The following is a 72,089-nucleotide window of genomic DNA, read 5'->3' as shown; positions in this document are numbered from 1 at the left end:
GAGGGGCTGCGCAAGGGACTACAAGATTAAATGGTCATTTTCTTGATTTGGTGATCCACCTGTTACTGCAGCCCTTTAACTGTTTTCTGGAGCTTTTAGAAAGACGTTTCTGGCAGCGGTTGCTGGTTGTTCAAACCTTCATGGGAAATGGAGCCCTGAAGCATCTCACTCTGTGGGGGGTTGGGTGTTTTATAATTCTTGCTGTTATTACTTGCTATTATCATTCATTCCAACATCTGGTCAGCTGTCTTGACCTTTATTTTTAATTTTTTAAAAATTTGTAGTTATTTATTTCATTATTTTACAAGTTTTATTGTGGTAACAGATACACAACATAAAATTTCCCATTCTCACCAATTTCAAGTGTATAGTTCAGTGGTATTAATTACATTCACGGTGTTGCACCACCATCTCCACCATCCATTACCAAAACTTTTCCATTGCCCCAAATAGAAACTCTGTACCCATTAAGCTTTAACTCCCCATTCCCCCACCCTGCTGCTGCTGGTAACTCGTATTCTGCTTTCTGTCTCTATGAATTTGCACAATCTAGTTATTTCATATAAGTAAAATCATACAGTATTTGTTCTTTGGTGTCTGGCTTATTCCACTCAATGTGATATCTTCAAGCTTCATCCATGTTGTAGCAAATATTAGAACTTAAATCCTTTTTGCAGCTGAATAATATTCCATTGTGTGTACATACCACATTTGTTTATCGATTCATTGATCAGTAGATGACACTTGGGTTGCTTCTACCTTTGGCTACTGTGAATAATGTTGTATGAATACTGGTGTACAAAAATCTGTCTGAAACCCTGGTTTCAGTTATTTTTGTATATACCTTGAAGTGGAATTGTTGCATCATATGGTAGTTCTATGTTTAACTTTTTGAGGAACCACTGAACTGTTTTCCACAGTGGCTGCAACATTTTACATTCCCACCAGCAATGTAAGAGGGTTCCCATTTTTCTGCATTCTCACCCCAATTGTTGTTTCCCATTTTTTAAATAGCAGCCATCTTATTGTGGATAAAGTGGTATTTTGTTGTGGTTTTGATTTGCATTTTCCTAATGGCTAATAATGTGTCCTTTCTTTTAGTTCAGTGCTCTTTCTTTTATACTACTGCTAACCAAGAAAGAAAGAAAGGAGCCTAATCCTTAGTTCCAAATGTGCTACATTATGCTGGCAAATTCAGAGACTGAAAGTGTTTGTGTGTTTGTGTCCTATCTATCTATCTATCTATCTATCATTCTATCATTCTATCTGTCTGGCAGTCTATACTCCAAAGAATGGTACAGCAAGGTACTTTGAAGAAATGTCTCCCTCCATTGAGGAAGGGCCATCTAGAAACCGCCTAAGTAACCTCTCTTTAGTCATCACTCTTACTACCCTGCTCTGAGTGAACTTTCATACAGATACTGGAGTCTCTTCTACTAGAGGAAGTTTAAAAATCACCAGCAATACTAGTTAGCAGTTGAAAACCCTCTCAAGGAAACATCTTGAAAGGACAGCTTGTTTTATGCTCTATTTGGACAATTCACAAATACCTGAGGCCCAAGAACACTTTTAGGGAGCTATATTGTAAGTGGTACTAGGTTTTCATCACTGACCACAATCAGTATTGGATTTATTGTTTTAGTTTTCAAGGATCTGGCTCTGTTCTGAAAACAAAAAAAAGTGCTTTAACCCTAAGGCCAAAAATGTAAATGCGTGACACGTACTTTCCCCCAGGCAAGTGACTCACTGCAGATGCAATGACAAGCTAACCTTCAGTTTGATAGTTGATCAGTGAACTGAATGTGGAACGGCAGAAAATTTGCAATGTTAGGAAATTAGATAAGCAAGAATCTCTAAAATAAATAAATAAAAAAATTATCTATTATTCCAGCCAGAGTTAATGGCTATCAGAAGTTGGAAACAGTGTATTTATAGATTCAATTCATTCACTCAACATTAGTTTAATGAGCACCTATTAACCGGCAGCCACAGTGCAAGGCATGAGGGTCCAAAGACAAGGAGATACTTTCCTTGCTTTTAAGGCATTCTCAATCTTTGGGGGAGATTGACCCTAAATAAATGTTTGCTAAAATAGAGCTAAAAGTAGAGTCTTACGGGAGAAATTTGGAGAAAAGCTTTTTAGAAGATTAGACTCTTAAAATGGGTCTTAAAAGATAAAAAGGAATTTCTGGAGAGAGAAGGTGGCAGGGCTTTCCAGAAACAGCATAGAGGAAGTAAAGAGGCAGAGAGGGAGGTCTTTATAGGATGAATTCTGGGGAACTGGAGACCGTCCTGAAGGCTGGAAAGAACAGTTCATAGAAAAGTGTGCTGATAGGTAAGAAAAGTAAATCTGGGTTGTGCCTGATGGTACAGACCCTTGAATACCTTCCTAAAGGGGCAAGACCCTACTCTCAGGAAACAAAAAGTCATCTCATGTTTTAAAGTAGGGGTATAACAGGGACACATCTGGTTTTAAAAGTGTACTTGATAGACAGGCCTGGAGTATGAATCAGTGAGGCAAGACCCTGGTCACAGGGAGAGGAAGTGGGAAGCTCCTGGAGTAGCCGAGGCATTAAATGGCAGGGTTTGAATTAATGTTGGGGTAGTTCGTCATAGGGGCAGAGATAGGTCCCATGGATGCTGTAAGGTCAATGTTAATAGATCTTAAACGACTGATTAAATGTGAAGAGAAATAGAAATAAGAACTAGAATTAAGGATTAGAACTGGCAGTGTACTAGAATTAAGCATTAGACAAGGCACAAGTGTTAAACTGCTTAGATTCACCTCTCTTACTGTGTGATGTTAAATTCTATGCACTTTGTATTTCTCATCTGTAGGAGGATAAGTGTACCTACCTCATAGAGAAATTGTGGGAAAATTACATATAATAATGCAAAAGTAGCCCTGAGAACATTTGCCCTTATACAATCCAAATGCTGATAGTATTTTATTACCTACAATAACCACTATTATTCCCTAAATTTTAGAATTATTTCTTTCCAATTGTGAACATTTGAAACTCTAATGATGTGTTGAGAGCCATATAGTTTTTTCTTAGGAAAAAACCTGTATTTTTTTTTCAAGCACTGTGTTGTCACTGAATATTCTTAATTGATAATTTTTATTGGTTGTTTGCTAGCTTTCAGTGAATAAGACCTAAGAATAACATAAAAGAATGTTTAACTTTTTAAAATTTAATTGTAAAAATCAAAGTTACACATGCATATCATTAAAAAGAAAAGTCAAATTCTATTTTCTTATGGAAAATTATAGTCCCATGTCTGTTCCCATCTCATCTTCATCCTCATCCTCACTCCCCACCAACAACTTGGATAAACTCAGGTTAAGGTGGGGTCTACCAGGCTTCTCTACCATAGTTATTCTTTTCCCCATTGCAATGAATAATTATTTTGGCAGAGCTATTTTGATATTTTGTAAATATGCCATGTCTCAAGACAAACTCTCAGTTTGTTCACTTACTTATTTTTATTAGTATGGACCCATAGTTTCCTATTTTATTCAACTGATTCCCTATTTATTTTGATGTTTAAATTGTGTGATGGTTTGGCTCATATGTGTTCCTGTTTGCTAATGTTGCTGGGATGCAAAACACCAGAAATGAATCAGCTTCTATAAAGGGGGTTTATTTGGTTACAAAGTTAGAGTCCTAAGGCCATAAGTGTCCAAGGTAACACATCAACAATTGGGTACCTTCACTGGAGGATGGCCAATGGTGTCCAGAAAACCTCTGTTAGCTGGGAAGGCACATGGCTGGCATCTGCTCCAAGTTCTGGTTTCAAAATGGCTTTCTCCCAAGATGTTCCTCTCTAGGCTACAGCTCCTCAAAAATGTCACTCTTAGTTGCTCTTGGGGCATTTGTCCTCTCTTAGCTTCTCTAGAGCAAGAGTCTGCTTTCAACAGCCATCTTCAAACTGTCTTTCATCTGCAGCTCCTCTCTCAGCTCCTATGCATTCTTCAAAGTGTCCCTCTTGGCTGTAGCAAGCTCGCTCCTTCTTTCTGAGTTTCTATAGTGCTCTGGTAAACTAATCAAGGCCATGATGAATGGGTGGGGCCACTCCTTCAAGGAAATTATCCAATCAGAGTTACCACCTACAGTTGGGTGGGTCGCATCTCCATGGAAACACTCAATCAAAGAATTACAATCTAATCAACACTAATACATCTGCCCACATAAGATTGCATCAAAGATAATGGTGTTTTGGGGGACATAATACATTCAAACTGGAACAATATGTCAACCTGGCCAGGTGATGGTGCCCAGGTGTCTGGTCAAGCAACACTGGCCTAACCCTTACTGCAAGGACATTTGTGACTGGTTAATAAACCAGAAGGCTAGTTTATTAAATCATCAGTCAATTTATTGCATCTGTGGCTGATTACATCAGTGAAGGGAGTGACTTCCTCAATGAGAGAATTCAATCAGCTGGATTTAACCCAATCTGTTGAAGAGTTAAGAGAGAAAAGAAAGCACTTTCCCTTCTTCTTCAGCCAGCCAGCCTCTCCTGGGGAATTCATTGAAGACCCTCATTGGAGTTGCCAGTTCACAGCCTACCCTATGGAATTTATCTTCTTCAGCCAGCCAGCCCCTCCTGGGGAGTTCATTGAAGATCTCACTGGAGTTGCCAGCTTGCTGCCTATGGCATTTGGACCCATGCATCCCCACAGTTGTGTAGACAACTTTTATAAAATCTCATATTTTCAGATACCTCCTGCTGATTCTGTCTCCCTAGAGAACACTGACTAATACAAATTGTCTCTGATTTGGCCAAAGGGAGCCCCTTCAATATGGCTTATGTGTCCTTTTGACATGTTCCCATCATCTTTTGAGCTCTTCTATACTTTACTGGATCAAAAAGATATTGCAGGCTCATCTTGTACTTTCTCTGCCCCAGTGCTGGAGTTAGTCATTTCTCCAAGTGGCTCTGATTTATTTTAGTGGAGAACAGTTTTTAGAAGCTGAGATCTAGATTCTAGGTGGTACTCATTGATTGGGGTGGGGGTGAGGGTGAGGGGTAATTGATCCCAGACCTTTCTCTGTCATACACATCTGTGTTCATCTATATTCATTTTTCTGTCTGTGATGGTTAATTTCATGTGACAACTTGGCTAGGTTATGGTGTCCAGTTGTCTGGTCAAGCAAGCACTGGCCTGATTGTTATTGTGAAGGTATTTAGTGGCTTTAAATTATTAGTCAGTTGAATGCATCTATAGCTAATTACATCTACAATTAACAAAGGAAATTGCCTTCAGCTGTTGAAAGCAGACACAGACATTTAGAAGGATCCCATTTTGAAATGCAACCTGGGAGCAAGCAGATGCCAGCCACGTGCCTTGCCAGCAAACAGAGGTTTTCCAGATGCCATTGGCCATCCTTCAGTGAAGGTACTCTATAGTTGATGCCTTACCTTGGACACTTTATGGCCTTAAACATTGTAACCAAATAAACTCCCCATATAAAAGCCAATCCATTTCTGGTGTTTTGCAAAATGGCAGCATTAGCAAACCAGAACAATGCCCTCCTTGGCTTCCCCAGCCTTACACCACTCAGCCAATAGCCCCATTTTCCAGTAGGGGCATCTACCTTGCTTATCACACTAATAGCATTTAGACTGAATTGTTCTAGAAAGAAAAAGGAAGGGACAGTACAAATTTGGGGAGTTTTTCTTAGGACATTTTCCTTGTGCTATTTCTGCCGTCTCCAGTAATGGGAATCTACCTGTGTTGACTGATCAGAATAAGTCAGCACACCCAGACACATGGCTAAGCTGCAGGCTGCCTTCAGACGTGGATTCTTGCCCAGCAGCCGTCTTGATTTCTCTTCCTGTCCATTAATGCAACAGGAAACCAAGCAGTGAGTAATTGGATAGGTCTTCCTTTTACTTCTAATGAGCATTAAGTTAGTGGTAATGACAATGAAGAGGGTTACTTAACTGTTTCAGGTCTTGTTCTAAAGTTCTCTATATCTACCTAGGTTTCCATTTCAAATTTATTTAGTTATGAGATTTGCATTTGGCTTCTTAAGAAGATTCTTTGCTGCTCCAGCTACCCTAGACTTCTCCCTTATCTAGGGTTTGATACAAAATATGTTACTGTACAAGAAATTTTAATATAATAGGAACACTTGGGATTTCTCACACCTTGCTGTGATTTATTTTTGTTGATGCAGGAAATCCCAGTGGTAGCATCCACAGTCCCTCAGAAACACAATTGGAATAATATATGACTTTAGCTCGTCTACTTTGAAGAACCAATCAGGAGCAGCAAGGGATGTGTTTTCCTTTATTTTCTAGGTAATGGCAATGAGCGTTTATAATGCTGAAATTTCCTAGAAATGAATTTCTGTGGGAAACTGGATTTTTTTTTTTTTTTTAAATACTCACAGTTACGTTTATTACAGCGAAGGGATACAGATTAAAATCAGCCAAGGGAAGAAGCCCATGGGGCAGAGTCTAGGAGTGTTCCAAGAATGAAGCTTCCAGTTGTCGTCTCCCAGTGGAGTTTTGACAGTACTAACTTCTCCCAGTAACTATGTGTGACAATACGCATGGAATATTGCCAACAAGAAAAGCTCACCAGAGTTTTTATTGGGACTCAGTCACATATGAGACTGGCTTTTGGTGTAAAGAAGCCTCTTCATTCAGGTTCTGTGATAGGAATGGTTCTTGTAGCCTATCCTGTTGCCTTCTAGAATGAATACATCAAAGATACCCTCTGGATTCTCTAGCAATTGTCTTGGTTCCAACAAAACCCTGCTTTATTCCATAGGGAAAACTAACCTTGTCTTTTCTCTTCCCTACATTGTCCTCTCCTGTTCATTTCTGTGGCCCATCAGAGTGTGGAGAAATAGCCTTGTTTGGGTTTGCTAAAGCTGATGAAATGCAAGATACCAGCAATGGGTTGGATTTTACAACTGGATTTATTAATATATGAGTTTACAGCCCCGAGGCCATGAAAATGTCCAAATCAAGGCATCAACAGGCAATGCTTTCTCCGTGAAGACCAGCTACTGGTCAGTGATCCTCAGCTCCTCTGTCACATGCCCAGGCACATGGCGATGCCTGCTGGTCTCCCTTTCTCTCTCTTTCCAGCTTCTGCCTTCAGTGGCTTCCTCTCTGTTTCTGTGGTTTCTCTGTTTTCTGTCTGTCCTCTCAGCTTCCTGAGCTTTCTTCTCTGAGCTTCTGTGTCTTTTCTCTCTCAGCTTCTCTCGGACTTTTTTCTGTGTTTCTTCTCTGTCTTTTATCTTCTCATAAAAGACTCCAGTGAGTTGGGTCACATCTCAGCTTAAGATCCTACTCACCAAAAGATCCTACTTACAATGAGTCCACACCCACAGGAATGGATTAACTTTAAGAACATGATCTTTTCTGGGGTATATACAGCTTCAAACCATCACAGCCTAGAATTCCGTTAGACAGAAAACCTTGTGATAAAAATAAAAGCTAACAGCTCATTTAGAGGTGGTTTCGTATCACAGAAACAATGGACATGGAATCAGGAAATTTGGGGATGATTGATCCTTTGCTATGTGGCTACTTAAGTTTCTTAAGTGATTTAATTTCTTAAGTTTCTGGAAGTTTCTTAAGTGATTCAGGCCATCTTATAGGGTGAGACTAGATCAGCAGTTACTAAACTACTTTGTATGTCCCTAGAGTGTTACAGGTTCTCAGTGCTGCTTCAGGGGCCAAGAGTGAGATTCTGGAAACCTGGGGGTTTGGGGGGTAGGGGTGGGGGATGGTGGTAGTCACTGAGCAGGACATGAAGGGGACTTTTGTTCTAATCGCCATTGTCCTTCTGTCCTTCTGTAAGGCAGCAGATCTGCTTTTATGTTTTACATATTAGGATTTCTCGCAGGATTTCTTTTGAAGAAAGGGCTTAGCTAAAAAAAGCAAAAAAAAGCTCTGAAACTCTCTAAGGTCCCTCAAGCTCTACATATTTGGTGGTTTACTATGAATACTCACATGCTAGTTCACTTTGTTCTCTGAGATGAGAACAATCTGTGTCAAATTCAGTCCATACTTTGGTGAAAAGCGCTGCAGAAATATGGAATTTGATTGTAAACTTTATTTACACAGGTATGGAGATGAGAAGAGATGGAGGATGCAAACAAACTATGGTTTTGCATGTCACTAGCTCTTCAACATCCCTTGCATTTTCTTTTCTGTTGAGGACAGCCTCCTCACCTCTCTAAGGTCAGCATCAGTGCACAGGGCCTCCCCATTTTTTTTAGTGTTTTTGTGAGAATTAGTAAGATGGCAACAGCAGTGAGAAACATAGCAGGGGGCCAAGATGCTGCATTTTCTAGCTCTAGATCTATCTTAATCAGTATAAAAAGGAAACAACCCTATCCACAGTGAAATAGCCAAAAAGTCAGTTGTTTATCCAGTTACTCTTGGGGAGCTCCAGAGCTCTTTGAACACCCAGGCTGTGTAAATTTGTTTCAAGACCCTGTGCTTTGGGCTGGGATACTGCTGGGATTGAGCAGTATCATACTATGATACAATGTAACTCTCTGTATAGTTGTTGGTGGGGTGGAGGTAGGAGAGAGCAAAGAGATAAGAGAATAAATCAAATATTCAATATCCTAACAGTCTCTGAAATTTAAAATTATTAGATGTTGAATCTACTAGGGGTCATATATCCTTTACTTTTTTTTGTATATATCTCAATTTTCACCAAGTAATTTAAGACTGAACACTAGATTAAAATAAACAAAGGATAATTTGATAATTGTTTTTCTTATACAAAACTGATAATAATAACCATCATCTGTTCCTCTCACCCTTCTTAGAACACATGGAAAAATTCAGAATAATAATAGTGGCCTCTAGAGTCCATTTCTTTCTCTGGAAATTGTGGAGACCTGAACTGAAGGGTTGGGGGAAGTGCTACTTCGAGGCAGCTGTCTGGATGAAGGTAATGACGGATCCAAGACTTACTATGGAATGCAAGTAGTCGTAAAAGAAAATTGAAAACTGAGACCAACATAGGATTGTGCTTTTACTTTTGTCAAGTAAGGTCTTAAAACTAAACAAAAACACCAACAAATATGAATACCTACCATCTATTGTCACCATCACTTCCTTAAGGAAAGAACAATTTGCTATCCTCATAATAGAAAAGTTGTGATCTCAGAATAAAGAGCTAGTCTCTTGATGGAATCAATTTTGTCCCACTAAACAGCTCATCATAGTGTTTTTACAAGTCCCACTTGCCATGTACATGTGAAAGTGTCCTCTGAGTCAAACTTAAAGGGACTGTGCTGTAGGTGACCAAACTTCTGATTGTGTGAGAGGATCATCCCACTCTTCCTCCTCTCCCCAAATATTTGCTCCTGATATCAGAATAGGGGAGAGTAAAAAGGGATTAATGCTTATAGACTTTTTTTCTTTCTGCAATCCAGATGGTCTTAAACAGTATGTAGGGAATTGCAGCTGTTTATAATATGAACTACCTTGATTCTGTCATCTTTTTCTTTTTTGTCATAGGTGATCTTATAGCTTGCAGTAAAAGCCCCTCACAGTGTCTTCTTAAATGTAACCACACTTCCATTGTGCCTTTTCAGCTCAGTTCTGCTGTTCATGCAGGGGCTGGGGAGTTTCTCCATTGCAGGTTTCTTAAAATTCACTACACTGTCAGGGCTGGAAAGTGCCCTAAAGATCAAGTTTAATTCTAGTTTTTTTACAGATGAGAAAACTGAGAGAGAGAGGTAGAGCGGTGCCTAGTAGCACCCAAAAAAGACCAGAACTCAAATTCATGGATGTGAATTTAGCAATTGCATTGCTCATTATAACTTCCTCTTCTGCTTTCATCACTTTTCAATTCTTTTTCCTCTTTCCTCTAGAAAAGCCCTTCTCCTTTTACATTGCCTTTTCTTTGCTTTGAGGTTACACATCTGAAACTCTGTGCTTAGCTATGCCTTAGCTTTGTTCTATATTCTGTTTACTATCTATCCTCCTTTTATCTAGGTTGGAGATTTCCCAATTTCCTTTTGGTGAAGTGTGATAGCAACACCTATAAGGGTTCGAATGTCAAAAGTCTTAGTTCATGCTGCTTATAGAACCAATTACTCAGAGGGCAAGTGAAAATTATTGCTTGGAAAAAAAATGAGTTAAAGTTATAGAATTCATTTTTTTTTTTCACATGCCATTTTCACAAGTTATTTGCAACAGTTTTTCAAATTTTTCATTTATCCCTTTGTGTTAGTTTCATATGCTGCTTAAAGCAATACCATCAAACGGTTTTGCTTAAGCAGTGGGAATTTATTTGCTTTACGGTTAGACTGGGAAAATTTCCAAATCAAGGCATCACATCAAGGCGATGCTTTCTTCCCGAAGACCTGCCAGTGGTGATCTTGGTTCCTCTGTCACGTGGCAAGGCACATGGTGTTGTCTGCTGGTCTCTTCCTTTTCTTCCAGGTTTCATTGATTTCAGCTTCTTGCTTCCATGGCTCTCTCTCTCTCTTCATTCCGTTTATAAAAGACTCCAGTAAAAGGATTATGACCAACGAAATGGGCCACACCTTTTGAAGTAACCCATCAAAAGGTTCTGCTTACAATGGGTTTACACCCACAGGAATTGATTAGATTTAAGAATATGTTTTTTCTGGGGTGCATAAGGTTTCAAACCACCACATCCTGAAGTGAAATTTCTATTTGGTACGTTGTGCTCATTTGAATCTGTTGTGTGTCCCAGAAAAGACCATGTTCTTTTAATCCATTCTTGTGGGGGCAGACTTATTGTGGGTGGGACCTTTTGGTTAGGCTATTTCAATTGAGATGTGACCCAGCCCATTCAAGGTGGGTCTTAATCCTTTACTGGAGTCCTCTGTTAAGAGGATAAAAGACAAAAAAAGCCCAGAGAACAGAGAGAGAAATGCCCCAGAGATGCTAAGAAGGACCCACAGGAGCTGACAGAACCATTGAAACCAGAACCCAGGAGAGAAGACACTGACATGTGACAGAGGAAACCTCAATGCCAGCAGCCTTTCTTCGGAGAAGGTATCCTCTTGTTGATGCCTTAATCTGTACAATTTTCATGGCCTTAGAATTATAAAATTGTAAGCTAATAAACCCCCTTTGTAAAAGCCATCCGATTTCTGATATATTGCATTTCAGCAGCTTTTGCAAACCAAAACAGTAGGGATTTTGAGAACTGTTTTCTTTGCACTCCAAATTTATCTGAATTCCACATTTCTAATCTATTTTCAGCAGTGCTTTCTTAGTTTCGTGTATTCCAATGTCAAAATACTCCCTCTCTGTATGTATTGACAACAAAATTTGAATGCAGATTCAGAGAAATTCACTGAACAGTGAGTCTTGGTTCCTAATCTCCACTTCTTTAAAAACAGTCTGGCAACCCTTCCTAGCATAGTCAGGACCCCTCTCCGTTCCCTAGGAAGCAACTATTAAGTCCTTCAGTTTCCTTGTACTTCTGACCCCATCATCCTTTCTTTCTTTTTCAGCAGAAAATATCATTTCTGATTTCTCATAGAAAATAGAGCAGCCAGGTAGGGACTTCCTCAACTTACTCCCCAATTAATCCCCCTCAATACCTTTATCTTCAGTTTTACTTTCTCTCCTGTCTAAAAGCCTGAGGTGATCTAGAATTCTTCAAAAATGACTTATTTCAGGTGTGATATCCTATTCTACATCTTGAGGATATTACTCCTTTTATTGCTACCTCTTCACCTTTAGCCTTTCCATTGGACCTGTCGTATTCATATTTGCTCAACTAACTTTCAAACTTAAAAAAATAATCTTTGAGCTGCTTTACCCTCACTTCCTGGTCAAACTTCTTAAGGACAGCATATCCCAATTCCACTATCCTATCTCCTCCCCTACACTTCAATCCTTGTGGTCTGTGTTTGTTCTCACAGCTCTCTTAAAACAGTTTTCAATGACTTCCTGGTTGCGAAATCCAAGGGACCCTTTTAATCATTATCTTTTAATTTCTTGGTAGAATCTTTTTCAGACGATTGACACAATCTTGTTGGCTTTTATATCCATGGACCCAAAGCCTGTTGGGCCTGGTGGAATTCCTGGCACATATCAAAATCTCAATTTGATGAATTAAATTGGAAAATAGGTAGGAGTCAAATGGTGAAGGCTTTAAACACTGAACCTTTGAAGATTGGTTTTTATTTTGTATGCAATAGCAACCCAGAAACATCTTTGAGCAAGGGAGTGGCATCAGTACCTTGTTTGGGAAGTGAACGCTGGGGCAGTGATGGCTTGGCGCAGTGGTTCTCAAAGTGTTGTGTAGACCAGCAACATCAGGATCACTTGAAAATTTGTTACATGAAAATTCTTGGGCTCAACCCCTGACTTACTAAGAAATACTGGAGGTGGGGAACAGTGAAGCACAGTTGGTAGAGTTTGAAGTTAGAGTGTGTCTGGTTTGGAAGAAATGGAGACAAAGAATGTGACAGTAGAGGCCTGAGAAAAGAGTAATGATCAGTGTTGAGTGGGCAGGTGGAGAGAATGTGGGGTACTCTGTCACTGGATTGAGGGACTCAGGCATTTTAGTTACTGATTCACTTTTAGGACAGGCAGTCCTGGTGCTGCCTCTGAAGTCTCCCATTCACTCATTAACAGATCCTTATTGAGCTGAGTGCCATTTAGCATTACCAGGGAGAACACAGGCCAAGCCCAGAGCTGGTCACGAGCATCACTGCTCATGACCATCTCTCTCCAAGATGCTGGTAGATAAAACGTTGTGAATACTTTCAGTCTTTAGTGCCAGATGGTAAGTTCCTTAAAGACACCCTCCGCGTGAACAATGAACTCTCTGAACAGGAAAACTGACATCTCATTACTGAGGGTTTTATGTTCTCTCTGGAATTCTCCCATCAGTTTTATTGGACCCTGCAAAGCAGCCCACTTGGTCCTGAGGGATAGTTTAGATATAGTGGCTCTCAGCAGTTCACTTTTAGAAACTATTTCATCAGATTTCAGTGTCAGAGTCACTGAGTTTTGAACATGGACTCTAGGTCCCAGGGGACGAGGTTAGGTGAAACAGAGTTGCAGCTAGAGAGAGCAACTAATTGATTTAGGTCAAAAGGAGTTTATTCATTGGACAAATATTGCTCCAAAGGCTTGAAAATCAGGCAGGAGGAACAAGGGTCATCTATTTGCTGCTAGGATCATGGCCAAATTCACACACTGCAACAGCTACTCAACACTGGATACCAGGAGTTTACCTATTACTCCCGCTGGATAAGGCATACTGATATTGCCCCTAATTAGACAATGCTGCTGCCAACATGGATTTTCCTCTATCCAGTTTCTTTGCTTCATCAGTCAGGGTGGGGTGTATCAGATGGAAGCGAGTTTGGGGTTATAAATTTTTCCTTCTAGAGACGGTTGTCTTTGTCACCCAAATACTAGAATATGAGGAATAAATTTCTGATACATGTACAACATGAATGAACCTTGAAGATATCACGTTGAGTGGAATAAGCCAAACACAAAAGGACAAATATTGTTATGACTTCACTTTTATGAAATAACTGGAATATGCAAATTTATAGGCAGAAAATAGGATACAGGTAACGAGCAGCAGTGTGGAGTTAATTCGTAATGGGTAGTTTCCGATGCGAGGGAAAACTTTTGGTCAAAGGATGGTACTGATGGTAGCACATTTAAATGTAGTTAATACCACTGAATTATATACACCAAAGTGGTTAAAATGGGGGGAAGATTCATTGATGCAAACTTGGGAGTCTTGGAGAATTTTCCCTGATATAGAAGGGATTTAAGGCATCATCTAGGTGAGATTCCAAAAGTAAAACCTTTCAAAAAGCCTTTGATGAATAATTTAGAACACCAATAGTAAAAAGGCAGTTTTTCTGCCTGCAGTTCCCCCTCTCTTTCTATCCAACATACACTCACACCTATTTGTCAGTCCCCAAGGCAAAGAACTCTGGGTCCTATAAATGACAATAAAAATTGGGGGAGAACCAACCATTTACAAAGTCTGAAAACCTCCAAGGCTTGGAAACTGGGCAAGAGAAAAAGGCATGGAAGTAGCAGTATGAGTACATTTAACGAATTGTTTGGTTTAGTTTAGCAAATTCAGGCTTAGAAAACCAAGTGCCAAAATTCCTTTAAGGACACAACCAGTTAAAGCGCAACCAGTGAACAAGTTTCATTGGTTCTCTTCCCAATACTTTTCCCAAACAGAACTCACTTGGTCTTCATTTCTTCTGACAAAGTCCCATGAAAGGAGGTTAAGAGTTTGAAGAGCCCGTTGAGAATAGCTAAGAGTCTCCTCTTAGCATCACATTAAATGTTTCAATTCTCAAATTCCTTATTTTGTAATTTGCCTCTGACCTTTCGTACAACTGTTTCCTAATTTTAAATTATTACTATGAAGCCATTATATAACTTACTTTAAAAATGATCTGTGGGAAAAAATGGTAATTTATGAAATATTCAGATTCATACTGCTAACCATAAGTGACCCTGAATACTGTTATATTCGTAGTTTTAATACTTTTAAAAGCCAGTTAAAATATTCATAACAGCTTTATTCATATTAATTCCAGACTGGAGAGAACACAATTGTCCATCAACAGGTGCATGAATAAACAAATTATACCCATTGTGCTGGTTTGAAACTGTTATATCCCCCAGAAAAGCCATGTTCTTGAATGCAGTACTGTGGGGGCAGATCTATTAGTCTTTTGATTAGGGTGGAAACTTTTGATTAGATTATTTCCATGGAAGTGTGGCCCTGCCCATTCAGGGTGGGTCTTAATTAGATCACTGGAGTCCTTTAAAGAGAGCTCACACAGAGAGCAGAGAGGACAAAACACCCCAAGAGAAGCTGAGAGAGACTTTTGGAGAGACGCCTGGGAGCTCAGAAGATATGCGCAGAGATGCTTGGAGATGAAGACAGGACATTTGGAGATGCTAAGCTAAGAGATGAAGCCCAGAGTTTGCCCCGGAGAAGCTGAGAGGACCCCTAGATGCTTAGAGAGAAACGTCCTGGGAGAAAGAAGCACAGATGCACAGGAGCTGACAGAAAGGATCTGAAACACAACTGGGAACAGCAGACACCAGCCATGTGCGTTCCCACCTGACAGAGGTATTCTAGGCCATTGGCCATTCTTCAGTAAAGGTATCCTCATGTTGATGCCTTAGTCCGGACACTTTTATGGCCACGTAAGTGTAAATCCGTAACCTAATAAATCTCCTTTATAAAAGTCAATCCATTTCTGTTATTTTGCATAATGGCAACATTAGCAAACCTGAACATCCATACAATTGAATACCACTAAGCAGAAAAAGGGAATGATCCTTGCACCAACATGGATGAATCTTGAAAGCATCCTGTTCAGCGGAAAAAGCCAGAGGCAAATGAGTACAAACTTTAGGATTTCATTTACATGAAGTTCTAAAGGGAAATGCAAATCATGGAGAGAGAGATAACAGTTGGGTGGAAAGGGAATGAGGAGTCACGACATTGGAAAGAGGCACAAAGAAGTTGTATACATTTGTTAAGAACAGTACACTTAAAGTTTTGTGTATTTATTGTGCGGTCGCAGTTGATTCGTCTGGGGGGGGGGGGTGGCGGCCGGTAGCTAAATCCTAGGCTCCCAGGCTTGCTCTGAAGGTACCGGCGGCGGGGGCTCTTTCCCGGAGGCGAAGGCGAGGCGGGGGATTTGGCCAGGTCCCCGGCGGGGGGGGCGTGCAAGGTGTGGAGGGCGGAGAGAAGGAACAGGCAGGACACGGTTCTTTGAGGGTGAAGAAGCCAAGAGAGCTTTATTAGGCGAGAGCACAAGCTTATATTGGGCGATTAGAGGGCGGGGTTTGTTACAAGTCAATGCTGAGGGGATAAAGGCTAGGATTGGTTCTGAGAGGGTGCGGAGGTTAGGATTGGTTCTAAGAGAGCACGGAGGTTGTTTGAAAAGGGGCGAGAGTTGCTCCGGTAACGGTGTCTGGCAACAATGTATGCGCACTGGTGGTGATGGGAGTTGCACTGGCAACGGGGAGTGTCCGGGCAAGATAAGGGGGTGGGGAAAAGGCGGTTCCCTCCGGCAAGCCTCCCCTAACGGTGGTGTTTTGGGTGAGGAAATGGGGCCTGCCTCCGGCCTCACTTTCCCAGGCCTGGGGGGCAGTGGAGGGCGCTGTCGCCCGTGCCCACCACCCTCCCCAGGGGCTGATCAGGTCCCCCAGCCCAGGCCCGCCAAGTCCAAGCACGTAATCAGTATCCCGCATTTCCCCTTTCTGTTCTAATTAAAGGAAGAAGCTTACCGGAGAGGTCCGCTAAGGGATGAGGGAAGGGGGAGGCCGGGGAGGGGAAAAGGGTTGACGGTTGCTCAGAGAGGTTGGAGCTCGACGTTGGTGTGGCGCCCGGGCGCTCGACAAGGGCCTCGCTGCTAGCGGGATGGGCGAAGGTGGAAGGTTTAACTGGAGCTCGAGGTTGGTACGAGGTTCAGGCGATTGAGAAGGGCCTCGCGGTCGGCGGGTTGACCGGTGGCGGTGAGGTTGCGGAGGGTTGGTTGTTATCTTGGAGTAGGGAGCGTCAGAGGTGGCGAGTCGCTGGTACTGGATTTGCACGAACGAGGAAAAAATAGCATCTGTTTGTTTTCTTACAAGTTGGACGATTCTGCGGATAATGCAGGGTCCTAAAGTGAGAGCTAGAATGATCATTAGTAGGGGGCCGAGGAGAGGGAGGAAGTAAGGGAGGAGGGGGGTAAAGATGTGGGACCAATAGCTGGTGGCTTCACGGTCTCTTTTACGTCGTTCTAGTTCCTCTCGGACCTTGTTTAGGCTGTCCTCGGCGAGACCTGTGGAATTGGCATATACACAGCACTCTTCTCCTAGGGCGGCGCAGAGGCCTCCTTCTTTGAGGAGGAGAAGGTCGAGACCCCGGCGGTTTTGGAGCACTACCTCAGAGAGGGAGTTAACAGAATTTTTAAGATGGGAAATAGTGTTCTGTAGGTGACGAATGTCCTCGTCAACCGCCGCTCGGAGGTGAGTTAGGGCGGAGCCTTGACTGGCTAATGCAGCGATTCCGGTGCCAGCGCCTGCAAGACCTAGGAGGGAGGCAATTGTGAGGGCGGTGATGGGCTCTCGCTTTTGCAGAAGGGCGGGATCTGCAGTCCTTTCTAGGCGGAGGAAGAAGTCTTCCTCGCTGTGGTATAAGACCCTAGGGATAAGGACAATTAGGAGGCAAGTTTCATTAGTTGTCTTGAGGGTTTGTACATTAAGGCAGGGGGTAAGTCCTGTAGAGGAGCAGAGCCATTGGGAGGAGTTGTGGGGAATAAGAAACTTGGCAGAGCTGCTGGGAGAGGAGTAGTTGGCACAAGCTGTGAGGCTGGGAGAGTTACTCGAGCGAGGGCGGATGCACTTTCCTGTAAAGGAGACTGAATGAAAGGTTAAGGGGACGGCAGAGGTATTCCAATTGCATTCTGAAGGGCTGTCCTCTGTGTTTTCTGAAAAAGAGAGGTTGGAGGCGACTGGCTCATACAGGGGGGAGGAAGTGGAGAGGCAAAGCCAACAAGAGGAGGTAAGATTGGGGTTGGAGGAATTCACTGAGGTGAAGGCCGCTTGGATAAGGTCGAGGAGGGGAGAGGAGTAACGAGAGGGGGGTAGGAAAGGTTGGGGTGGTGGTGTTGGCGATGCGCTGTTTGTAGCTGAGGTGCGGTTTCCGGATGCGCTGCTTGTACTTGAGGTGCGGCTGGAGGGCTGTGGATTAAGAGGGTTAATGACTTTATTAGGACCAATGGCAGAGGGGGTTTTTTAGTACAGCCTCCTTTTTTATCAAAATAAGGGAACCTGGGTCGACTCCTTCCAAATAGATTCTGAAGCCCCAGGTTCGACCGAATAGCCAAGAGGGATCAGTAGGGAGCTGTACGGTGAGATTTAGTTTTTGACAATTATATTTATCGTAATAAGGATTGATGGAATGGTCACGGGGCTTGCAACCAAAAGGGGCCCAATTTAAAGTTAGGTAACGATCAGGGGCGTAAGGCTTCCAAGTAGTGGCTAATGTTTCACACCCCCAGTATGCACAGTAGTATTGGTTGGGAGCATTGCAGTACTGTTTCCCGGGGTTTGAGGATGGGCACATGTAATATTGGGCTTGGTTAAGGCAAGGTGTGCCCTCCGGGAACAGGATTAGGTCGCAGGGGTAGATGACGAAGGAAGGGCGTCCTGCGGTAACGTGGGTTTGCACAATCTTGGAATCTTCCCACCGTGCCAAGGTCCATTTCCAAGGTTGGTGGGGGGAGTGGGGCTGAGAGATGGCCTGGGTAGAAGAGGCGAGAGCCAACATGATTGTAAGAAGAGAAGCAATACTAGGGTGAGGGTTGTGGAGGTGTAGGGGGCTGGCTTTCGCCTGCCTATAGAGGCGTATAATTTCTCTGATCTCTATTTTCTCTGGGGTCTCACTCGGGCTGGGGTCCAGGCTCAGGTGTACTGTTGTCATCTGGTGCACCAGGCTGCGGAGACGACGGCGTTCTCGTCTCGTTAGACGCTTGGTTGCTGGTGGCGGGCCGGATTGCCCTTCCTGGGATCCAGATTGGGTGTGCTGCATCATCTTGCAGGCGAGGAGAAGGGGAGCTGGAGAGGCGTCCAGGCGAGCGGGTGGTGTACTGGATCGCTGCGTGGAGAGGTCGCGCCCCACGTTGGGCGCCAGTTGCAGTCGTCGTTTATCTGTCTGAGGGGGGGGGGTGGCGGCCGGTAGCTAAATCCTAGGCTCCCAGGCTTGCTCTGAAGGTACCGGCGGCGGGGGCTCTTTCCCGGAGGCGAAGGCGAGGCGGGGGATTTGGCCAGGTCCCCGGCGGGGGGGCGTGCAAGGTGTGGAGGGCGGCGAGAAGGAACAGGCAGGACACGGTTCTTTGAGGGTGAAGAAGCCAAGAGAGCTTTATTAGGCGAGAGCACAAGCTTATATTGGGCGATTAGAGGGCGGGGTTTGTTACAAGTCAATGCTGAGGGGATAAAGGCTAGGATTGGTTCTGAGAGGGTGCGGAGGTTAGGATTGGTTCTAAGAGAGCACGGAGTTTGTTTGAAAAGGGGCGAGAGTTGCTCCGGTAACGGTGTCTGGCAACAATGTATGCGCACTGGTGGTGATGGGAGTTGCACTGGCAACGGGGAGTGTCCGGGCAAGATAAGGGGGTGGGGAAAAGGCGGTTCCCTCCGGCAAGCCTCCCCTAACGGTGGTGTTTTGGGTGAGGAAATGGGGCCTGCCTCCGGCCTCACTTTCCCAGGCCTGGGGGGCAGTGGAGGGCGCTGTCGCCCGTGCCCACCACCCTCCCCAGGGGCTGATCAGGTCCCCCAGCCCAGGCCCGCCAAGTCCAAGCACGTAATCAGTATCCCGCATATTGTATGTAAATTATACCCCAATTTAAAAAACTGAATATCCAATAAGTCACAGAAATCGTATATTCTGCTTCTGGACTTTTGAGACAGAGGGAATATTAACTTAAGCATCAAAAGATGGTTTCAAAGTGAGATTCTTATAAGAAATTAAGATATAAAATTATTAGATAAGTAGCAACTCAAAGTACAGACTTCCTAAGCCTGCATAACAAAACCCTTCACATAGGTCAGCAATTAAAAAAATGAGTACTCTAAAAATATCCACTGAAGCTAGCAGATAACAAAATATTTATTTTATTTTTGTAAAATTAAAAATAGTAGACAATCATATATATATATAGCTACAGTTTCAAAGCAGAGCAATACAAATATATAAATTATTGCAGTTTTAAAAGAAAAGTATACAGCCAAATGATGTCCAAATAAGCTTTTATGAAACCAACTTGGTTTTTACCACAGCAGCTCCATTTTCTAAATGTCTTATCACAACACTGTGAACTGCTAACACCAAAGAGATATTACGTTCAACAACCATAGCATATGGTAATCAGATTTAAAGCAGCAAGGTCAATACAAACTACACTAGTAAACTTAGGAATGACATTTCATAGAAGTCACTAAACACTTCCTAAACAGCCTCCTCTTGGAGGTAGTGGGATAGAAATAAACATTCTAGACATGTTGAAGGAAGTAAGAAATACATTTACTAAAATTCCTTTTGCTTTATGTTCAGTTGGGGGAAGTTCAACTAATACCTTTTTATTAGGTTGGGGGGAGAAGGCTGAGGAGGACAGTAGTCATTTCCATGATTTTTTTGTTTCACTCTGGTAAAGCTTACCACTGTGGGATAAAATTCAATATACTACAAGGTATTAGTAATCTGACTCTTAAATTTGAATATGGAAAGTATGTATTACAAACTTAGGTATTTAAAAAAACACACTCAAAAGCTAGAGACTTGCTATGATATGGTTCATATCAAGGTAACCATTGCCAGAAGTTGCTTTATAGGTTAGACTGCGTTATAACAAGGGCAATTATGAAAGGATGAAGAGAAATGAGAATACTGAGCTACAAGACAGAGACTTGTTATTCCAAACACAAGATAAAGCCCTCCTCCAAGATACCTTTAAGCTGTGCATTCCAAGCTGCCACTGTTATGCTTGAGATCTATACCTTAGGATCCTGATAAATTAACTCCCCCCTCCACCCACTCTCACAAAATTTAACTTGGCAAGAATAACTTGAGGGTTTTATCTCAGTGATTTTTGCCACAAATTTCCTCAGATATTTATTCCCACCAACCTAAAGTTAAAAATACAGTTAAACACTGAAATGAAAACCAATTTTCTTGGTTTTATAGCCACATCTGAACAAAAGATATTTCAAAAAATTTTGTGGAGTACTAAACTTAGCAAGTACTTAAAATACTTAAATATCTTTCTGTAGCAAAAAATAACGTCAGTAAACGAACCGGCCTAAGTCGGAAAACATTAACACTAACAAGAACTTCATACTTTTTTTTTTTTTTTTTACCTTTCAAGTTTGCATGTACATGCAACCTAGAGGTCACTAATCTGAACCTCCTAACAATAAGCCAAACAAATAATTTATTCTTTAAAAAGTCCTACTTAAGTTTAGAACATATACATTTTGTATTACATCTTACAACATTAATAACAAAAGCATTTTTCTCAAAAACATAACAAAATCAAAACTGGTAAACATTAACACAAATAGTTCCAAACAAGCCTAAGAAAAAAACTAGCAAAAATTGGCTGACAAGCCTTAACAGTGTAAACACCAAGGTAAAGTATATAGAAACAAAAAAGGAAAACACTTTTAAACCATTTTCAGTGGCAAAGTGTATAGTAAAATGAAAAACCATCGAGATTAACACATCTGTCAAGATGCCAAAAGTAAAAGATTGCATTTTGACTATATTTTTGAAACCATTTTCCAACATGCACTTGACTTTTTAAAATAATCCTTATGTATACAAAATGGGTACTTTATGGTGAAATGAACATGTAACTTGAAAACATTGGGCATAAGAAATTACATAATGGAACAAAATATTCTGCTGCCTGAATCATCTATTATCATTATTACAATGAATTAAGTGCATGCTTTTTCTTAAGAACTACCTTTAAGTATTAAATACCAGGATTAAAGGATGTTAGTTTCAAAGTAAAAACAATCGATTTTTAGCTCTTTAATCTTTAAAGAGAACAATCTCATGGGGTCAAAACTACTTTTGACTTCTAGCTCATCTTTTCAATTTAATTCAAATAGTCTAACTCTGAAATCTAATTTGAAAATAATTAATTTTGTTCTTATTTCACTGCCCTTAATCATATAAACTCTGAATATGTTGGTAATGGCTAAATGGCAGCCTGTCTTTTGACATATTTAAAACTGAGGCCAAAGTTATTATAGGGAGATTCTCTTCTAAACTTCCTCAAAAACACTAACAACTGAAGAGAAGAAAAGCCAGTTATGAAAACTGATATTTGTGGTATTTTGTGTTCTCTTAACTCTGATCCTTATCCTTTTATTTGCATATATAATAATTGCATATTCAAGGAATGTATGTTTACCAAATGTTTGGATAAACTGCTGTGCAAAACACTTCAACAAAAAATTTTTCACTAGAATATTCATCCAAATGAAGTACTAACGTGAGTACCAGCACCAGAGATTTTTAAAAAGCACCTTTGCTTTGAAGAGCTTAAGTAGAAATATCTATATGGAAAAAAAACCAGAGTCCCCCAATTAAGACTTCAGTGCATGAACAGTCCCATTAAACTGTTTCAAACTCATTAGGAAAGCAACATATTCACCAGAAACTCTTTAAAGAAATAACTCTTCAAGAGTAAAGCAAACACTTTCTTTGGATAACACTTGTATTCAGGACTACACTATATGGCTCATATTCTGGAAATATGCAACACATCCCAAACTTTTATGACTGTCCCTAAGTCATCAAAATAGAAGTCTAAATGTGTGCCAACACACTGGCTGGTAACGAGCTTAATGAATTATGCCAAAAAAGAATAAAGTCAAATTTGAAAATGTGACCCATAACAACTAATCACTAAGATACTTACTGCATTAGCAGGACATGCTTTATCCAACCTGTAAATCTGTAGAAAATTTGATATTGCACACATTAAGTTTAAAGCTCATCAAATCTAAGGCAATACTTCCCCACTTCCTGAACCTTAAATTTTGGATGACCCAAAGAGTTGGGAGAAATTGAGAGCATCCTTCAAAATCTCCACCCAGAAAAGCAGTTACATCATACTTGAAAGAAAAACAACAACACACAACCAATGGGATACCAATTAATACCCTCAGGTAAGTTTAACACGTTTTAGCATTAAAAAAGTTGTTTGCTACCAGATTGAGAGATTTTTTTTGCTCAGTCTAATTCTGCTTGTGTTCAAGACTAAATTAGTACCCAATCCAGGGTATGCAGAAGCCATTCATAGCTTTATGCTGAAGCTGCCAAGACAATGGGCTTTTCTGTAGATTCGTTCCAGCAAAGGATCTCCCTTATAAATACACTCTAAGCACCAGGTAAAAACAGAATTTGGAACCTATTTTAATCCTACACTGGTTATAGCTTTTACTGTAATAACTATTAAAATACTTATCTAGATGTCTGAGATAATGTATTAGTTAAAAACTCTTTGGAAACATCATAGGCAACTTAAGACTATCCTTTTAAAAATGGGCTTATTCTTTTGAATTAGTTGTTTTCCCTGTGTCAAGAGAAAAGCACCCCATAATGCTTTTTTGGGGCACTAATTTCAATGATGTTAATAGAGAATTTGGACAGTTTAAAAATCTTGAATCTTTACCCAAAGTAGCACACAATTTTAGTTTTTCTCAAAGACAGGCCCATTTCATAGCACACTCAATTTGAAGAGAGTTAAGACACTACATTTGACTTTGAAGTGAGGTTTAACTTACTGTCCCAATTCTAACACACCAAAGCAACTAGCATTGAAAGTAATTATGAAGCAAAAGAGGCTTTTACTTGTATGGAGACAAGTCAACTTTAAAAGGCTGTATTAGCATTTTCTTCTTGAGCTAATTCAAAACTGCCTGTTAGAAAAAAATAATGTATTTTATTTACTTGGATACTTGCTTTAAAAAGTTGTTAATTCATCTTTCATCAGCATTATTAGAAGTTAAAACACAATTCAACTAGATAGATTTCTACTCCAAAATACATTTATCTTTGGAAAACAAGGTAACAGTTATAAAAACACTATGTTAAGAGAGTAAAATGCAGTGATCTGAAATATGGGTGAACATATTCATACACAAACATGCAAATATCATATACAGAGCTATTCAAATACACGTTTATAAAGAGAATGGAAAGGTACCTAAAATAGCATTTTTAAATATAAAATTTTCATATTAAAATATTGCTCTTAATAAATAGGTGAATATCATGAATTCCACTTCCCTCTTAAAAACTATCTTTAATGGTTCAGACTAGTCTGAGTTTAACTTTCTGTTCTGACTGGTGAATTATATTAAAATATGTTTAGTAAAATCACATTGTAACAGCATATTTAAGTAGTCACATGTGGTAAGAGTAGAGAGAGGGGCATTTAGTAATTATGGGAAAAAGATTCCCAAAATGAACCCTAGAAAATTAGCATATAATGATCTCCTTTATTCGGCAAGATATTAAATAATGCCTTAAGCACTGCAAACGTAAGGACCATAAAAGAATGGACCATAACTTTTTTTTCACATTTCTTCAAAGTTTGTATGCCTGGCAGATCAATAAACAGTAGGGCATATGAAGTAAATTAACGTTTGGTTCAGTTGTTTATGGGTAGGTGTGACTTCATTCCTGATCGCCCCACTTGTAGACATGGTAACTTAGAACAGTTCTTGAGAAGCTGTTCGATGGCAACATGGCGGACATGGAGCTCTGAGGCCAAAGAATCTTTTTCTTGTACTTGGTGTGTTAATTCTTCAAAAACTTCTGTAAAAATTTAAAAAGTAGTTTCATTTTTAGTGCTTAGAAAGCTAATCCCATGATTAAGTACTCTAACGTAAATGAATGTAATGGGAAATTTTTCACAATAAAAACTGACCTGACATAGTATACAGGTGTGCTCTCCACAAACCTTTCTCAGTTTTGATTATCCTATGAGTCTGTGTATTTTACCTAGCCTGGCCACCTGGAACACTGTATCTCTTTTCTCCACCAAGTGAAACTTGTGAGTCATAAGCAATGACTATGGATGTGCAGTAGAGATGGTGACTATGATCACTTTGGAACCACTTTTCTCAATTAGAAGCTCTAACTATTAAGCTATAATATGTCTATGGATAGGAATTACCCCTTACCATCTAGTCTAGAAACCCCTCTAAGAGTCTTTGGAATCAGATTACCTGGACCTTTGAATCCTTGCTACGACTCTTAGAAGCCTCAGGCAAGTAACCAACTTTCTGTGTTTGAATTTTCTCTTATGTATAATGGGGATAATGACAGTAAATAACTCACAGAGGTATTAGGATGGCTAAATGAAATCACAGTTGTAAAGTATTAAGAATAAGTACTCGATAAATTTAAGTTCCTATTATTGTGAGGCTATGGGGTTAAGAAAGACCACTAGCTCTGGGGTTAAAGAAAGGGGCTGGAATCCTTGATCTGCTACCGAATGACTGCATGATGCTATGTAAGCAACTTATCTCTGCAATGCAGCTTCCTCAACTAAATGGGTATAAATTGTAAAAAAGGGGAAAAAAATGAGAAAATTGGGGATTTTTTAATGTTAATTTTTAGTGTTAACATCACATTTGATAATTTAAGCAATGAAGAGTTTTTTTTTTTTGTAGGTGTTATGAAATTATGATAACAGCTTTTTTTTTTTTTTTTTTTTTTTTTATATTATCTTTCAGAGAAAAACCCAGAAGTATTTACTGACATAACAACATGTTGTCTGGGATTTGTTTCAAAATAATCCATGCTAAGCGTGGAAGCAAGGGGAGTGGGTGCATGTGGAGATGAAGAAAAATTGGCTATCACCTCTGATAATTGTTGAAGTTGGTGACTGGTCAAAGTGTTCACTATACTTATTCTTGCTCCTTTTGTATGTGCTTCAAATTGTAATTAAAAAAAAAAATAGGGCTAAAACCATCTGCCTTAAAGAACTGTTAGGGAGTGCACCTGCACAATGCCTAGCAAATTAGTAGGTAATCAATAAAACACAGTAAAAGGTGGAGATTATGATGGTCTCTCTACTTTCATTTAAAAAGAAAAACCTATTTCCCCTGCAGTTTATAGAGAAGTTCTTTTCTCTTATTTTTTTTTGCCTGGAAATTCTTAACAGGCTCTAATCTCACTTCCAAATTTAAATGCAGATGAAGCTAATGTCTGTATCAATTTTTTCACATACAGAAGAAGCACTGAGACTGACTCCTTACCTTGGATTTGCTGGCGGAGCCTTGCATTCAGTTGCTCTACCTCACAAAGAGTCATCGAATTCACTGAAACGTGAAAATATATTTACTATTGTCACAATACTAGGGAAAACAAGTTGCTTATGTCACTAACACAGTATCCTACTTTAAAACATTATTTGCACTTATCTGCCAGCAAAACATTCATTCATTAACTCTTACAGTGTGGAGGAATAGTCTTCAAATTCTGCCCATGACCCCACAGTAAAAAACCTATTTTAGATCATCCTTCTCCCTGAAATAAAGTTTTTTCCAAAAAATACTTAGTATTAGGTGCAGTGTATTCTGATATTTTCTGTAATGTTTAGGTTTTGAAAAAGTGCTTGTCACTACCCATTAAGCTGATTTGGATTAAGCACTATATAATTCATGAATTGCAGTTACAAAAGCATTACCTCAGAGTTTTATGGAAATAGTTTAAAATGTCAATTTGTCTATGTAGTTACATAATATGTAGAATTAAGAAGTTGTATAAAAAGATACGCATGGCTCCTTCTAACTCTAAAATTACTTGATTTTAAGTCAAAAATCACCTCAGCTTCTGTTTTTCAGAAACAGAAACAGACTGATCGAGTCACTTTTCCCAAGTTTAAAATAAGTGCACATATTACTTCTGGCTCTTAGTAAAATGTCGTATTTTTGTTTCTGAAGTGTCACTCCTGGTCAATTAGTCTTGTAGGAATTGTGTGACAGTGTGTTAGCCAATAGCTGAGTCTGTACTTCTAAGCTATACGAACCCTGAACTTTTCAATTCAGTTTGCTGATAACATCCAGTTTAATCATTTAAAATAGCAAAACAAATGAAGGAACTGTAGAATTTCAATACTTAGGACAAACTGAGGAGCATTCCAGAGATGGCACATTTTAAGTCATCTCATTTTTGCAAAGATGAACCTGTCACTTTAAATGCTGTAATTAACAAATCCATAATTCCACATTAAAAACTCTCAACTCACACATACATAACAATGTAAAAATAAACCAATGTTTACTTTCTCTTATTTTACTTACATTCCTCTCTGCTGTAATGTGGCTGCTGGGTCTGGACATCAGCCTTTGGATTACAGATTCTCTCTTCTTTTTTCTGTGCCTGGTTGTGATTATGAGGCCACAATACACTATTACGGCAAAAAGTGGTTCCAGCATCTTGTAACACAGCAAGCTCAAAGTCTGTATTTTCCCTCTTCTCCAAAATTCTTTGTGTACAGTTTGAGATGCCACCTGTACTTCCATCTACCCATTTTGCAGAATACTTTGGTACTTGGGAGTCAAACTGTGGTAATAACTTTTTATCTGGCTTATGCCTAAAATTAAATAGGTGATGCTGGGGAGTTTTAGAACATTCAGAATCCGAATCCAGATCCTTATTTTGTGCATATTGTACAATCCAGTTTATCTTTTTACTCAAAATAGTTTTAACTTCTTCATACGTGCTTTTTGAAAGCTTAGATCGAGAACAATCCTGATTCGCAATCAAATGGTATTTTTCAAAGCAGTCTTTATGGCCCCTTAATGATCTGGTGTGCAAGAGATTAGATTTTGGTACTCCTATAGAAAAAAAAAGGGAAACAGAAAACCTGAGAATCAATTTGATATATTTTTTATAAGTTGCTTTAAGAATATACTAACCATAGAAAAATGTGAGTTACCAACAATTTGTAAATTAGAAGGAAAATGTTAAAAGATTGATAATAATATAAGATATTGTCAAATAATTTCTCTATTTACCTGTATATTCAGTCGTATGACTAGGAAAGCCTTTCTTAGAATTTAATGATTCAATTTTAATCATTGTCCAGATACATGTTATTACATACAAGATAAAAATACTACTGAATCTAGCAATTTAACTTTATAGAATTTTGGTTTTCACATTTTAATGCTTTCTTCAAGAACTCTCCTCAGATACATAATTACAAAAATTTCCATTATAAGACTCAATAAGAGAAATGTTCAACAATTTTTTTCAACAGTAAATCATTTCCTTAAATTATTAGTTATGATGTTAATGGGGAAAGATATATCAGAACAAGACAAAGACATGTTAGTAAAAGCCTCAAAAGGTAGTGAACTGTTTAGATTAATTCTAAATTTTTTTTTCCTTTATTAGAGAAGTTGAGAGTTTACAGAACAATCATGCATAAAATATAGGATAGATTTTTAAAGAAAACAAAAGCTTCCAATATTTTTTTACATTTCTGTTTCATACTGAAACTTACAACAATTTTCTTCTAGAAGAAATGCACTGCATGTAATTATTTTTTCATATAATGGTAAATTTCACCTGCCAAGATACAATAGCCAGTATAATTCTTCATCTCACCAATGCCTCATTACACACCAAAAATAATGGAAATACTTATGTAATATATAGTCCTATTTCTTAGTAGAGTATGCCAACTCAATTGTTTTTCAAAATATAGAAATTCAGTATTTTCATAAGTTGAAGCTGTATTACTAAACTCAAACAGCAGGACTTTAAATCAGATGCAAAAGTGGTTGCAGACGTTAATTAAGGTACATCAGCCACTGATGGAACTTGCTGAGATTGCCAAAACCATTTCTATCAGTTGCCTCAGAAGTTACCATGAACTATATGGGTATAACTCCTGAATACTAATATTATAAGCATATGTGAACAACTCCCTTCACAAGGTAAATTCAAATATCTAAGCCATGTTTTTTCCACTGAATATAAAAATTGTTTAAAACTTAAAACAGAATTCCATATACATTTTATTTGCCACTTTGCTACTTGTACTGCAAGTGTGTATATGCATATATTCTTCCCAGGTCAAATTTCCAGCAACATTAGAATACTTAAGTGTAAAGATTTAAAAAGTTTAATTAACTTTTAATTTTAAAAACCATAGACCTGTACAACATGAACATTGAAACCTAAAGAAATGACTATAGTTAACAGTATAATTATGATATTGTTTCATCAACTGTAACAAAGGTATCACACTAACGCAAAGTGCTAAATAATAGGGAAAACTGTGTGAGGGGGATATATGGGATTCTGTACTCCCTGCATGATTCCTCTGTAAACCCACAACTTCTCTAATAAAATCTACCATTAAAAAGTTTTCTTATATATGTTTTAAAAAGATATTGAATAAGACAAAGCGGGTAGTTAGCAAAAGTTACAGAGCAGGTAAGAAATAGCTTCTTTCTGTGTTTCATTCCAATACTTATTGCTCTGGGTAAACAGCAGGTAGGCAGAAAGAATTTGAAACCTGCTTACTTTTCTAACTTTGGAAAATTTATTAAAATGCTTCCTTACTCTCTACAAACTCTCTTAGGTCTTGATGCCAACAGATGGCTAACCAATCCCACTAAACAGTAAATAGTTTGTTTTCTTCTCAACAGCTCTAATATATGTATCACTAAGTAAGTTGAATCTAAATTCAGTCTACATGAAATGAAATTCTTTAGCAACTAGTGTACAGAAAGTAATATATTTTTGCACTTAAAATTTTTTTTTGTATTTAAAAATGTCTGATTTATGAAATACAACTTTACTGTCTCCAGAAACAATTTTTCTTTTAATCTTTACTTAAATTCCAGAATCAACACGACAAACCAACGTAAGCACAAGATTATATACACATAAATAATCTATGAAAATGAACAGCACATCACAGAACTATAACATTCAAATTTACAGTAAAAATACATAAATGCAAAATAAATTTCAAATTCTTTTGGACATTCAGGAGAAAAACTCCATAAGGAAGACTGGAAAAAATGTGTCATGGACAAGAATAATTCTGAATATACATTTAAGATAGCCTTCTATTAGACATTTCCACTTAGATGTCCTATAGGCTCCTCCACTCACCCTTCCTAAACTAAACAACAATTCCTCCATCTCATCACCCAAATCCCACACCTGACCCTCAGAATTTGTGAGTCTGGAACCACCAACTGCTCAAGGAAAGAACCAGGGAGTCCTCCTTGTGCACTGTTCCCAATCCCAGATTATTCTGCTTACCATCTTAATAGATTTACTTTCATAAAATCTAATACAGCATCTCAAAGCCTTCTGCTTCACTCCATTATCACTCCCACGACACCATATGGGTCATCATCATCTCCTGTCTAGTCCTTACTTTCTCTAACCAAAACATTTGTGTTAGGCTGTCCTACTACTGTACTTATCAACCAGATTGCCCGTTAACTGGCCTTTCTCTCCTACTAGACAGTCAGTTCAGTGAAAAGAGGTATCATTTATCTGTCTAATTCACAAGCATCCTCAGTGTCATAGTGCCTGGCACATAGCAGGTGCTCAATAAAAAGCAGTTTAATGAATAAAGAAAAAGAAAAACTAAATAAAAACAAAACCAATCCTTGTTACCAATTACCATTTAAGGTCTACTGTAATGCAGTTGCGCCCAATCTAGCTAGGGAACCAAGATATGTCAGTCTACTCAGCAGATAATTAAAGGCATCTTTCAGTAAAGCTACTCCTGTATTTAGTTTAATGGGCATTAGCTTTGAACAACTGATAAGGGACAGTGATGCAGAGAGATGGCACTCCTGTGGCATCCTTCAATCTGCCAAGCAAAATTATGAACTTCTACTCAATTTTATGTTTTTAATAGAAATCCACAGAGTGAATATACAAGAAAGCTGGTTAAAACTACATTTCATTCATTCAGATCTACACCTCTAACTTCTATAACTAAGTCAGTTATACCAACTGAAATTTTAAAACTTGACTGAGTTTTAAAGTTCAATTTATAAATATGTTTTCTAAACATTTTAAAAATCCCATGCATTAGCAGAGAAAAATAAAACTAGTAAGTATAATACATTACTTCTTGACTTACCTGAACAAATGACTTTTTTAATCTAGAAAAGAATGTTAGTAGTCCATTTAATTTGTATCAGCAATATACATGTCATCTTAAAAACTCTCGAAGTGATTTTGTTTTTTCCACCTTATCAGTTTAAATTAATATAGGAGAAACAACTACTGCCATTATCAGAGATCCCAGTGAGTTTTCCAACTGACTTTTCAGTTTTAATTGCATTAGTATGTGTAAACAGCTCTGAGAACTAATTTGTTTCCTCAGCAACTTTGGAAGGGAATGAATTTAAAGGAATTGCAATTAAATGAGTTAATACTTCTAAGGAGCTGAATTATAAGAAATTTCCAAATCAGTTCAACAAAGAAAGCATGGCAATTTCTAATTTTGTAATAAAATTCCCAATTTCCTGATAAAAAATTGGAAAGCCAATGTAATTGACATCCTATTATGAAAACTTCTTTAAAACATACCTTAAAAATGTCCATATTACTTTTTTTGATCATGAGGTCATTATGGAGAACCAAGACATTAACTGGCATCCAGAATTGCTAACTGTTTTAAAGGTTCTGGCTTCTTCCGGATAAAGGCTGTTTAGATATTTATGGAAGCTATATATTTCTGTATGAACAGTGGTATTTTAAAAAGTTAACCTATTTCTATTTGATAGTTTTTTATCTTTTTCCACTCTTACCTCTGATTTTTTATACCACCTTCACATACTTTGAAAACCCTCCTACTACCCATCTGGTATGCTATCGCCACTTCTATCCTTTGACTTCCTCTTTAATATTAATTTGCTTTAAGGAAATGTGGTTAAACCCACAGAAGAGCAAAGATCATTCAAATGTAGATTTTCTGTACCTACCACCATCACTCTTTTAAAATATGGATATTTCCAGTTTTCTTATATTTTGCATGCTCATCTGCCTATATAGTAACATGCTTTTTCTTCCCTAATGAAGATGAAACTCCAAATAGCACTAAAAACTAGCCATAAAACCCATAACCGTTAAGTTCTACCATTTGTTCTTTTATACTCTACTTTTACAAAAACCCTAGCTTCCTGAAGAAGACCTCATTTATGATTTGGTGATAATGAGATAAGCTAAACAATCTTTTCCTGATCTCACCAGCTGGCCCTGTCAAATACCACTGTCTTTCAGCGGACTGTACTGATGCTGTGTAGCTTTATATTTTTATATCCTTGAATCATATCAATCTGACTCCCATGTTGTTTAGTCTCTGTCAGATGATTACAGGCTTTATTTTGAATTTGCTTATATATTACATTCCTCAACCAGAAGGAATGGATTTATATATAAATGGATTTATATATTTTGGTGTACTGTAGGTTAAAGCAGATAGAATATTACCAACCAGCAGTTGGATATAAAGCTGTAATACACATGTATCACATCAGTAGGAGACTGGAAAGCACTAAGAGAGCATTTCAATTTTTACCTCAAGCTTAAAACAGAATTAGAGAAGTACTGTTTCCAAATGGTGGGTTTATATGCTTTTTCTCAATGTTTAAATAAGGCAAGAAAATTTAGTTACAATTTAAGATCCAGGTTGTTAATAGGCCGTGAAAAAATTTTAAACATACTGCCTTCAAACATGAGAAGCATCTGTGCAATAATTCATGCATTATTTCTTAAAAGCGATTTTTTCCCCCCAGAGGCTTACATTTTGTCAGCTTAGAGCATTTTCCAAGAGTGAAGCTGCTTTTACGATGCTCTTAACCTTGGATGCCAATAAAGGAGAACAAGCACTTGCATGCTTATGGGCTGCCCATTTTAAGAAATCTTATGCTCCTTTAAGCAAGAGTTAATAGTAAAATGTGAAGGTGGCTAAACTCTCTTGCATTAAGAAAGACTGAAAGGATTGAGATAAGATGTTCCGTCCTTTTTTTTTTTTTTTTTCCTCCATTGCTGATAAAAGAAGAGTAAAAGCCGTACGGGTAGAGGTGCCACACTCACAGCCTGAAGGTTGGGTCTATACTGCAGACAGGTTTTGTTTAGCCTGTAAGTGTCTTAAAAGAAAAAAAATCATAAGATCTGGCAGCGTATGGCTAGTACTGAGGGGTAGTTACCTTCTGAAAACAGGGAGAGACCTCTTCAGTTTACATCAGTTCTTACCATTCTCTTAATGAATGCACATGAACCTGTAACCTACCAGGCTCTGCAGCCATGGTACAGTGGCACTCGCATTATAGGAAGACAACACCTTGACCTAGGTCTGGACTACTGCAGTGTAAATACCACTTGTCCCAATTATATGTTGATACTCCACTGGACTCCTCTGTGTCTGCAGCTGCAGCCAAACCATAAATCAAGAGTCATTACCATAAGATCTACTACCAGCCACAGCCTTGAGTGGGAAGATGTACATATTGTCTACCCTGCCATGGGACTCAAGGTGGGAGATTAGATCAAAGGTAGGAAAAGCAAGGATGAATAGTGGGAGCCACTATTTCCTTCCAGAACCCACAACAGGATAGGCTTCTGCCTCTTTGAAATTATCAAGCTGTCCTTTGTCAGTGCCTTCAACAAGTACTGTGGTTAACAGCCCCATTCTCCTCCCCTCACTCCTTTAGCTAAAGAACCACTTAAATAACCGGAGCCTGCCATGTTCAAGTATCCAACATACAGTTTAAAAGTAATAGGTTAATTGCTTGTATCTGCTTTGCTGACAGATGAAATTACTGGCAACCGCACTGAGCCAACACAGATGGGTTCAGCAACTTGCTTTTCCACAGTTTGAGAAGCACTGCCCTAAAGAAAGCTATACCAACACGTGGTCTTCACACAGATTTCAACTTACAGATGTTTATGCCATTTTAAAGTTTTCGTGTGTGCTAAGAGAAGGATTAAGCACTTGATCAAAGCAGCTTAATCCAATAGAGTTCACAGAGATAATGGTAAATCATGAAGATCAACCTTGTGCTTTGAATATAAAGTCTAAGAAACCACTGCCTAACACCAAGTCCTGAAGATGATTCCCTACATTTTCTTCTAGGAGTTGGATAGTTCTGGCTCTCATATTTAGGTTTTTGATCCATTTTTAGTTGATTTTGTATTTGGTGTTAGGTAAGAGTCCACTTTCATTTTTCTGCATATAGAGAGCCAGTTTTTCCAGCACCATTTGTTCAAGAGACTATTCTTTCCCAATTGAATAGGTTTTTTGTTCCCTTGTCAAATATCAGCTTGCCATAAATGTGAGGGTTGATTTCTGAGCTCCCAATTTGATTCCAATGGTCTGTATGTCTGTCCTTGTACCAGTATCATTCTGTTTTGATTACCGTGGCTTTGTAATAAGTTTTAAGATGGAGAAGTGTAAGTCTTCCACGTTTGTTCTTCTTTGGCTATTCGGGGCCCCATACCCTATTATAAATTTGATGATTGCCTTTTCCATTTCTTCAAAGGAGGTTGTGGAATTTTGATTGGGCTTGCATTGAATCTGTAAATTGCTTTGAATAGAACTGACATCTTAAAAATATATTTCACCTTTCAATCCATAAACACAGAATTCCTTCCATTTATTTTGGTTTTCTTTGATTTCTTTTAGGAACAGTTTGTAGTTTTTCTGAGTACAAATCCCTTCCTTCCTTAGTTTATTTATTCTTAGATATTTAATTCTTTTAGTTGCTGTTATAAATAGTATTTTCTCTTGATTTCTTCTTCTGTTCATTATTAGTGTATAGAAATTACTGATTTGGGGGTGTTGATCTTGTACTCTGCCACCGTGCTGAATTCGTTAGATTTTTTTTGCAGATTTTTCAGTATTTTCTGTATACAGGATCATGCCACCTGCTAATAGGGAAAAGTTTTACTTCTTCCCTTCCAATGTGGATGCCTTTTATTTCTTTTCTTGCCTAACTGCTCTAGCTAGAACTTCTAGCACCATGTTGAATAACTGTGGTGACAGTGAGCACCTTTGTCTTGATCTGGATCTTAGAAGGAAAGATTTCAGTCTTTCACCATAGAATACGATGTTAGTGGTGGGTTTTCTGTATATGCCCTTTATCATGTTGAGGAAATTTCCCTCTATTCCTAATTTTCAAAGTTGTTTTTTTTTTTTTTATGAAGAAAGGTGAATTTTTTCTAATGTTTATTCTGTGTTGATTTTTTTTCCCCTTCATTCTGTAATATGGTATCTTATGTTAATCAATTTTCTTACATTGAATTCCCTTGCATATACCTGAGATAAATCCCAGTTGAGCATGGTATATAGTTCTTTTAATGTGCTGTTGGATGCAGTCTGCTAGAATGTTGTTGAGGATTTTTTTTATCTCATTAGCAATATTGGTTTGTAATGTTCTTTTCTTGTGGTATCTTTAGTTGGCTTTGGTATGAGGGTGTGGTTGGTCTCATAAAATGAATTAGGGCATGACCCTTTCTCTTCAATTTTCCAGAAGTCTGAGCAGGATTGGTGTTAAATTCTTCTTGGAATGTTTGGTAAAATTCCCCTATGAAGCCGTTTGGTTCTGGTCTTTTCTTTGTTGAGAAGGTTTTGGTTACTGATTCAATCTCTTTACTAGTCATCATTTGAGAGCAACTATTTCTTTGTGTGTTTCTTCTATTACTTTGTGTGTTTCTAGGAATTAGTCCATTACATCTAGGTTATCTAATCTGTTGACATATAGCTGCTCAAGGAATCCTCTCATAGTTCTTTTTATTTCAGTGGGATCTGTAGTAATGCCCCCCTTTTCATTTCTGATTTTAGTCATCAGTGTCCTCTACCTTAGACAGATATAGAACTATTTCTCCCTTCAAATCCGTCAATATTTGCTTCATATATTTTGGTATTATAAATGTATTTATAATTGCTATGTGTTCTAAGTTGAATTGATCCCCATTAAGCATAAACTGACCTTTATCCCTTGTAAAAGTTTTCCCTTAAAGTTTACTTTATCTGATATTAGTATAGCTATAAGCTCTTTGCTTACTATTTGCATGGTATACTCCTTCTATCCATTCACTCTCAATCTATTTATGTTTTTGAATCTAAGGTGACTTATATAAACACCATATCCTTGGATCATGCTTTATATATATATACACGTATTTTTTTTTATTGACATTGCTCATATACCATACAACTATCCAAAGATCCAAAGTGTACAATCAATTGCCCATGGTACCACCATACAGCTGTGCATCCATCACCACAATTAATTTTTTTTCAATTTTTAGAACATTTTCATTACTCCAGAAAAGAAATAAAGACAAAAAAAGGAAACTCAAATCCTCCCATACTGCTAACCAACCCCCCGCCCCCTCCATTACTGATTTATAATTTTGGCATAGTAAATTTGCTGTTGATGAAAAAATGTTAAAATACTACTAACTGTAGTATATAGTTCACAATAGGCATTTTTTTTTTTACTATATACTTCTCTATTATTAACTTCTAGTTATAGCGTCATACATTTGTTGTAGTTCATGAGAAATTTCTAGTATTTGTATAGTTAATCATGGACATTGTCCACCACAACATTCACTGTTTTATACATTCCCATCTTTTAACCTCCAACTTTTCTTCTGGTGACATACATGACTCTGAGCTTACCCTTTCCACCACCTTCACACACCTTTCAGCACTGCTAGTTATTCTCACAACATGCTACCATCACCCCTGTCCATTTCCAAACGTTTAAGTTCACCCTAGTTGAACATTCTGCTCATAATAAGCAACCGCTCCCCATTCTTTAGCTTCATTCTATATCCTGATAACTTACATTTCATGTCTATGCGTTTATATATTATAATTAGTTCATATCAGTGAGACCCTGCAATACTTGCCTTTATGTGTCTGTCTTATTTCACTCAATATAGTGCCCTTAAGGTTTCTTCATCAACCCATTTCTTTTAAGACGGTTTTGTTCACACACCTTACATTCCGTCCAAAGTAAACAATCATTGGTTCCCTGTACAGTCACATACTCATGTATTTAGCACCGTAGCCACTATCTATATAAGAACATCTCCATTTCTTCCACAGAGGAGGAGGAAGAGTCAGAGAAGGCAGAGAGACATAAGAGAGAGAGAAAGAAAAAAATGACAGCTAGAAAGCAACGAAAGGAAAGACAGCATTAACCTAAAGTAGAATAAAGAGTCAGACAACATCACCAATGCCAGGAGTCCCATACCCTTCCCCTATCCCCGCCACCCCCCAATATGCATTTGGCTTTGGCATATTGCCTTTGTTGTATTAAAGTAAGCATAATACAATGTTTCTGTTAATTATAGTCTCTAGTTTGCATTGATTGTATTTTCCCCCATCCCACCCTATTTTTAACACCTTGCAATGTTGACATTCATTTGTTCTACCTCATGTAAAAACATATTTGTACCTTTTATTACAATTGTTGAGCACCCTAGGTTTCCCTGAGTTACACGATCCCAGTCTTTATCCTTCATCTTTTGTTCTGGTGTCCCACGTGGTCCCAACCTTCCTCTTTCAACCACACTCACAGTCATCTTTGTTCAGTGTACTTACATTGCTGTGCTACTATCTCCCAAAATTGTTTTCCAAACCTCTTACTCCTGTCTTTTCTTTTCTGTCTGCAGTGCTTCCTTTAGTGTTTCCTGTAGAGAAGGTATTTTGTTCACAAACTCTGTCATTGTCTGTTTGTCATAGACTATTTTAAGATCTCCCTCATATTTGAAGGACAGCTTTGCCGGATATAGGATTCTTGGTTGGTGATTTTTCTCTTTCAGTATCTTAACTATATCACCCCACTTCCTTCTTGCCTCCATGGTTTCTACTGAGAAATCCGCACATAATCTTATCAAGCTTCCTTTACATGTGTGGATCACTTTTCTCTCGCTGCTTTCAGGATTCTCTGTTTTAAAGTTTGTTAATCTGATTATTAAGTGTCTTGGCGTAGGCCTATTCAGATCTATTCTGTTTGGGGTACACTGCACTTCTTAGATCTGTAATTTTATGTCTTTCATAAGACATGGGAAATTTTCATTGATTATTTCCTCTATTATTGCTTCTGACCCTTTTCCCTTCTCTTCTCCTTCTGGGACACCAATAACAAGTACATTCCTGCTTTCTGTTTTGTCCTTAAGTTCCCCGAGACGTGGCTCGTATTTTTCCATTCTTTCCTCTATCTGTTCTTTTGTGTAGGCTTTCAGGTGCCTTGTTCTCCAGTTCCTGAGTGTTTCTTCTGCCTCTTGAAATCTGCTGTTGTATGTTTCCATTGTGTCTTTCATCTCTTGTGTTGTTCCTTTCATTTCCATAGATTCTGCCAGTTGGTTTTTTGAGCTTTCAATTTCTACCTTATGTATGCCCAGTGTTTTCATTATATGGTTCACCTCTTTTGCCATATCTTCCCTAAACTTTTCAAATTGACTTATTATTAGTTGTTTAAATTCCTGTGTCTCAGTTGAAGAGTAAGTTTGTTCCTTTGACTGGGCCAAAACTTCATTTTTCTTAGTGTAGGTTATAGTTTTCTGTCGCCTAGGCATGGTTTCCTTGGTTACCCCGATCAGGTTTTCCCAGACCAAAACGGGCTCCAGTCCCAGACAGAAGAACTATTCAGTATCTGGTTTCCCTGAAGGTGTGTCTTAGAAAATTGGTACACCCTGTGATGCCTCAGGTTACTGTGCTTCTATGCCTAGCAGGTGGCGCCTGTCAGCCTGTAACTCCAGACAGGTTTAAGGTGTGGCCTGTGGTTGTTTTCCCCCAGGCTCTGGGGTCTGGCTCTGAATGGAAGGCAGGTAGCAGAGCTGGGCTCCACCTCTTTCCTCTTAGGGAAGATAGACTTCCTAGGGAGAGGTCATTAGCAGTTGAATGGTCTCTCTCTGCCTGTGCTATCTCCACCTTTGTCTGGGTCAGAGTGCTGGGAACTGAAAATGGCTGAGGCTTTCTCCACTGAGCCGAAACAGGGACAGAAAGTCCCCTTCAGGGCCAGTCCGCAGCCAGCCTCTGGCTCTCCAAGGTCAGTCATCACCCAAAGCCTCTGTCAGCTTGTTGAGGATTCGTAGCTTGTACCAGCAGTCCATGTTTGTTAATTAAAACCCCAGATGGAGCTCAGCTGAACTGTATTCACTTGGCTGGGAAAGAACTGCTCTCCAGCACCACGAGGATTTGCAGCTCAGGCCATGGGGGGAGGGGACTCCCGGCTTGGATCTGCAGTTTTTAGTTACAGATTTTATGCTGTGATCTCTGGCATTCCTCCCAATTCAGGTTGGTGTATGATGAGTGGACAGTCACGTTTCTCCCCCCACAGTTATTCCGGATTATTTACTAGTTATTCTTGGTTGTCTATTAGTTGTTCCAGGGTGACTGACTAGCTTCCACTCTTCTCTGTGCTGCCAACTTAGATCTCTCCTGAGTCATGCTTTTTTATCTATTCTGCCAATCCCTGGTTTTTGATTGGAAAGTTAAATCCATTTTCATTTAAAGTCAACTACTGATAATGCAGGGCTTTTTTCTGCCATTTTTCTTTTGAGTGTTTGTAAGTCATACCTTTTTTGTTCCTCAATTCTTCAGTAAATGCCTACTTTCATATTTATTTTACTTTTAGTATTGTGCCATATTGAATTCTTTCTCATTTCCACCTGGATATATTTTTTATACCCTTATGGTTACCATGGGGTTAAAATTTAACATCCTAAATATATGAAAATCATATTTGATTTGGTACCAGACCTTTTTGTCTAGTTGTTTCAAATTGTATCTTTGTACACTGCTCCAAACCATAGATTTATCAATACTTTTTATACATTTGTATTTTACCCCTGCAGAAAGAAATGGAGTTACATACCAAAAATTACAATAACACCGGCATTTATAATTACCCGAACAGTTACCTTTACCGGAGGTCTTTATTTCTCTATGCAGCTTTGAACCACTCTCTAGTGTGTTTTCCTTTCAGTATGAAGAACTCCCTTTAGTGTTGCCTATAGAGCAGGTCTAATGGTGATGAAGTTCCCTGGCTTTTATTTATCTGGGAATTCTTAACCTCTCCCTCATTTTTGAAGTAAAGTATTACTGGACATAAATTCTTGGCTGGCAATTGTTTTCTTTCAGCATTAAGTACTTCCTTCAACTACTGCCTTCTTGCCTCCAGGGTTTCTGATAAGACATCAGTCCTTACTCTAACTGGAAGTCCCTTGTATATAACAGATTGTTTTTCTCTTGCAGCTTTCAAACTCTCTTCTTGTCCTCTGCATTTGACAGTTTGATCAGTATGTAACAGGGTGTATTTTTCTTAAAGTTCATCCTGTTTGGTGTTCTCTGGGCTTCCTGGATGTGCACATTCATATCTTTTGCTAAGTTGGGTAAGTATTTTGTCATTATTTCTTTGAATATTCCCTCTGCCCCTTTCTCTCTGTCTTTTTCTTCTAGGAACCCATCATGCATGTATTGGTACACTTGATGATATCCCAGAAGTCTATAAGGCTATTTTCGCTTTTTGGAATTCTTTTTTCTGCTCCTCAGCTTGATTTATTTCAACTGTCTAATTTTCAAGTTCGCAGATTCTTCTGCCAGCTCCAATCTGCTACTGAAACCCTCCTGGGAGTTTTCATTTCAGCTACTGTGGTCTTCAACTCCAGTAGATTTGTTTGGTTCCCTTTTAAAAATTTCCTCTTTTTAGTGAGCCTCTCCTATTGTTTGTTCACTCGTTCTTTCTCTGTATTTTCCTTCATTTACTTAAGCATACTGAAGATCACTTTTTTTTAAAGCCTTTGTCTATTATGTCCCCAATCTGGTCATCTTTATTGTTTTCTGGATATTTACCCTCTTCCATTGGATGGGCCATCATTTCCTGTTTCTTTGTCTCCTAATCTCGTTGTACATCGTACATTTTAATATTTAAAAATGTTATCTATGAGATATATTCCCTAAGATGCCTGTTTCTTGAGTTTGTAAGCAGGTGGTGATATGACATTTTTCTTGAGCAACTGCACTCCTAATCAGAAAGGTCCTCCCTGTCTTTTCTGGGCCTGTGTCTTGCCTTGGCTTGTGCTTGCTAGTGGCCTTAGGAGTTTACAGGAGTTTGAATGTCCCTTATATTTCCCAGGAGACACACCTCCTCTCCTGGGTGAGGTCTCCTGCAGGACTTACAGCAGGTAAACCTTTGCCTCAGGCTGTCCACCTCAATTGTTTCTTATACCGCTTTCATTGTTTCAAGCTGCTTTTGAAAGGCAAATTCTGAGAATGGGGCAAACCAGAGAGGAGTTTCCCATGTCAGTCTTTCCCAGTTTGAAGAAGGCCAGGGACCCACAAAGGGAGTGCAGGGGGCTCCAACTGCCCTGGAGAGGGGATGCGTGAAGGGCCAAGAAGGGTGCCAGGAGCTTCTTCCACAGCTCCCTAAAGCTGTGTTTTCTTGACCTGTCCATGAAATGCAGCCACTCAACTCTCTTCTCAGCTCTGAGAAAGCATACCATTCTTTAAGTCTTCTTCATCACCTTTATCCAGGGCAGGGTGGAACGGTGACTGCCCTCAGAGCTGGGGACCCAATGATCCAAAGTAACTAATCAAAAGCTGTGATTACTCAAACACTGAGGACTGGCAGTTTGATGTGCTGAGCCCTCTATCACAGGCCATGCCCTTATGACGCTTGTTACTGCAAAGGAGAGACTAAACCTGCTTATAATTATGCCTAAGAGTCTCCCTCTGAGTGCCTCTTTGTTGTTCAAATGTGGCCCTCTCTCTCTCTAGCTAAGCCAACTCGGCAGGTGAACTCACTGCCTTCCCCTCTACATGGGACCTGACACCCAGGGGTATAAATCTCCCTGGCAGTGCAGGATATGACTCCCGGGGATGAATTTCGACCTGGCATCATGGGATTGATGAACTCCTAAGGCCACTAGCAAGCACAAGCCAAGGCAAGACACAGGGGATGCAAAATGAAATGAAGTAAAGTTTCAGTGGCTGAGATTCCAAATGGAGTTGAGAGGTCACTCTGGTGGGCATTCTTATGTTCTATAAAGATAACCCTTTTTATGTTTTAATGCATTGGAATAGCTAGAAGTAAATACCTGAAACTATTAATCTGTGACCCAGTAGCCTTGACTCTTTTTTTTTAAATTCATTTTTATTGAGATATGTTCTCATACCATGCAGTCATACAAAACAAAGTGTCCATTCAGTTGTTTACAGCACCATTATATAGTTGTGCATTCATCACCAAAATTAGTTTCTGACATTTTCATTACCACACACACAAAAATAATATAAAGTGAAAAAGAACAAAGTAAAAAAGAACATTGGGTGCTTTTTTTTATTTTTTCTTCCCCCATTTATTTTTCTATTCATCCATCCATAAACTAGACAAAGGGGAGTGTGGTACAAACAGCTTTCCCAATCACATTGTCACCCCTCTTAAGCTACATTTCTTTACAATTGTCTTCAAGATTCATGGTTTCTGGGTTGTAGTTTGATAGTTTCAGGTTATTTACTGCTAGCTATTTCAATTCATTAGAACCTAAAAAGGGCTGTCTATATTGTGCCTAAGAGTGTCCACCAGAGTGACCTCTCGGCTCTTTTTGGAATCTCTCTGCCACTGAAGCTTATTTCATTTCCTTTCCCATTCCCCTTTTGGTCAAGAAGATGATCTCCATCCCACGATGCTGGGTCTAGATTCCTCCCCGGGAGTCATAGTCCATGTTGCCAGGGAGATTCACTCCCTTGGGTGTCAGATCCCATGTAGAGGGGAGAGCAGTGATTTCACCTGCCAAGTTGATAGCCTTGACTCTTGAAGACGATTGTATAGCAATGTAGCTTACAAGGGGTGACAGAGTGATCGTGAAAGCCTTGTGGATCACATTCCCTTTAACCAGTGTATAGATGAATAAGTAGAAAAATGGGGACAAAAAACTAAATGAAAAACAGGGTGAGGGGGATTATTTGGGTGTTCTTTTATACTTTTTTTTTTTTCTTATTTTCACTTTTTTCTGGTACAAGGAAAATGTTCAAAAAAATAGACTGGGGTGATGAATGCACGACGATATGATGGTACTGTGAACAACTGATTGCACACTTTGGATGACTGTATGGTATGTGAATGTATCTCAATAAAATTGAATTAAAAAAAAAAAAAGCCATGATTACTGATTGGCCCACACCGTCCCTGGATGTTGGGGAAGTGGTTTATGTCCTCCTCTGGTGCCAGTAAGCTATGCCAGGGGTTGAACCCTATTGCTGTCTGCTGTGAGAGCGGGGGCTGGACAATGGTAACCGCCATACAGAACACAATTTACTGGTATTTACCATAACCTACTAGCCTCTTCTGTTCTTTCCTCAATGCTGAACACTGTTCTACTGGACTCTGGAGTTTTGAAATATTTGATCCAGATAGTTCTCACCCGTTTGGCAGTTATTCTGGCGAAGGGAGACTGATTCCTGGGGCTTCCTACTCCACCAACTTCCCATAGTCCTGCCCCATGACATTCTTAACTATATTTCATAAAGGCAAATACGAAATCATCTCCGAATATACTATATAACTTATCTAGTCATCATTTCCCTCCTCTTATGTAGGTGTCATGATGGCAGGGAATTAGGTTTATTTTGGTCCCTGCCTTACCCCAGCTACTTAGAACAGTTTCTGGCACACAGGAGCTGCTCAATTAATATTTACTGAATGAATGTTGAGTCCTTAAAAACTGCTATAAGCTCAACCATTTAGCTTCAATTCTGATATTTAGATTTTGATAGGTACACACAAACCATTATTTTGCTTTAGTGTTACGTAAGTTGAGGTAGCAATGGCAAGGAGCTGCCACAAATAGATACACTAGTTCATTAATGGAATGAAGTTTTAATGCTCCTGCTCTTTTAAAATCCAGAAAATAGGAAACTCACTCCCTAAACCACCTATTTCCTCCTCCTTCCTAGAAAGTTGCCCATGCTCAGCTATAAGGGTTGGTGAGAAAAGTGGAGATTGTGCACAATTCCAGGATTGGTGCTGACATTTTCACTTGTGTTTACACTGCCAGCTTTCACTCACTCATAGCCCTATCCCCTCTTGAGAGAGACAGACTTACTAATTGGGTTAAGTTTGCTAACTTACATTACCTGGATGGTTGGAAGGACAGAGAGCACAGTTAGAAACATTGTTTCATTACTGGCCTACACCTGCACTGTCCTGTAGCAAATGCCATTATACTTTCCTGTCCCTTCTGGGCAGCAGCTAGCAACAAGGCTGTCTTTTGAGTGGCCCTTATCTTCTCAGTTTCCCCCATGTCTCTGATAACCATCAATCCAAATTTAGAGTTCTAAAAACTGTGTATCCTGGCAGATTGTCTGGATTACAATCTATCCGGAGATCACATCACTCTACTTTTTGGTTGTGAGAAACATCTAATTTTGGATATTCTACAGAATGTGTTTTAAGCAATATCATGGACAGAAATCATTTTTTAAAAATTAAGGTTTTCTGAGGACCCAAATTTTATTCCTTGCTTGAATGTTCACGTTTATGCAAATTCATGTCCAAACTTCCTAATAATTACTTAATAGCTTCTAAATTCTTAAGAGTCCACTAATTTTTTTTGGAAGCAGAATGATTTCGGGTGATTTCGAACCAGAGACTCTGGGTTTGAACTCCACCTATGAGGCTGTGAGATTCTGGACTAGTTACCCAGACTCTACGCATTTTCCTCATTCATAAAATTGAGATAATATAGCACCTACCTCAAATTGTTATTAAGAATGAAATGAAGTACATGTAGAGTACAGAATACCTGGCAAACAACGCCTATTATTTAGGCAATCGTCACTTAAATACTAGAAGTATAAAACACTTAAGTTTTTATTGACCAACAATTGGACTAGCTCCCCAATAGAAAGTAGTAATTCATATTCTCCAGAGTAGATAAGACTTATCTTTGTCTTATTTTGTTACAGGCTAATATTAATGTATGTAACAGAAAAATTACCCTTTATTTCTGAGCAGCTAATTTCTCCCTATCAACTCTCCAGTAACAGTTATATATTATTTCAATCATGAGAACTATCCTTTACCAAGAATAAATAATTTTGATCTAAGTATTAAAGACTTTTAACCTAGATTTTTCCATGGATCTCAAAAAACATTTCATCTTTACAGAACAGTGGAACTGAATGAAGTATGAATTTGAACGAGCATGTCATGTTTATGTTTTCTAATAAATCCTTTTTATTTAGAATTGTGATGTTCTTATTAAGTAAATATTCTGTGTTATATATTCTACTTATTTTTGTTTTCAGTTTTAAATATACTATATATAGAACACAATTTAAATACTGACTTAAAAACTACCTCACAATCATCAAATGACTTGGGATCATCATTGTGAACATACATCACTAGACTGTGGTGTCCAGAAATACTAGTTAATAGAGCTGCATAATGTAATATGAATATAGAAAGTCCCATTCTAAAGACAGTCTTGTCAAATTTCTTGCTCTGTGTTTGGAGCAAAATAATATGTCTGTTTTTTATCCTCTTGACTGAAAAAGATAACCAGTTATCACTGTTAGAATTACTAGTTACATTGTATTTTTCTTTTCAATGATCCCATGATCTATTAGTCAAATCCACAAAGCTTTTAGTAGACTCCAGACAGAAGTCATGAAATTCTGAAATTAGCAGAATTTCATTGTGGACAAGCTTAAAGGAAAAAAAAACTGAAGAAAGTTCTCTAAAGTCTCCTTTAGATTATTTCATCAAATAATTATTCAGTATTTTTTGTCAATCCTTGTCCTAATGCTCTTTATATACTAGTAAATAAAAAAAGACTATGCCTGTCCTTATGGAATTACAAATGGGAGGGGGAATTAAGCAAACATACAAGCAAATTACTACAGCAATGAACTCTTAACAAGTACTCTGCAGGAGAGCTCAAGGGTGCTATGAGGAAAAGAATATGGGGGTGGGGGGGGTAGGGATCAGCCAAGGGCAGGGAAAGCTGCTTTGAAGAAGTAACTTGTTAAAGAATCAGGGCAGGCAGGTTCTTTCCACAGAGCAACCGTGCATATATTTTATCTAGGCATGTCAGTTTCTACCTCCAATCCCAGCATTTTTGATTGTAGGCACTGGGGGGGTGGGAGATCTTTGCTTACTTATTTTATTTATTATTCATACATTTCAGAAAGACACATGAGGCGGGCGGGAAAATATTTAAGCTTTAGTCCTGAGTTTGAAGTACTCATGGGCTATATATGTGAAGATGTCAAAACATTAGATGCATACATAGATGGACAGTTTAGGGGAGGGGAAGAGAAAAGGGGGGAGTCTAAGAGGAGATATGCTATTTGTCAACATATAAAGGGCCATGAAAGCCATGAAGATTTATGACATCACCCAGAGAAAGTAAGGACCTAGGACAGACTGTGCCAACATTTAAAAAATCAGGAAAAAAGGACACTATCAGGACCGATTAGAGAGGCATTAGGAAAACTTAATTGAGGGAAGGCCAACATCATTGAGTGCTCTACAATTTCAATAGTGTAAAATTTGAAAGGTCAAACACAGAAACATGCATTTGATTACGCAGCGGTTATGGAGATAACAGCCAGGACTCTGGCATCATTGAGACCTGGATAAGAACCCTTTCTCTGGAGCAACTTTACTTGACTACAGATCCTTCATTTCATCACATATAAATGTTAATAATAATAGTACTTACCTCTTATCCTGATGGGAGAGCTCTATAAATGTGAGCTATGATTATTCATAAAAGTCAGTTGGGAAAGTAATGCCTATTCATCTCTATAGGCATTTTAGATATCTACTGTATTACTAAATGGGAAAAAGTAAATATTAATCATTTCCTATTTAAAACCTAGAGGGGTACTGCACCAGTTTGGATATGTTATGTTCCCCCAAAGTTATATTCTTTAATGCAGTTTTGTGGAGGCAGATTTATTAATTTTTCTGATTGGGGGGTGACCTCTTGACTGTTTCCAATGGAGACTGACTCACCCAACAGTGGGTAATGACTTTGATTAGATCATTTCCATGGAGGTGCTACCCCCCCCCCCCCATTCAGTGTGGGTCTTAATTAAATCACTGGAGCCCTATAAGAGCTCAGACAGAAGGAGTTCAGTGCTGCAGCTGAGAAGAGACATTCAGGAGATGGCCAGTGAAAGCAGACTTTTGCTAGCCCAGAGTTTGCCTGGGAGAAACTAAGAGAACATCCCCACATGCTTAGAGCGAAACGTCCTGGGAGAAAGCCATTTTAAAACCAGAACCCTGGAGCAGACACCAGCCACGTGCCTTCCCAGCTGACAAAGGCTTTCTATACACCACTGGGCCGTTCTTCAGTGAAGGTACCCTACTGTTTATGCCTTAGTTTGGACACTTTTATGGCTGTAGAACTGTAAATTAGCAGCCAAATAAACCCCCTTTTATAAAAGCCAATCCATTTCTGGTGGTTTGCATAATGGCAGCATTAGCAAACAGGAACAGGCATACACCTCTAGACAAACTGATGGAATACAAATAATACATATAATACGTAACTTGCCCAAGGTCCCAAATCAATAAATGGGGATCTGAATCTGGACAGTCTAGCTCTGGAGTGTATGGACCTCTCAAAGTTACATTAGGCTTTTTATTTAAAAGTGTTACTTTTAGTTAATACCAACACTCAATGTTTGACATTATGGGAAAGAAAAGAGAGGCTAATGAGAGACTGAGTTAGTGATATATAACTTCCCTATGACAAGTTGTAGACTCCTTTACTTAAGTGGAAAGATGATATGTCAGAAGCAGGACATGGAGAAGAGTTGTGACAGACCTTGAGGAGTAAATAACCAGTCCTTCCCCCAAACAAATCAATGATTTAATATTGAGATTCAAACTGGTACTACTAACCCTCAACAGTGTTAGGAATAAAGACACACAGCATCCAAGAAGTATGAGATTAAAAGTAAGCACTGGGTTTACCAATGTCTTAACCAAGGAAAAATCACCTCTAGATTTTTCTCATGGGAAGATTACACAGGATATGAATTTATGCCTGCTTCTAGAAAGGTTCTTGGGAAGATCAACGAATTAGGGGACAAAGAAGTCTGAGATGGACTACATAAAGAGCAGCCAGATATATCCTTACTCATCAACTAGCAAGGTCAACTTACACTGAAATCTATGCTTGTCATAAAAGGAATTGTCCACATGAAAACGTTTATTCTGGCTATAGAAAAAGAAACCAAGTCTATTATGAGAGGAAGGTAAAAATACTCTAACAATTATTTGCATAGCAGTTTGGCACAAAACGAAAACAGATAGTACAAAGTACTATCTAAGCATCATCCAAGTCAGGAGCCTTGGGCCTTTTTTCCTCATCTCATTTCTGACTTTGAACATTACAGCTGAGGTTCATTACTGGCTCCTGACCAACCTGAGCTACCTCTTTCCAGCCTTGATAGCTTAGGGAATGGTAGTGATTTAGTCATCAAACAATTTCCAAGATTTTAGCAAAATGGATTGAAATGTGTATTTGATCAGTAACACAAATGAAAAAGTTTATAATGTCTTAGGGCCTAGGATGGGCCATAAATATTAGGAAGTTTATCTCTCTCTTTCCTAATCTTAGAAGTAGACACAGTGAATTAAAGGGTGAAAAAATATCTACTTTGTGAAGATTTAAAAATATATGATTCCTCAACATTTCTTAGGTCACAGAAGTATATCATCTATGCCTTGAATATATATTAAATTCTATTTAAATTTATATACTTTCTTTTTAAATACTGTAAATTCACAGAAAAAGGCAACACAGAGCCATGCCCAGAATACGAAATCTCTCCAAGATTAGACCATCTCTTGATATTTCTTTCCTCCTTTGTCTTCATTTTACAAATATGTCACAAACAAGAGGCCAGCTGATAAGGAGAGTTTGTTGTAAACAACAATCCAAAAAGCATAAAACTTTATTCTTAATTATTGCAAATGTGTGGACTCAAAACTACTCTATTAATTTTACTAAGCTTCTTCCCATAAGAAAGAAAAGAATGCGTTAGAGCAAATTTAACATTAGTAAGCTAAAAAACCAGGCAACAGCAATATTACCATGCTACAAGGAAAAATTATTCCAAACTAGTAAAGTTAAATGTGTTATTTTTCAAAATCACTCTTTCATTCTAACATTTATTGATTGGTTGGCAATTTGCTGAGCACTTGGCCAGTGGGGGAGAAAACTTCAAAGAACATTTATAAAACCTTGAGTGTATATATAATATTCAATGAAATAATTCTAATTCAAAATGAGAATTGTTTTTGTCTTTTAAATTGAACACAAATTAATTCAAAAATTTAGGACTTAAGTCACGCTTATGTATGCAGATAGATGTCATGTATTGAGAAAGATGTTAAAAGATGGTACCTTAGGAATGTTTGTATGTTATCTACTTTATGGTTAACAACTGGCTAAAAGACATACAAAAGGGGCTAGAAAATTATGAAACTTTAGGTTTCTTTGGATATATTCTATCATAGCATTAACTCCACTGTTGATAATTTAACAGGAAGCACAGGTTAAGAAAAGTTGGCTGATAAAATACAGCAAAGACTTGCTTTGTTTGGTTTGAAATGCTGTTTTTTTGGTTGTTGTTGTTTGTTTTAATTTTTCAATAAATAAAGTTTAAAAAATCCAAAAAAATAAACACAGCAAAGATGGTCTATTAGGCTTCAGGAGGACAAGTTTCTAACAGCCCCATAAATGAAAATAACTACTGAAAGTAGATCCATGAAATTAAGATCACATATACTAGAACCAGACTGGAGGCTTCAAAGTCTAGCACTGTCAATTATTACTTGTGCGACCTCAAAGGGCATTTCTTCGGTCTTTAACTTTCAGTTCTGTCATCTTTAAAATGGGGAAAATAATAGAAGTCACCCCAGAGCTATTCTGAGTTAAATAAAGTAATCTACCTAAGGGGTTTAGTACAGTGCCTAGAACAGAGGTGCTTACATAAATATATGGCACATAACAACAACTTGCCATCTCCATTATAGTAACCTTGAGCAGTCCAACTATCTGGTCCTTGGTTTCCTTACATGTAAAAATATAGAGGTTGAGCTCAATAATTTCTAATACCTTTGCCTGTATAAAATTAAAATTCTACAATGTATCAGAAGCACCAACTCTAATTCCAAAGAATATATTTAAATTGTTCACCCAAGCATGATTAAGGTCATGGTATTTAAATGCTATCAAACAACCATATTTTTACATTATCCCTTTGAAGTTACCTATAATTACTACTGTATTTATTAAAGCCAAAGCCATATGTATTCTATGAAACCCACAATCTCCCATTAATTAACATGTCCAGGAACTGCACTTCTTTCCTAGTTTCAAAGGCAAAACTGTCACAGCCAATATGCTCTTCCATGAAGATGAATATCATACAACTGCCTCTAAAATGTCACTGTTTTTAATGGTCTACTTATAATTTTGACTATTCCTACGGCATACTAAACACCAACTTGGTGACCACAACAATTTCTGAATAATAAGTCCTAACAGGAATCCATGGTAGATAATCCCAGTGAACTCTAAGAACGTTACTTATCTCACACTTAATAAACAGAAAATAAAAATTTCAAATATGTAATTCAGGAGAAAGAACGAAACACTGTTTTGAAAACTGTCTAAAATCTCAAGGTCTATCAATATCTCTCTGTTGGTATATTACAGTTCAAAATTCAAATGACAAACTTTTTTTTTGGTATTAAGATTTTTTGAGTGTGTATGTGATTCAACTACTTAACAAATGAATACCTTCAACCACAGAAAGTAATATTACGCAAATTATTATTTGGGAAACATTTTTCATATACTCTGAGACATTAAGAAAGTTTTTACAATTCTTAAATGGATGTGATCACTGAAAAAAGGTTATCTAACTTTTGAAAACATTTTTCCAGGTAATAAGATAGCATTGGTGAAGAAAGCTCAGGTTTGAATTTTGTAAATCAAGCAATTATTACTTATGATAAATATTGCTGGGTAATTTTCAGAAGCTCTTTGGGGCGAAGAAGGAAGGATTGAAAATACTTCAGATGTTACACTGATGGATTTTTTAAATGTAGGATGAAGTTATACTTAGAATTCATGGTTATAAAAATCTTCGAACAACAAAAAAGTTCAGGTTCATGTCAGTCAGGTACATTTTACAATTTTCAAGTAAAAAATGAATACTTAGCCAGTTTATTAAATATATAAATACACTGGCAGGGTAGGCCTGTAGAAATGAAACTACATTTACACACCAGTGTACATACTTCCTAATATTAAAAATATATATACACACACAAATGTCTGCTGAAATCTGACAACCTAATAAACTCTCAAACAAGAAAAACATGTTTATTAGTCACAGCTCATGCTTCTTTTTTAGGTGGGCAAAAATGGGATTAGCTGTGTGTTGTTTTTTTTTTTTAATCTCTTCAAGCATAACTCTAATTTCTGCTCCATTTCCAGAACCCCTATCTTTATTCAACAGATCTCCACACTCAGCACAAATTTCACTCATTCAAGGCATTCTAGTTTTAGCTCAAAGTAGCTGTGTAAAATTCATGGCATAAAATTAAACTATAATTTTTCCTTACCCTCAAGATTTAGCTCAAAACAGATGTGGCAGAAGGAGAGTGTTTCTTTGTCTGTTCCCAGTTTACACACACTGCAAATGTTGTCATCATTCAAATCAATGTTTACAAACTGCTCCTCTTCGTTCATAGTGCTCCTATTAAGAAACAAAAAAAGGAAAGTTGAGCAATTTTGAGACTTCGCCATTCGAGTAATTTTAGGAACTTCTAGGAAACCAGGAGGACGCCGTTAAGTTTATCTAGAGCAAGAGCACCATCAAATAAGCATCGCCATACCTGTACTTTAATATCATACTTTTTTTACAGGAAGATACAAGACTAGCAAACATAAAAGCTTGGCCATATATGATGCTTTGCCCAAGATCCTTTTTTTTTGTCCTGTATTTTATTTGGTTAAGGACATCTGAAAGATAAACAGTATCGCGTATTTCTTTTTAGATTTATTTTCCCCATTTGAAAATAAGGAGCAGAAAGAGCCTAGCGAGTCCTTTTCAGTTGACGGCTTCTGTCAACCTACGTCACGCTATTAACGCAGTTAAAAAAAAAAAAAAAAAAAAAAAACCTGCTTGGGACACTACTTTGCTAACTTCATAGTGCCACAGTATGAACATCAGATGCGTTTTGCTTGTTCGGTGTTGCGAGGCTCTCTATCCAAATCCGCGGCAGAAAAACGCACGTGGAAACGCGAACACGGCGAACTGCGAACCCGGCGCGTCCAAATCGCCCCGCGCAAGAGGCTGAGCAGCAGCGCTGCGGCCCGGAGACCGGGTAGCCCGGCCGGGGAGGAGCAGCGGTACCGTCATCCCCTCGCCTCAGAATTCCTCCCACACAGGAAGGTAAGGTCCCGGGTCCACGCCAACCTGTTCACACGGCCTCAGCGCCTCAGGGCGCCGGGACCCCGTCCCTCTGGGAGCAGCAGACCGGAGTCTGTCTCTCCGTCCGACCATATGTCGGGACATCCGGAGCGAGGCAGCACAAAGGGGCACAGGGCTTGGAGCGCGAAGGCCGCGAGACCAAGGCGTCCAGGCATGGAGCGGTAAGCGGGACAGGACAGGGGCGCAGGGTCTTTACCGTCCGGCTCCACGCACCGCCGCAGCCGTTTCGGGCGACTCTGGCTCCTCCACTATTGTTTCCGGCCGCTGCGGAGGCGGCCCTGCGCGCCCGGCCACGCCCCCTCCCGCCCGCACCATCCCGCGAAGGCACCGGGGAGGGTGACTGCACAGGGCGAAGCATCGCTCTCGCACGCCGGCTGCGGCACCCGCCTCTCCCTTCCTGTACCGGCGCCAAGTTGTTGGCTCAGGTTTTCTCGTGATTTCGCCTTCCTCAGCCGGAGATTCTTACCGTTCTCTGGAAAGCGACTCCTCACACCCCCCCTCCCCAGGCGCGTAGATAGACGGGCCCGTTACCACCTCCCCCTTAGGCGTAGTGGAAACTGCTGCCCCGGGGCGGGGGTGGGAGAAGGGCGGGGGCAGGAAAGTGACGGGAGGTTACGGGAAATGCAAAAGAGATGCGAGGGTCGGACTTTGTTTGAAATAGGGTGACTAAAGCAAAATAGCATCACTGAATATCAATTCAGGTGACAGTTGAGTTACTTAATGAGAGATTAGTTTATATTTCCACTATTCCGTCTTTGAGAATTAGCGATAATTCAAAATACGGGAACTTCTCTTTAACAGATTACTTTTTTTTAAAGTATGACTCTCCTCCTTTAGATATGGTTCATTCCGGACACGCCTACGGGGATAATCCCAGAGCCCCACCTCTTCATTTTTAGATCCCGCCCCTTTTTTAAAACTCCGTGTTGGGCTAAACGTCTCAGCCATTATTTTATTTAGGCTACAGTTTACGTAATACTTTCACTTACCTTTTCTGCTGTAATCTTCAGAACAGCCCAGAGAAGAGAAACGAGAACTGTTCTCTCATTTTGCAGCCTAGGAAAATGTTGACCCAGGTTATCACAGCAGATGAGACGCAAAGCTGAAATTTGACTCCAAGGCTGCTGGCGTAAAATCACTGTACTTTCCACAGCATCATGAGCATCTGTTCTGTTAAAACTCGCAAATAGAAAGGAGACTGGGTTGCCACTATCCTTGAAAGTATTCGTGAAGTAATGGTAGGAATGGATTCCTTAGATCTTGCAACTCCTGGACCAAATTGGCACTTGATTTAAGCCGTCTACTCAGAAAACTGGTCTATGTTCTTGTTACTCACAGTTTGGAAGATGAGCCAGCATCGTAAACATCACGAAGAATCTTGTTAGAAACGCAGAATCTCAGGTCCCAACTCAGACTTGAATCAGAGCCTGCATTTTTACAAGATGGCCAGGTGATTCCTATGCATATTCAAGTTTGACAAGTAATGGCCCTTGCTTTAACTATTTGAATTTCTCTTATTGCTTAAGTATGTCTAAAATGTCTTGCATCCTGGATTTTACCCATCCTTTCAATAAGTGTTTTGTATAATCTCTAACAGTTTTTTTAAATTGTGAAACAAGTTCTTTTCAGTTCTCAGATTATCTCCCTTTCTGTGGCATCTTACACTGTTGAGTAGCTCCTCTTAAAACTCTCCTCCCTATCTTTTAAAAAGATCAATTTGTTGAGGTATAATTTACAGAAAAATAATGCTTCCATTTTAAAGGCATAGTTTGATGAGTTCTGACAAATGTATACACTTGGGTAACCACCACCCCAATAAAGATATAGAACATTTCCACCCTCTCCAAATTTTCCTCATGCCCTTTCTCAGTGAAGCCCTCCTTAACCTCTAATTTAATGTCTATCACTAAATGCTAGTTTTACTTATTCTAAAACTTCACATGCATAGAATGAACAGTATGTATTGTTTTGTGATTGGCTACTTTCATTCAGCATAATGTTTTTGAAATTCAGCCCACAATTTGTTTATCCATTTACTTGATAAACACTTGGATCATTTCTGAATTTGAACTATTTCAATGAACATTTATATATAAATCTTTTTGTGTACTTATGTTTTCTTTCTCTTGGGTAAAATACCTAGGAGTGGAACTGCTGGGTCATATGGTAAGTGTATATATATTTTTTTAATTTTAAAAAATAAACTGCTAAACTGCTTTCCCAAGTGGTTATACCATTTATACCCTTAGGTTTTCCTATGTTCTTGAGGAATTGACCCTTTTATCATTATAAGACATTTCTCTTTATCTCTAGTGATATTCCTTGTCAAACATCTACTTTGTGTGATATTAATATAACCATCCACTTTCTTTTGATTAGGGTTCTTATATAAATCTTTTGACCTCTTTTTTATTTTTACCCTCTCTGTGTCTTTGTATATTTAAGGTGTGTTTCCTGTAGATAATATAGTTGTGTCTTGCTTTTCAAATCCAGTCTGACAATCTCTGTCATTTAATTGGTGTGTTTAGCTGTGTTACAGTTAATGTATTTATTGATATGGTTAGGATTAAGTCTCCCATCTTGCTATTTGTTTTCTATTTTTTGTGTGTGTTATTTGTTCCTTTTCCTTCTTTTCATGCCTTCTTGTGATTAATTAAGGTTTTTAGCATTCTATCTTATCTTCTGTATTAGCTATATTATTTATTTATTTATTTATTTATTCATTTATTTATTTAATTTCTCTAGCATTTAATAGGTGCTTTCTTAACTTATCACAGTCTACCTGAAATAATATTATACCACTTCATACTTCATGAAAAATATAAAAACTTTACAATAATTTATTTCTATTTTCTTTACATTAATCCTTTGTTATTTTTATCATACGTTACTTCACATGTATCATAGACTCCAAATATATTGTTATTTTTGCCTTAATCTTTTAAATAAATTTTTAAAAATGTCTTTTATATTTACCTGCATATTTACCATTTCTAGTGTTCTTCATTCTTTTGTATATCTCTAGATTTCCATCTGGGATCATTTTCCTTCACCAGAAGAACATTTTTCATCATTTCCTGTAGTGCTACTTTGCTGGGAACAGATTCTTTCAGTTTCTCTTTGTTTGAAAATATTTTATTTTACCTTCATTTATAAAGTATATATTCTCTGCATATAGAACTCTTGGATGGCAGATTATTTCTTTCAGCCCTTTAAATGTACTGTTCTAGGTTCTTTGGGCTTGTGTTGTTTATGATGAGAAGTCAAATGTTTCTTAGGTTTTCTCCTTGTATGTAATGTTTCTCTGGGTGCTCCTAAGATTTTCTCTTTGTCATCGTTTCTTGGCAATTTGATAATGATGTGTCTTGGTTTGTTTTCTTGGGTTTATCTTGCTTGGAGCTTGTCGAAATTGTTGGATATGGGGGTTAATATTCTTCATTAAATCTAGAAAAAAAACAGTTTGTTTTTATTTCTTCATTTGTTTTCTTTATTCTTCCCTCATTTTCTGGAGTTCCAATTACACATATACTGGATTAATTCATACTATCTCAGAGATCAGAGAGGTTCTGTTCATTTTATATTTCAGCCTTTTCTTCGTATGTTTTAGTTTTATAACAAATTATTATAACAAATGTTCACATTTATTGATCTTTTCCTCCATAGCTTCTAATGTATTGAACCCATCCAGTGTAAATTTCATTTCAGATATTATATTTTTCAACAACGGAAGTTCCATTTAGTTCTTTTTGAGAGTTTCCACTTCTCTCCTTGTGTGTTCATGTTTTCCTTTAAATCATTTAATAGATTTATCATAGCTATTTAAAAATCTTTGTATGCTAATTCCATCATTTCTGTTATTTCTGTAGGTTTCCCTTGACTGTTTTCTTCTTTTTTTCTGTTGGGTATGGGCTATATTTTCTTACTCTTATTCTGATATGTTTTGGTTAGATGCTGGATGTTGTAAATATGACATTGTTGAGTGTGGTAGGCAGAATAATATCCCCTCCAAAGATGTTTACAGGATCTCTGGATCCTGGGACTATGTATTGTTAAATGGCAAAATGAACTTTGCATATGTAATTAAGGTTATGGACTTTAAGATAGGTAGATTATCCTGGATTATCCGGTTGACCCAATCTAATCCCATGAGCACTTAAAAGCAAGGAATTTTCTCTGACTGGAGTCAGAGAGATGCAACAGAAGGGGAAGTCAGAGAGATCTGAAGGGTGAAAGGGACTTAATATTGCCATTGCTGAAGGGGACCATGTGGAAGCAGAAGGAATGAAGGCAGCCTCTGGTAGCAAAGACTCACCTTTAGCTGACAGCCAGCAAGGAAATGGGGACCTCAGTCCTACATTGCAAGGATCTGAATTTGGCCAACAACCTGAATGAGACTGGAATTGGATTCATGTCCAGAACCTGTAGAAAGGAACACAGCTTGTCTCGACCTCGAGTTCAGGTTTATGAGACTCCGAGCAGAGAATTCAAAAGAGCTACCTGAATTTCTGACCTACTGTAAGATACTAAATCGATGTTAAGCCACTAAATTTGTGATAATTTTTAATGACAGCATTAGAAAACTAATACATTGAATTCCAGATTTTGGTGTTTTCCTTTAAAGAGTGTTGAGCTTTGTTTTGGCTGGTGGTTATTCTAGTAGCTGATGAGCTTGATCTTTCTGCAGCTTGTTTTAAAACTTTGTGTGGGTTGAGACTATCCTTTTATTATAAGATTTTTAAAGCTCCATCCTTAAGGAGTAGCTTCCTGGGCTCTCTATTGCATGTCACAAGTGATCAACAAAGGTTCTAGACTCAAGTTGGATGGAACTCAAATGTTACTGTTCCTATGAGCTACAGTAGTTCAGTTGTTCAGTTTATTGTTCCCCAGTAATTGTTTTTCCCTTGGTAGTTAATTTTGCATATTATCCTGAAGTCTCACCCTCCACAGTCACAACTTAGTGTTCTGCCGAAGACTGAACTGGGAAGTACTCTCTAGGAACAGTTCTTCCTCTCTGGTGCTCTTCACTGCCAATTCTAGCTGCTGCATTCCCCCAAATCTTCCCAAATGCAGTCTTGGTCTCTTCATCACAGCTCTGCTTAGATTTCCCTTTGTGAACCTTGGCCTGTAAAGTGCCTTCAGGCATAAAACTGAGGCAAACGTAGAGTTCACCTCACTTTTTCCTTTCTCTTCAGGGTCACATTTTTCCTGTTGCCCATTTTCCAATATCTGAAAATAGATATTTCATATATTTCCCCCAGTTTTCTAGCTCTTTCAGCTGCTCTGGCACCTATTACTCCATCTTGGCTGGAATCTCTTGTTATTTTGTCGGTACATCCTTCATTCACAAAACAAGAGCCTCTCACAGGTCTCTTTATTTCCAATACATTTTTTTTTCAGTTTGTCCTTCACAGTCCATTCTAAACACACAGAGATGAAATCTCCTTCTCAGAAACTTGTAATCTTGTGATGGCTTCTTGCCTTTACCATAAAAGTAATGCATAAATCTATTTTGCACTTAGAAGTTTATAATGGGTTTTCCAGTTTACTCCCTCATTTGATAAAACTTCATTTATGTGTATGGATTGTCAAGGATTTTATCTTTAACTAACTGAAATCCTTTCTAATATATACCTCAATAAAGTATGTGTGTGTTATAAACTGTAAGGTGATATACAAAGACGAGTTGTATATTTGGTTCTTGAGCTAAAATAGTCATTACCTGGACATTAGACTTAAATCAGATAGCAGTTCTATCAGATGCAAGTAACAGAAAACCTGACTAACAGTATCTGAATCAAGTAAGGATTTATGTGATTCACATAACAAAATTGGAGGTGTTCAACTGGAACAGTTCTTTATTGGTACGTTGTTGAGACCATCCTCCTACAGTTATCCAGACTTTCCTCTCAAGAGTGCAAAATGACCGCCTTAGGGCAACAACGGCACATTCCAGGCAAAAAGACAGGGATGGGAGGAGAGGGCAATAAAAGGGAAAGTGCATCTTTCACTTTTTATGAGGAAGAAGAAGCTTTCCTAAGAATGTCCAGCATATCTCTGCTTATATCCCATCATCAGAACTGTTATATGACCACCATGAATGGCAAGGCGTTCTAGGAAAATGAGTATTTAGCTTTTCCAGCCTCTGTGGTAAAAGGCAAGGAGAAAGATTTGAGAATGACAGTTGTTAACTAAACCAACAATGGCTGCTAGAGAATTTACATGGTTTTCTTTTCTGAAAATCACTTTTACATCTGCTATGGTCAAAACAGTCTCATTCATCATTTTAGGTCTAAATCAAATGCCATGCCTGCTACAAAACTTTCTTTAATCTTCCCGCTTTCCTGAATTCCCACAACTCTTGTTCATGCCACTACTATTTTTGATTTTTTTTCTCGTATGGTCCCATACCATAGATTCAATATAGCATGATTCTATCCATCCATCCATCCGCCTATCCGTGTTTCTTTGCTTCTCATCACATTCTTTCTTGCTGGAGATGTGGTTCTTCCATTTGCCAAGAAACTTGGCACATGCAATCCTAGCCTTAGAGCCTTCTAATTCCATGACCTAAATGCACCAGAAACTCAAGATGTATGTATGATTGATTATATTATTATTGCCACTTCTTTACTCCCTCCCTTTGCCATTCATTATAGTGGGCAGAGTATGTTCATTTATCCCAAAGGGTTATTGATGAATGTGACAAGAGCAACTGCCTTAAATGGGCTTTCATGGTTTCACTTGGCAACTTGTGCCCCTGCCATATGCTGGGAGAAGAACTACACCCAAGTGAAGGTCCAAGGAGGATGAGAGACATGTGGAAAAGACCTGGGCCCAATCAGTGACCTGAAGATGGGTATCTCCAGCTGACTAATATATCCAAGATAAAATGTTCCCGTAAGCACTGAGTTTTGGGCTGCTTTGTTCTGTAGCATATTGCAGTGATAGCTGATTAACACAGTGGGATTCTGGAAGGCCAAATCCGAAGTTTAATTTACGTTCTCATCCCTTAGTCAATTAAAATGGTTAGTACTTTGGCCAAGCCTGGATTATACACCTTCCTTCCACTCCCAAATAACTGAGGTTGGATCAGGAGTGGGGATACAGGGATTAAAATTTGACCACATGATATGAGGAAGAGTTTTCCCTGAAGAAAGTGGCTGTTGTTACCAGAAGAAGGGAGGTGGTTTGAAAACATGTTAAACAGACAAAACTATATCTGTTATAATCCAGGCTGGTACTATTTATACATCACTATTCATTGCTAACTTTTAAGCTGTTTATGTGCAGATGATTTGCCATATTCATCTTCCATTTACTTCAACATGTATTGTAATATTTTACAAATTGTGCTTCTATCAGTTAGAATTGGGTTTGGCTGGAAATAATATAAATAACCGAAATCACAGTGACTTAAAGAAATAAGATTTAATTTTTTTCTCTTGCATCAGTCTAGAAGTTGGCAGTCTGGGGCAGGTGTTGTGGCTCGGCTTCACAAGTTCTTAGGCATGTGAAACATATTCAGTCATGTCCCCCACAAAGATCTCTTCAGGTCCTAACCCCTCTCTTATGGATGTGAACCATTGGTAAATAGGACCTTTGAGTCAGGGTGGGACTTAATCCAATATTACTGGAGTCCTCACAAGCAGAGGAAATATGGGCTACCAAGTGGGAGACAGATGGGGAGAGAGAAATAGCCAAGGCCATGTGACAGAGGCAGAGATCAATTGCCAGCAAGCTGCCACCAGAATTCCACAGATTTCCGAGAACGCATGAGATTGCTGACACCTTGACAGGACCTCTAGCCTCCCAAACCGTGAGACAGTAGTTTCTGTGGTTTAAGCCCACCAGTCTGTGGTATTTCTTCCCGCAGCTCTGGCAAACTAAAACAGCATGCAGGCCTCTGCTGGCCTTTGGCTCTGCTATCCCTAGGATATGGTTCTCATCTTTGTGTGCAAGATTATTGAAACCACATTCCAAACAGCAGCAGGGAGGAAGGTGGGAAGACAGAGCAAAGGACATGTTCTGGTTTGCTTATGCTGCCGTTATGCAAAATACCAGAAATGGATTGGCTTTTATAAAGGGAGTTTATTTGGTTACAAATGTGTAGTCTGAAAGCCATAAAATGTCCAAACTAATGCTTCAACGAAACAAGTATACGTTCACCGAAGGAAGGCCAGTGGTGTCCGGAAAACCTCTGTTAGCTGGGAAGGCATGTGGCTGGCATCTGCTGATCCCAGGTTGTATTTCAGAAAGGCGTTCTCCAAAATGTCAGCATCAGCTTTCAACGGCCGTCTTCAAAATGTGTCTCTCAGCTGCAGCAGCTCTTCAAAATGTCACTCTCAGCTGCTTTGAGCTCCTTCTGTCCGTGAACTCTTTTATAGGGCTCCAATTATTAAATCAAGACCACTCTGAATGGGCATGGTCTATAGCTCCATGGAAATAATTTGATCAAATATTTTACGCACGGTTGATGGAGTCACATCTCCACGGAAAACTCACTTAAAGGATTCCAACCTAAGCAACACTAAAACCTGTGTTCCCACAAGATTGCGTTAAAGAATATGGCTTTTGGTGGGACATAATATATCCAAACTAGCACAGGACATATAGCAGCTGCTTTTAAAGGATATTTCTCGGAAGCTGCCACATAATGTTTCTGGCTACCCCCATCCCTGCAGTGATTAGAGCAAATCTGAAAGGGGGATTTGGGAGTTAGGTCTTTATTCCAGGTGTTCACGTGTCCACCTAAAATTCGGAGGTTCTAAAAGAGGGAGAATGGATATTAGAGTAGGTAATAAGAAATCTCTGCTCTAGTACTCAATTAGCATTTCTTGAATGATGAGGAAAGGAAGACAATCTTTGAAACTAAAAGTGGTTAATGAACACTGAAGACTAAATTTTTAGTCTAAGATGAAATGCTGGCTTGAAGAATCTACTTGAGGTTAAAATACCTATTTAAACAATTCCATTTTTAATAACCAAGAAAGCTATAACTATCTGTTTTAAATTTCTTTTTCCTTGGAAAGAATTTCAGTTTCCATTGAAATTGAATAGTGTGGCAGGCTTATTTCAGTTTTGTTTTGATCCATTTTCTAAAATTCTAATCCTTATTAGGAGTCCAGTGCAATTCTAATTGATTCTTTAACTCTACAGAAAATCTAACTTAAACCCACTCTTGATATTATGGCTCTTCTTAAGATTGGACAAGCTTCCCTTTGAAAGTTTAGGATGCAAATACTTGCATTAAAGGGATTTACCACCTATAATTTTTGTAATGTTAACATTATGGGTAAGCTCTCTGCTGATCCATTATCCTTTTGAGCAAGCAGAACAAACCAAACCTATCTCCAGTCTGTGGATGTATTCACTGTTGGCATTTCTGGGAAGAGATTAGGAGTTAACTACTAAGCTATTGATTTTTTTTTCCTCTGTGAGCCAAATCCAGTCTTTAGTAATGTGCACAATTCCAACTGTTAAATTCAAGGTGATAAAAAGAAAGTTTAGAAGTGAAGTCTGAGGTTAGAAGAGTCTGTTTCATAATATTTTGTCAGAGACTTCTTTTTATATTTCATTGTATAAAGATCAGATGTCTGGGTGTGGAATACTTGAGTTAGAAATTGAAATCCAGACGTATTTCAAATTAACTATTTCTGTGCTCATTGAGTTAGCTATAAAAATTTTAATTTTCTAGTAATTCAGAAATGAGAGATGATAGCATTAAGGATAAGTGAAAAGGAACACAACAGGAAAAACAAATTTTTTAAAAAGAAAATTCTATTTAACACCTAACTGGGCGGGGTCCAAAGACCTCTGCTCTGGCTGTGCAGGAGTTTCCTTGTTTGGACCCTTTTCTAGCAGGAAATTCTTGTCCTTTGCTTCCCATGGCCACTTGTTCTGCTCAGGGGGCATCTTCCTTGTTGATTATTCTTCTTGGCCATGTCTGATATGAGTTTTAGGAATTTTTTCCCCTTGGGGGCTGCACATATTTTGCAGCTCAGTTTGTAGGCCCATAGATTGTTTTAAGGCTCAAAGAGTCACATGGCTATTGTTTTTTGGTGGTTGTTCTTAGGCTCATAGATTCTTTAGCAGCACAATTTCTTTCAGCTCCTAGTTTATTTGCTTCCAATGTGCCAATTGCCATATCTGTGATGGTTAAATTCATGTGTCAACGTGGCTAGATTATGGTGTTCAGTTTTTCAAAAGGCCTTCTCTGATCACTGTATTTAAAACTTCCACCTGCACCCCATTACCTTAATCTTTTATTTTATTATTATTTATTTTTTACCCCAATCTTTAAAAATATATATATTACATAGCATTTCATATATAGTTATTGCACTTATTGTTTATTTTCTGCTTTCTTCCTCTAGAATGGAAATTCTGTGAGGATTGGGATTTTTGTTTTGTTCTCCAGTGTATCCCAGGATCCACGAAGAGTGCCTGCCACATAGTAGGCACTCAACAAATATGTCTTGAATGAATGAAAGAATGAATGATTTTATGATATGCTGAGTTTTCAGGATTGCTTTAAATCAGCTCTGCGGAGACTGTGGGTTATAGTAAGTCATTCCTTCCTGCAATGGTTAGTCTTATGCATCAACTTGGCTAGGCTACATTACCTAGTTGTGTAATCAAACACTAATCTAGGTGTTGAAGGTAATCTGTAGATGTGGCTAACATCTACAAACAGTTTGCTTTAAGTAAAGGAGATTACTCTCGATAATGTGGTTGGACCTCATCCAGTGAGTAGATGAAGGCCTAAGGGTAAAAATGGAGGTTTCCTGGAGAAGAATAAATGCTGCCTCAGACTGCAGCATCAGTTCCTGCCAGAGTTTCCAGCCGACTGGCCCGACATACAGAGTTTGGACTTGCCAGCCCCCACAATTGCATGAGCCAATTCCTTAAAATAAATCTGTGTGTGTGTGTATATATATATATATGTGTGTGTGTATATATATATATATATTTTTTTTTTTTCTGTCTTCTGCCTCTAGAAGGTACATTCCATAAGGGTTGGGATTTTTGTTTTGTTTTCTGATGTATATCAGGGTCTGAAAATAGTACACACACACACACACACACACACACACACACACACACACACACATATCCTATTGGTTCTATTTCTCTGGAGAACACTGTAACTGATTGTGCCAGTTTTAATGTATTATGCCCCCCAGAATGCCATTATCTTTGATGCATTCTTGTGTGGGCAGACATTTTAGTGTTGATTAGATTGTGATTCTTGATTGAGTGTTTCCATGGAGATGTGACCTACCCAACTGTGGGTGATAACTCTGATTAGATAATTTCCATGGAGGTGTGGCCTTGCCCATTCAGCATGGGCCTTGATTAGTTCACTGGGGCACTATATAAGCTCAGACAGAAGGAGTGGGCTTGCTACAGCCAAGAGGGACACTCTAAAGAGTGCACAGAAGCTGAGAAGAGAGGAGCTGCAGATGAGAGGCAGTTTGAAGATGGCTGTTGAAAGCAGACTCTTGCTCCAGAGAAGCTAAGAGAGGACAAACACCCAAGAGCAACTAAGAGGGACATTTTTGAGGAACTGCAGCCTAGAAAGGAACGTCCTGGGAGAAAGCCATTTTGAAACCACAACTCTGGAGCAGATGCCGGCCCCGTGCCTTCCCAGCTAACAGAGGTTTTCCAGACACCATTGGCCATCCTCCAGTGAAGGTACCTGATTGTTGATGACTTACCTTGGACACTTTATGGCCTTAAGACTGTAACTTTGTAACCAAATAAATCCCCTTTATAAAAGCCGATCCATTTCTGGTGTTTTGCAAAAAGGCAGCATTAGGAAACTAGAACACTGGTATATGTCCTCTTCCATGTGTAAATAGAATTCCCACTTTGTTCATATGGTGGAGTAGGGCAGGGTGGATGCATCTCTGTTCTCTAGCCATAATGCATTATTTCAGGTTGTTATATGCCAGTCATGGAAATTCCATTCTCCTTTGTCAATCATTAGTCTAACAGTGAGTGAGAATGGGGGGAGGAGGGGTAGGGAGACCAGTGGCTCTGGGAAGGAAATATACATATATTTCTTTTATACACATATATGTATATATGTATATATATATGTATGTGTGTGTGTGTGTGTGTGTGTATTACCCATTCTCTTCCTTTCTGCTTTGGGAATTACTTTGTGATGGTAAGATGGGGTTTTAGCAGTCATCTTGTAATCAGGAAGGCAGGTGAGCATTGCTAACCTACTAAGGTTGGAAAAATAAAAAGATAAAAAGAACCTGAACCCATTTGACATAATTGAATCAGTGCACCAACCTTGGAATCATTTCCTTTTTAATTGAGATAATAAACATCTGTTTCATTTAAGCCATTTTTGGTCTGCTATTCTATTACTTGCTGATAGCAGCTGAAAACATCCTAAGTTACAGAAGCAATATTTCCAGTGCCACTGAGACCAACTGGCCACCATTCTGCTATTAATTAAACCAATTGTCCATTCATTCATTTATTAAGTACACCAGGCTGTATATGAAATCCAGAGCTAAAAAGATGAGTAAGATAAAGCCCATGAATGTCATCAAGGAACTGACAATGGGGGAACAATAAGAAAAATTACAAAATCATCTACTAGCATACTGTTAACACAGAGGAAGTATTTATTAGCATTTGAATTCAGTATAACTGGTAGAATTTGGTTAGTCATTTAGGCATATCAGGATGGATAGAGATAGTATATCCTGTCATCTCTGTAATGGACTCACATGGATTCCACTCTCGTTCATTTGAGGGAGGCTTTCTTCTGTTGCTGCAGGAAAAGTGACACCAACGTAGGTAAACTGTGTCTATATTATTTAGTTTCTGTCTAGTTGAATGTAAGCTCACAGATGGAGAGTTAAAGAAGCAAGTGGAATGGTTTGCCTCTTTCTCCTCCATGTCCACGTATAGTCCTTTTATATACCCAAAGAATGGAACTGATGGTGATTAAAATGTTTAGATTGACTTGAGGCTACCTAAGTATACTGCTACAGGCTCTTGGTAAAATTTGCATGTAAGCCTAGAAAATAAATTAAAACCACAGATGGTTAGATATTTCAGTTTGGTCATCTGGAAAAATATATATATAGATAGATTGTCTTCAGAAAAGAAAGTCCTACAGCTTTTTAATCCCACACTAACTGTTTAGCCATTCATACATTGAACTACTTTCCTTGCAAAGCTGGTTAATATCTGGAAATGTTAACTGTCAAATGAGTGTGTGGGCCTAAAACCTAGACTTAGTAAAGGAAGTTGAGTATATCAGCTCGTTTTCATAATTAAAATTCAAATGACAAATGCAAGCATGATTGGAATGAGTCTTAATCTCTCTAAAGTGTGCCACATAAAATAAGATCACTGGCCTACTTTTTATGGTAGCTCATTAAAAGCTTATCAAGGGAAAAATGCTTATCTAGCAAACCGAAGAAGAGATAGTAACTCAGGGTAGTGCACTGATTTCTGAAAAACCCAACAGGTAGATTAATTTATATACCCATTGTATTAGGGTTCTCCAGGGAAACAGAATGACAGGATAGGAATTGGCTCATATGACCATGGAATTGGGAAATCCAAATTCCATAGGACAGACCGCAAGTTGGGAATTCCAGTGAAGGTTTCAGTGAACTTCCCAGGAGAAAATTCATTCAGCTGGCTGGCTGAAATAGAAATAGAAATCTAGAGATACAAATTCTTCTTTCTGAATGCTGATATCATCAGTTCTTCCTTCAGGCCTTCACTGATTGGATGAGACTTCTCTCATGGCTGAAGGCAGATTGTAAATGTAATCATCCATAGATGCTAACAACTGACGTGATTTAAATCCACAACATAGCCTCACAGTAACAATCAGGCCAGTGCTTGCTTGACCAAACAACTGGCTACCATAACCTAGCCAAGTTGACACATGAATTTATCTATCACACCCATAGAAACTGTTCAGGAGGCAGTTATCTTAGCTTTATTTAAGTTCTTGTCAAGTACCTTGTCAAGTCAAGTCTAGGTCTCCTGAAGCTTTTCTTTCTTTTTTTTTTTTTAAATCTCTGTTCTGGAAAGATTTTAGGATTTCCATTCTTTGTTCTTCTCTACCTTCTGATCACCAGCTTCACTAACGATATGTGACTGTTCTCTTTGCTTTTGATTTGTGCGATGTGATGGCAAGGTATAGTTAACCAGATGTAGAGGAGAGATTATAGTTTTTGTTTTTAACACATGCAGATCTATTATTTTAAAAGATGTGCCACTTGTGTTTGTACCAGTAAAGAAAAAAATATGTATCAAAATTTCAGAGGAAGTAAAACTAGCAACCTTGCCCACACGATGAACATGACTCCAAGAGCTGTGAAATTTCCATCAATCATGAAAGGTGTATCTCTTCACTACCATTCTGTATAAGGCAGCCTATATTGTGCACTGAGTTATCCTAATGCCCACCAGGGGGCCTCTAAAAATTCCACTTTACAAGACCTCAGTAGGCCACACTTGGCAGATGGTTCAGTTAGAGGGATATAGGACAGAAAATGCAGCTTGCCAGAAGATCTGCATCAGGAATCCCTCTTCAGCAAGGATCTTGCTGCAGTCCTCAGATCGATTTAGGGGCTTGTCTTTGGCTTCCAAGTGATCATTCAGGTATAAGATCCATACGTGTGGGTAAAACATCTTATAACGATGTTTTAGGCATTGATTCTAGAGTCCCTGCAAGGGACACAACCATTTATAAAAGTCATCACACTTAGGGACCCCAAAGCTCCGCTTACCCACCAGGTATTTATAGTTCGTATATAGTTCCTCTTATGCCAGATGCAATTTATCATAAGAAATATTACCTAGTAACATGGATGGCATTCTACCTTTCCCAGGGAAACTGAGCTATAAACTCAAGGTCAAGTTTGTTTTTGAAGGACAAAAGATTTTGTTAACACTTTACCCATAGTTATGCCACCTCTTTTATCTTATTAGGACTAGGTTCCAGGCTAAGTAGATCATAGTCACATCAGTTGAGAGACTTTGTCTGAGCCTTGTGGTAAGGGAGTGGATTACATTTAATTTTATAGCTTACAAAAATATTTTTCCAGTATTATTTTATAAATAAAATCCTGTTAACATCGTATTTTGTGTTTACAACTGTAAGTAGAGATAGGATTAGCTCTTGACACTTACCCAACAAAACAGATCAAATGTAGCAGAGAAGAGTCTCACTGTTAGGAATTCCCACTGAGTTAAAACATTGTAAACCATAATGAAACAGTCTCCAGGGCAAAATCTGACTTTTCGTTTATATCTACAAGGTCACGGTTGAGGACAGGTCTTTGCAGGCAGGAAATGTAAGCACACTCCAACAGAATTTCTCTCAGTGTAACATTTTTCCAGTAGGATGCCTTGTGATTGTTAATACCTGAACTTCATAAAATGTACTTATATCACAATATAATATTTTTAGCTGATATACAATTAGGAAAAATTTATTTACCCATGCTCCTAAAACTCAACACAATATATTTTTCATTGAGGTATAATTTACATGTGGTGGAAGGCACAGATCTTAAGTGTACTAGTCAATGACAGATGAACAGTCTTATAATCCACACCATTATCAAGATGTAAATTATTTTCACCACCTCAAAAAATTCCCTTGTGCAGGTTCCTGGTCAATACACTCTCCTCTCCACAGTGCTCCCCTATCCCCCACTCCCACCCTTACCCTGGCAGAGGTGACCACTATTCTAATTTCTATCAAAATAATTGGTTTTACCTGTTTTGGACTTCATGTAAATGGAATTTTAAAGTATGTACTCTTTTGTGTCTGGTTTCGTTTGTCAGCATATTATGTTTTCTTTGTGTGTGATTTATCTGGGTTGTTGTACGCATCAGTATGTATACATTGTTTCATTGTTGCACACTATTCCATTGGATGAATATACCACAATTTATCAATTACCTGTTGTTGGACATTTGTGTTATTTCCAGTTTTAAGCTATTATGAATCAGGCTGCTAAAAATATTTTTGTTTAACATTGTTTTGGGGATGCTTTCATTTCTCTTGGGTAAATATCTAGAGTGGAATTGTTGAGTCATAGAGTAAGCGTATGCTTAACATTATAACCAACTACCAAGCAATTTTCCAAAGTGCTTGTACCATTTGCACTCTCAACAGCAATTTACAAGATCTGATTATTCCACATTCTTGCTAGCATTAGGTATTGTCAGGTTTATTTTTAGCCATTCTAGTAGTTGTAAAACTTCTAGGAGAAAAAATATATAAGAATATCTTTAGGATCTTAAGGTAGGTGAAGATTTCTTAAATAGGCACAGAAAGTACTAACCATAAAAGAAACAATTGAATAATTGGATTTGTCAAAATTAAAAGCTTTTACTCTTTGGAAGACACAGTTTAGAAAATGAAAAGCAGACTACAAACTGGGGAAAAATGTGCACAATATATACATTTGACAAAGGATTTGTACCTACAATACATAAACAACTATTACAGCTCAATAATAAAAATATTATTTAATCCAAATTAAAAAATGGCCATAACACTTGAAACTGATATTTAACAAAGGAAAATATACAAATAGTCAATAAGCACATGAAAAAGTACTCAACATCACTAGTCATCAGAGAAATGAAAATCAACAAAATAATTTTCAACAAAGCAATGTATGGGAAAGATTTTGAGTTATTTCAACCACAGCATCAGAGTCACATATAGCTGTTTGAAAAGCCCTAGAATCTTCAGCAGGGAGATGTGCAGTATACTGCTTTATGCAAAATAACTGATTACTGACCATATTAATGTTTTATTTATTAAGAATTAATGCTAAAATGGAGAACATCTTCTTGACCAAAAGGGGGATGTGAAAGGAAATGAAATAAGCTTCAGTGGCAGAGAGATTCCAAAAGGAGCCGAGAGGTCACTCTGGTGGGCACTCTTATGCACACTTTAGACAACCCTTTTTAGGTTCTAAAGAATTGGGGTAGCTGGTGGTGGATACCTGAAACTATCAAACTACAACCCAGAACCCATGAATCTCGAAGACAGTTGTATAAAAATGTAGCTTATGAGGGGTGACAGTGTGATTGGGAAAGCCATATGGCCACACTCCCCTTTGTCCAGTGTATGAATGGATGAGTAGAAAAACGGGGGCAAAAAAAAAAAAGGCACCCAGTGTTCTTTTTACTTTAATTGTTCTTTTTCACTTCAATTTTTATTCTTATTACTTTTGTGTGTGTGGTAAGGAAAATGTTCAGAAATTAATTTTGGTGATGGACTCACAACCATATGGTGGTACTGTGAACAATTGATTGCACGCTTTGTATGACTGCATGGTATGCGAATATATCTCAATAAAATTGAATTATTAATAAGAAGGAATTAATACTTTAAGTGTTTTACATCCTAATGTGTTTATTTGTAGGCAGTTTACTAAGTTTTAGTTATGTTTTAGGAAATTGGCTGAAGTCTTGTGCTTGACATATCCTAAAAATTTTTTCCCATTTAAAATCATGGGAAATCAGTGCCCAGTTATTGTTTTTTGAACAGAACTATTCAAGAACAGATTACTGAAATTAAGTGGGAGATGTCTATATTTATTTATTGAAAATTGAATTCCACATTTAAAGGAGGAACGGGAAGTATATAAGGAACTTGAGAACTTTTACTTTTAGTTAAAAGTTGAAATATCTCTTAAAACAAATCTGGCCACCTTTTTAAAATTTAACATTTGCATTTTTGAAAGCTAATAATGCTAAATGACCTAGTAATTTGTTTCTTAGGATTTTAGAAGTGATAATATTGAGCTTTTCTCTCTTACAGATGTCTTCCTCTCCCCCCCTTTTTTCTTTCCTTGATCTCTGTACTTGGCTACCAATATTACAAAATTTAAAAGTAGACAGATGACTAGATTTTTATCTGTCATTGTTGCTTCAAGCTATAAATATAGCTAAATTCACCTTAATATTATTATCAATCAAGAGACCTTTAAGGTTCTCAGCCTTGGCACTATTGACTTTTGGGCCAGATAATTCTTTGCTGTTGGGGCTGGCCTGTGCACTGGAGGATGTTTACCAGCATCTCTGGCCTCTACTAACTAGGTGCCAGTGGCAACCCTTCAGTTTTACAACCAAGTATATCTCTAGACATTGCCAGCTATCTCTTGAGAGGCAAAATCCCCCTCTACCCTCCTGTTGAGAACCACAGCTCCAGAGTTTATCTCTACTATCAGCTCCCCCTTAGAACATAATGCGTTTTTTCTGAGTCCTGTAGGTGTTGATTGTCCTAAGAATGGACTGGAAATCTTTGGACTAATCTATACTAAAGGATATTGGCTAGGATCATATTGGTGACCCAAATGTATCATTATATTAAAATCAGAGCAGGACTCGGAGAGATGTATGGGTATGGGGAAAATAGTTTGCTTTGCTAATTTCAATTTAGTGTTGAACCATTTCAGCAAATGATTTGTTACGATTTTTATGTTATATGTTGTTGCTCCCCAAAGAGAGGTCTTAATCCTCTTAAGAATGCAATAAACTACTTTATACCTGTTGTAAGCATATTTTTCATAGATCTCAAAGTCAGATGTGCAAAATAGGTCATGTTTTATTTTTCTGTAATTGAACATGATAGCTGGATAAGTAGAAAATATTCAGTATAATTCTTCAGCTGGAAAATGGTTAGTATAGTCTTCAATAGCCAATAGAGGGAAAAAAAAAAAACTGTTTATTAAGATCACTTCACTCAAGCAGCTTTGAGTTATTCTGACCATGAAAAGCCCTTGTTAAAATAACTTGCTGTTGCTCTAATCTCAACAACAAAAACTTACTCTCTGCTCCCAGGAACTTTCCCAGCATTGCCTGCAGTAAAATATAAGGTATGTAACCATATGGTCTCATAAGCAGTACCTTGAAAAACAAGCCTGAATGAGGGGAGAACCTGAAGGTAACAAGAAGATGCTGACTAAACAGCTTTCTCTCTTCTATTTTTTGTTCTTTGTGCTTTGTTCTGGCTTCTGGCCATTTCTTTGTGTGTTTGGGGTTATAAAAGCCCAAATAATTCTTCTCACTCTGAACTGGTCTTGGAAAGCTTTTTTTCCCTCCAGTTCCTTGTTGATGCATCTTCAATAAGCTCACCTTCTCACCAAAGCAAAGAGACTTGTTTCTCTGTTTGATGCGGGATCAGGCGGGCCTGACTATTTAGAACCGTGTTTTCTAATGGTAACAAACTCAGTTTCTATTGTATGCCCTGTTTTCCCTAATGACATAAAACTTAATCTAGTCATTTCCGGTTAAACTCAGTTCTTGCCATGCTCTCTGAGTCACTTCAAGTTTAAAATCATAGCAGTTCAAGATTTTATCTTCCTCTCCTCCTCTTCAGGGTAGTGTTCCTGTTCCAAGGATTTATTTATGGTCATGACAGGATGGAGTTAGAGGCATAGGGAGACAGGGAGGGCATGTGTCTGCTCTTTGGCGGTCATGGTATTTATCACCCTTCCAAAAGGCTACCTGTTGAAATCTCTGCATTGCAATAGCCTCAGTTGCTTGATTCGTGTTTGCATTTGGGTTCTAAATTTGAGCCACTTTGGTTCTGAGCTCTGTTCTTCAACTATCTTCAGAGCTCTACTTGGGAAAGTGTGGAAATGTTTATTTGTCCACTTCTCTCTGGTGAGTCTAATGTAGGATCAGATCTCTCATGAGAACCTATTTGCCAATTGTGCCCTATCCCAGCCATGTCTGGGATTTATTTAAGGTCATGAATCTTGCCCCAATGTTATTATGGAATAGAGAGGACACACCGCCATTTTTTTCCTCTAATGCTGGGGTTCCAGGTTGACATGGTAGACCTAGAATACCACCCTTGTCTCTGAACCTCTTCCTCTACACAGCTGGGGGAGAGAGTCAGGTTTCATTCTTCCCTGCATCTGCATTTAACCCTTTTCCTGCTCTTCCTGCTCCTCCAGGAATTCTTTT

General features: G+C 38.4%; 1 protein-coding gene across 4 annotated transcripts; it reads right to left on the bottom strand.

Moving 5' to 3' along the window:
- Positions 1–20,828: 20,828 nt before the first annotated feature.
- On the bottom strand, positions 20,829–52,344 carry C1H21orf91 (chromosome 1 C21orf91 homolog). Of its 4 annotated transcripts, none has more exons than XM_037833293.1 (5): positions 52,297–52,344; positions 51,229–51,362; positions 26,860–27,396; positions 25,813–25,875; positions 20,829–24,364 (listed from the first exon to the last, which is right to left on the bottom strand). In XM_037833293.1, the coding sequence occupies exons 2-5, from the start codon at positions 51,353–51,355 to the stop codon at positions 24,198–24,200; spliced, it is 894 nt and encodes a 297-aa protein (XP_037689221.1). In that variant the 5' UTR covers positions 51,356–51,362; positions 52,297–52,344; the 3' UTR covers positions 20,829–24,197. The 4 variants fall into 4 exon arrangements, with proteins under 4 accessions (XP_037689221.1, XP_037689202.1, XP_037689230.1 ...); XM_037833274.1 differs by lacking the exon at positions 52,297–52,344 and adding an exon at positions 51,502–52,290; XM_037833302.1 differs by lacking the exon at positions 52,297–52,344 and adding an exon at positions 52,086–52,290.
- Positions 52,345–72,089: the final 19,745 nt, after the last annotated feature.

Source organism: Choloepus didactylus, chromosome 1 (genome assembly GCF_015220235.1).
Source record: "Choloepus didactylus isolate mChoDid1 chromosome 1, mChoDid1.pri, whole genome shotgun sequence".
Lineage (NCBI taxonomy): Eukaryota > Metazoa > Chordata > Mammalia > Pilosa > Megalonychidae > Choloepus > Choloepus didactylus.
The sequence above is the reverse complement of the archived record's forward strand: the minus strand, read 5'-3'. Positions and strand labels throughout refer to the sequence as shown.

Excerpts from the sequence above, each read along its gene's own strand:
- C1H21orf91 (XM_037833274.1), bottom strand. The coding sequence starts at position 51,554 with ATGTTTGCTAGTCTTGTATCTTCCTGTAAAAAAAGTATGATATTAAAG. Across the intron at positions 27,397-51,228 it reads TTTTGAGCTAAATCTTGAGG|GAGTACCAAAATCTAATCTC; the intron begins GTAAGGAAAAAT and ends TTTTTTCTATAG. Across the intron at positions 24,365-25,812 it reads GCTCCGCCAGCAAATCCAAG|AAGTTTTTGAAGAATTAACA; the intron begins GTAAGGAGTCAG and ends AAATTTTTACAG.